This window comes from Macaca nemestrina, chromosome 2 (assembly GCF_043159975.1).
Source record: "Macaca nemestrina isolate mMacNem1 chromosome 2, mMacNem.hap1, whole genome shotgun sequence".
Lineage (NCBI taxonomy): Eukaryota > Metazoa > Chordata > Mammalia > Primates > Cercopithecidae > Macaca > Macaca nemestrina.
The window spans coordinates 171,315,715-171,387,803 of NC_092126.1; the positions used below are offsets into that span (position 1 = coordinate 171,315,715).

At 38.0% G+C, this 72,089-nt stretch overlaps 1 protein-coding gene across 10 annotated transcripts; it reads right to left on the minus strand.

Annotated features, from left to right (window-relative positions):
- Nucleotides 1-17,141: 17,141 nt before the first annotated feature.
- On the minus strand, nt 17,142-46,666 carry LOC105470401 (CD200 molecule). Of its 10 annotated transcripts, none has more exons than XM_011722368.2 (7): nt 46,513-46,666; nt 38,490-38,571; nt 34,139-34,465; nt 31,587-31,859; nt 29,580-29,687; nt 28,966-29,041; nt 17,142-17,618 (listed from the first exon to the last, which is right to left on the minus strand). In XM_011722368.2, exons 1-6 carry the CDS (start codon nt 46,522-46,524, stop codon nt 29,007-29,009), a joined length of 837 nt encoding a protein of 278 aa, XP_011720670.1. In that variant the 5' UTR covers nt 46,525-46,666; the 3' UTR covers nt 17,142-17,618; nt 28,966-29,006. The 10 variants fall into 10 exon arrangements, with proteins under 10 accessions (XP_011720670.1, XP_011720666.1, XP_011720671.1 ...); XM_011722364.3 differs by having other exon boundaries at nt 38,439-38,571; XM_011722369.3 differs by lacking the exon at nt 28,966-29,041.
- Nucleotides 46,667-72,089: the final 25,423 nt, after the last annotated feature.

Sequence of the window (72,089 nt, forward strand, 5' to 3'; positions counted from 1 at the left end):
GTTGTTCCCTGGCAAAGGCCCCTACCTCAAGCCTGGAGTCCTGTGACCCTAAATGGGGACAGGCATTTCTGTTTTCATGCCGAAAAAGTTGCCTTTTGGCCCACCACGCCCTTTATCCTGTATTGATATAAACCCCAGGCTCCAGAAGCAGATGAGCAGATGAGAAGATGAGCAGATGAGAAGATGAGGAGACAGCAGACGAACCGCAAAATGGTGCAACAGAGAGAGAGAAAAGAAGAGGAATGTCCGAACACCGAGAGGTTTCCAGCTGAGGTGATCAGAGAAGAGTTCAGCCACTAGATGGCCAAACTCTGGGGAAGATCTTCCCACTTCATTCCCTGCTTCTGGTTCCCCAACCAACCCACTGACAGCCACCTCTACCACTCAATAAAACCCCTCATTCAAGCCCGTGTGTGACCTGATTCTTCCGAGATGCTGGACAAGAGCTCAGGATACAGAAAGCTGTCACACTGCCCCTCTGCCCTTGCAGAAAGGCAGAGGGTCCATTGAGCTGGTTAACACTCAGGCCGTTCGTGGATGGCAAGGCTAAAAGGGCACACTGTAACACACTCAACTTAGGCTCCTTCACCTGCCTATCTGTGTGCTGCCCCTCCCACAAGGGTTTCAGGAGTGGTGGTGACTGAACAGGCGAGTCACACCCATCGCTTGTCCTTTGAGGGGGATCAGGGAGCTCTCCTGTTTCACTGTAATAGAGAAAACTGGAGGAGGACCAGTCATGGGACTGGGAAAGAACAGGAGTTCAGCTTTGGACTTGTTCAGTTTGAGTTGCCTGTAAGGCAACAAGTGGAGATGTTTGGTAGACTGTTGGATACAAATATCTGGAGCTCAAAGGAGTTAGAAGTAGTAATTTTGGAGTTGTGAGTATATAGATCATAACTGAAGACATGGCATGGATGAGATCACACAGGGAAAGAGTACGTTATGAGGAAACAAGAGAGTCTCTATCCAAGTTTTCAAGAACTGCAAAATTTAAAAATTAAGTACAGGAGGATGGGCTGGAAAGAAGAGAGGAAAATCAAGAGCACATCATATTACAGATGACAATGAATTTCAAGAGTCTAATGTGAGACATGTACAGAAGAGCTAAAAAAAAAAAAGGTCATTAAACTTAGTGATATGGAGGTCACTAGAGTCCTTCCAGAAAGCAAAAAATTGCTTAGAATTTCAAGGGGACTATGAAGTTGTCCCCTTACATGCCCCTGAGCCCAGGTTAAGAACTCCTACCTGTGGATTCTAAACAGTCATCTAAAAAGGTAACCTAACTAGATTCAAAGTGTTAATTCTCTACTCTCTCAATGGCAAGAAAAATTGTTTAGCTGACTTTAATGTCATTTGAAACTATGTGATTTTGTGTCCCAGGCAGCCTAGAGGTTCAAAGAAAGAGGTTATATTAATATAAATAAGGCAGCTTCTTTATTTCTCCATTGGAAAGTCTGTTTGTCCGCAACCATAGAAAGCATTAGATAAATCAACTGCAGGAAGATAGCTGCACAGATGCGAAGCTCTGCCTGATGCTTCCAGCCTATTTTCCAGGCATAATCAACAGTGACTTATTCCTTCCCTGGAAACTAATCTTCCTGTTTGGACCTAATTGTATTCTTAGCCCCGCCATAGGTTATGGGCAACAGCGTGCGTAAAATCTGGGAATTCCTGAGACGTGATTCCAAAAAACTATGGTTGAGAATATGTAAATCTGATAAAATAAGAGCATGAGTCTATAAACATTTACAGTTCCATCCAATAAACACTCTTCCTCCCTTTTTTTAAGAGATAAGATCTAGCCCTGTCACCAGCCTCTCCCTTTTGATCATTCAACCCCTGAATTCCAACTCCAGTTACTGAAGCCAACTATTTCATAACTCAGTCCCACACTCTTGAGCAGACCCAATAATAAGAAAGTTTATCTTTCACTTTTTCTGTTTTGATTCTAGTCCTGCTGTCTGGATCTTTGTGTTAGTTTCCTATGGCTTCCATAACAAATGACCACAAATATGGTGTCTGAAAATGATAGGAATTTATTCTCTCACAGTTCTAAAAGCAAGGTGTTGGCAGGACTACATTCCATCCAAAGGCTCTAGGGGCAGTCTGTTCTTGCCTCCTCCAGTTTTTGGTGGCTCCAGATGTTCCTCAGCTTGTGGCCACATCACTCTTAATTTTTGCTTCTGTGGTCACATTGCCTTCTGTCCTCTGTGTGTCTCGTATAAGGACACTTTTCACTGGATTTAGGCCATGCCTGGATAATCCAGAATGATCTCATGTCTAGACTCTTAAATTATATCTGCATAGACTCACTTATGAAATAATATCATATTCATAGGTTCTTGGGATTAAGATGTAGACCTATATTTGGGGCGACACAATTCAACCCACTACCACCTCCAACGAACACACCTATTTTCTGTTTCATAGAACTTCCTTTTCAATGATTGAAGATAGCTGTTAGATTTCCTCTTGTTCTTATTAAGGAAAAAAATGGTTCACGTTACAGATATTCCAGGCATGTGCCAAAATAATATTACAATGTTAGCGTCTATTTTTCCTTTGTATTCATTACCATTTCCCTTTTGTGCATTGTAACAGGTGGGGTCTTTTTGCTCACTGCCTCAGGAAAAGAATGTGGCAAGGGAAAAAGAATAGTAACCTATTCTTATTTTACAAAATGCCAAAATCTCAAGCTTTTGGGTAAAGTGAATCATCACATGTGTGGGGAGAGAAAAGGAACAGAGACAGGGAGATGGCCTATGGATCCCATAAAAAAGGGTGCATGGGTAGATGTGATTGTGCTCAAACTGTCAAATAAGGATGCTGCAGGAGCCTGTGGCAAGTCTGAACAGAAGAATTACAATTTGGCTGGCGTGGTGGCTCAGGCTTGTAATCCCAGCACTTTGGGAGGCCGAGGTGGGTGGATCACCTGGGGTCAGGAGTTTGAGAACAGCCTGGCCAACATGGTGAAACCCTGTCTCTACTAAAAGTACAAAAAAAATTACCTGGGTGTGTTGGTGGGCACCTGTAATCCCAGCTACTTGAGAGGCTGAGGAAGGATAATTGCTTGAACCTGGGAGGTGGAGGTTGTGGTGAGCCAAGATTGTGCTACTGCACTCCAGTCTGGGAAACAGAGCAAGATTCCGTCTCAAAAAATAAAAAAATAAAATAAATAAATAAAATTAAAAATTAAAAAAGAGAGAGAAGAATTACAATTCAAAGCTCCTTGGTTTTGGAGCAAAGACTTACACATTTTCAGAAAAACGAAACTATTTCCTTTGGAGAAACAGCTCTTGGCTTGCAATTGAGCCCTGGAAGTGCTTGATCATTGGGATACCAAGTTACTTTTTGCCTGTAATTATGAACTGTGTGATTGATCCACCCACCCATAAAGTCGGGCATTCCCAACGACAGTATATCATCAAACAGAATTGGTATATATAAACCTAGACTTGAGAAAGGCCTGAAGATACTGGTCCTGTGGATTAAATGAAGTTGTATGGGCAACTGACCATTCTTTCAGTGTATGTAGTCCTGTTGCGTAGTCACCTCTCTCTCAACTACTTCAACTGCCTCAGTGGGAATTCCCATGAGCAGCTGAATAACGAACACAACAATCTAGACTGATTTATGAAGCAATGAAACTCAATATTCCACCTCACACTCTTTCAGAATTTTTGCTTCCTTTCCTCATGAATCTGAATGAAATCACCCGTGAAGACCTTTCAGCCAAAACCAAAGTTGCATCATTATCTGTGTGTGTAATCTTGAGTAAAATATATTTCTTCATCTGTAAAATATAGGGGTCAGACATGATAGTTCTGAGGCCTCTTAGCTCAATGATTTTACTGTTATCTGATGGGGTCCCATATACAATTCAATGTGGAAAAAAATAACAGGAAATCCACTATTTGGATAATGGGTACACTAGAAGTCCTGTCTCCAACAGTACATAATATATTCATGTATCAAACATGCATATGTACCCCTGAGTATAAAATATAATAAAATATAAGTAAATAAATATATAACAAAAATAAAATAAACAAAAAGTAAAATAAAACAAAAATTACAGAAACTGAATATAACACCTAATTCCTCTGTCCCCTTTGTGCTATGAAACAATGGCAAAACCAAGAAATTTCCTTGTTTATTCCTTTGATATAGCCTACCATTGACCAGAATGAAATATATCAAATTTCTGTCTTTAGAATAACCCTGAGTCTACAGAGTCAGGTATCTGACTGAGGGAAATACTCACCAATTCAACTGAATTCATCTAACATTAGATTGCACATCCTTTTAGTGTCAGGGTCAACATGCAAAGGCACACTTCCTATATTGGAAGAGCCTTCTGTGGTGTGAACCCAGCCTATGTTTCCAGTTCATTGCATGCTCCTTTCTCCACTGCCCACCCTAACCTCCAGCCTAATGCTTCCCTTCCTTAGCCTCACTTGGCGTTCCACACCTCCTGCCTCTACATATTCTGCTCTGTCTGCCTGGAATGTTTGTCATCCTGTAGTCCAACATTGTCACAGTTTATATGACGACTTCCCACAGCATCTCTAGAGAAAGAATCTTGTCTTATTTATTTTATATCAATAGAGCCAAGCAGAGTACCTTTCTCATAATTGATGCTCAATAAATATTAGTTGAAATGAATGCTCAACCACGTGATGAAACCAGGAGTTCTTACCTCCTGACCCTATGTCAGGTTAGAAGCAGCTCTCTTTTCACTCCATTCCCTCCTTCTTCAGCTCCCTGAAGTGGATTCTTCATTTATTCTCTGTGCTTCATTGCTTTCCATCGAACTTTTGAATAGATCAGTTAGATGTCTTTGTCACTTTTATTTGTTTCTTCTAATAGAGGAATGATATTTCTACATAGCTATACTAATCCCAAACACGACCTCAGTCTACTCTTTCATTACCTTACAAACTAGTGAAGTGGACTGTTTAATGACTAAAGGCTGGACTTTAGGTCTTACTTCCTGGAGACATTCTTAAAGAGGTTTTAATTAAGATCACTTCAAAAATCTCCAACACATCAAAATTCTTTTCATCTAGTAATATCTGGCTTTATAACTGAAGAAATTACTTACCCTTCCCGAGCCTCTAGGGTTTGCTATTGCCATTTCTTTGTAAATGAAATAAGGGTACCTTTATATAGAGATGTTGTGAATATTAATTGACATGGTATGAACAGCAATCAACACTGTGTCTGGTGAAAGAGTAAAGTGATAATTAATGTTAGCTGCTTTAATTATTATTATTTTATAGCACTTTACAGTTTTCTACGTGTAACCAGGGACTTATCTGATGAATCCTCACAATCACATAGTTGGGTAGATTATTATGCCAGGAAACCCAGACTTGGAACTGCTTGCCTCATATTTTCCACCATATTTGTTTATTTAAGGATTAATTTTGATTGCCCCTTATTTTCAGCATAGTAACTTGAAGCAGTTTCAAAATACATATACTTAAAAAGTTGTAAACTGGGAATATTGGTACCAAGAAAATGTGAGCAATCATCTGTCAACCATAATGGTAAATACAATTCCATCGATTGAGTACCATATTTGGCTCTTAAAACAAATTAATAGTGACTTTTCTGGATGGTGGGTAATGGACTAATATTTTTTATGTCTCTACTTCCTTTAATTTTATTCTTCTGTACTTAACATTTTTTATAATGAGCGTGTATTATTTTTAATAATCAGCAAGAAGTATCTTAATCGGACCTTGGCTTCTTGACGATCAAGGCAAGAAGGAAAAATTAGTCATTTATAGTCACACATTACTTAACATTGGAGATGTGCTCTGAGAAATGTGTCGTTAGGTGATTTTGTCATTGTGCAAACATCATAGAGTATACTTACACAAACCAAATAGTATAACCTACTACACACCCAGGTTATCTGGTATAGCCTATTGCTTCTAAGCTACAACCCCGTGCAACATATTATTGTTCTGAATCCTGGAGACAACGGTAACATCATGGTAAGTATTTGTGTATCTAAACATATCTAAACAGAAAGTGTATAAGAAGAATATGATAGAAAAGATTTAGAAATAGTACATCTGTATAGGGCACTTACCATGAATGGAGCTTGCAGGACTAGAAGTTGCTCTGGGTGTCTGTGAGTGAGTGGTGAGTGAATAGGAAGGCCTAAGATATTACTGTAGACTACTGTAGACTAAAAAATACTGTACACCTAGGATACACTATATTTATAAAAATAATTTTTTTCTTCACGGATAAATTAACCTTACTTACTATAACTTTTTTACTTTATAAACTTTTTAATTTGTTTTAACTTTGTGACTCTTGTGGCAACACTTATCTTAAAACACAAGCACATTACACAGCTATACTAAAATATTATCTTTCTTCATATTCTTATTGCATAAACACTTTGTATTTAAAAATTTTTTTTTTACTCTTTCAATTTTTTTATTAAAAATGAAGGCACAAACATACACATTAGCCTAGACCTACACAAGGTCAGGATCATCGATATCACTCTCTTCCACCTCCACATCTCGTCCCACTGAAAGATCTTCAGAGGCAGTAACATCTAAAGAATTGTCATCTCCTATGATAACAATGCTTTCTCCTGGAATACTTCCTGAAGAACCTTCCTGAGGTTGTTTTACAATTAACTATTTATTTATTTATTTATTTATTTTTTTTTTTTGAGACGGAGTCTCGCTCTGTCACCCAGGCTGGAGTGCAGTGGCCGGATCTCAGCTCACTGCAAGCTCCGCCTCCCGGGTTTACGCCATTCTCCGGCCTCAGCCTCCCGAGTAACTGGGACTACAGGCGCCCGCCACCTCGCCCGGCTAGTTTTTTGTATTTCTTAATAGAGACGGGGTTTCACCGTGTTAGCCAGGATGGTCTCGATCTCCTGACCTCGTGATCCGCCCTTCTCGGCCTCCCAAAGTGCTGGGATTACAGGCTTGAGCCACCGCGCCCGGCCAACTATATATTTAAAAGTAAGATGAGTGCACTCTAAAAGCAATGAAAAGTATACTATAGTAAATTCACAAACCTGTAACTTAATCATTTATTATGAAGTATTATGTGCTATACATAATTGTATGTATTATACTTTCATATAAGTGGTAGCACAATAGGTTTGTATACACTAATATCACCACAAATGTTGTGAGTAATGCATTGCACTACAACCTTATGATGGCTATGACATCACTAGGTGATAGGATTTTTTCAGCCTATATAATAGGATTCATTATATAATCTTATGGGACCATTGTTGAATGTGTAGTCTGTCATTGACAGAAACATCATTACACAACCCATGATTGTGTATAATCAGAATAAAAAAGGAGACGCAGGGAGGGGAACAACACACACTGGGGCCTGTCAGCGGAGAGTTGGGTGGAGGGGAGAGAGCATTAGGAAAAAAAGCTAATGCATGCTGGGCTTAATACCTAGGGGATAGGTTGATAGGTGCAGCAAACCCCAGTGGGACATGTTTACCTATATAACAAACCTGCATATGCTGCACATGTACTCCGGAACTTAAAAAAAATTTTTTTAAAGGAGAGAGTGTGCCAATTCCTTCAGGAAAATGGTTTTTCTAGTTTTGGTTTTCACTTGGAACACTAAGAAGTATAATGTACTTTAACTTCAGAATCATTTTTCAGCAAATACGTTGACAATGCCTGAAAATGCTTGTTGTAGCATTGTTCCAGAAATGCAAGGAGTATAAGCAATTCTGTAATGGGCTAAGATTACATGGTTCAAGAATAAATGCCCATTAAATGGATTTTGTGTTTTCATCAATTGTCCCTTAGGATCACTGTCAAATGAGCCAAGGAGTGAGTGTAAAGGCATGACTACTACATCTGATTTAACAGAACAGAATTTAAAAATGTGTTAGGAACAGGCTATAATAGCTTGGAGTTTCTAAGGATAATAAACAAAATATGTGTTAAAAGATTTACAATTACGTGGTGTATACTATAACTCCAGAAATTATGAGGCACCTGCCCAGATGGGTGACCTCCCACTTGCATGCTGTTCAAGTTATGAGCAGGAATAGTCTGGTCATAAAGGAAGAAGTGATGCTGCCAGAGGCATAAAGAGAGTATCATTTCAACTTGATTGTCTGCAATAGTGTATCCTCTGATAAATCATTGGTGGTCAAGAGCGTCACACCAATTGGTAAGAGAAACTATTGGAAACCTCTGTGCTATGTATCCTGGCCACATTTATTGTTTTTCTAAATTCAAAACTATATTCCGTTTGCTTATCCAAACTGCATCAGTACCTGGACTTTCTGTCAGCTCTTTCCTACTATGATACTTCTCAAGATAATGGTTGTATACTCATTTTAACACTCACGCTCACGCTTTGATGAATGATTGAGTGCAGAGTGTTTGGAATTCTATTTTCATTGATAGAAGTCTACGGTAATGGAATTCAAGGTTGTTGAGAAAATATTTTATTTGGAAACCAGATGAAAATGTGGCAGAGTTGAATATATTGTGAAAAAAGAGGAGCTACTAGTGTTCTCGCTTAGCAAAGACAGACATGAGTAATTTTTTAAACTTTGGATCGTAAGATTTTCAAACATACACCAAAATGAAGAGGAGACTACAAGGGCATCAATTTCAACAACGATTAACATATGCCCATTTTATTCCCTATTATCCATATCCAAAATATCACAGCACTCATTACATCTGTAATTATGTGGAATCAAAGTATAAACAGAATTATAATAAACATATTTCTGGTTGGGCACAGTGGCTCACACCTGTAATCCCAGCACTTTGGGATGCCGAGGCAGGTAGATCAACTGAGGTCAGGAGTTCAAGACCAGCCTGGCTAACATGGCAAAACCCCGTCTCTACTACAAATACAAAAATTAACCGGGTGTGGTGGCACACACCTGTAATCCCAGCTGACCCGGAAGGCTGAGGCAGGAGAATCGCTTGAGCCCGGGAGAAAGAGGTTGCAGTGACCTGAGATCGTGCCACTGCACTCCAGCCTGGGCAACAAGAGCGAGGCTCTGTGAAAAGGAAGGGAGAAGAAAGGGAGGAGGAATGGAGAAGGGAGAGGCGAGGGGAGAGGAGGGGAGAGGAGAGGAGAGGGGAGGAGAGGAGAGGGGAGGGGAGAGAGGAGAGGGGAGAGGGGAGAGGGGAGAGGAGAGAGGAGAGGAGAGGAGAGGGGAGGGGAGTCGAGGGGACGGGACGAAAAAGAGACAAAGAGAAAGAGAAAAAGAAAGAGAAAGCAAGAAACAAAGAAAGGAAAGAGAACAAATGACATATTTCTGAATGTCATTTTCTATTCATGATAGTACTTCATGAATACGTGCAGGTAGATTTATTTTATCCTTTATTAAATATTTAATTTCTCCAGAACCAGGATTTTTAGTAGTGTCTTCCTCTGCAAATACCTCTCAGGACCCAGTACAGTGAGATGTCTAAAACGATGCTTCATAAATGCTATCTATTGTGAGACACATGCTGTTGTTCTGATCAACATAAACGGTACTGGCAGAAACACGTAATCTAATGATGAGGAATGCAGTGTCTCTTCCTAATGAAAACTATTCATTAAAACATAAAATTTATAAGAAAATTATATATCTATTTAGTATAAAATTATCATAACCTTCACCTAATAATACTGTGTCTGGTATTGGTGGGTTCTTAGTCTCCCTGACTTCAAGAACGAAGCCACAGACCCTCACCGTGAGTGTTAACAGTTCTTAAAGATTGCGTGTCTGCAGTTTGTTCTTTCAGATGCTCAGATATGTCTGGAGTTTCTTCCTTCTGGTGGGTTTGGGGTCTCCCTGTCCGCAAGAGTGAAGCTGCAGACCTTCGCCGTCACCATTAGGGCTCATAAAGGCAGCACCCACTCAAAGAGTGACAAGCAGTACGATTTACTGTGAACAGCAAAAACGCACACATTCTACACCGAGGAAGGCAACCCAAGCGACTTAACCCTGCTGGCTCAGGCAGCCTGCTTTTATTCCCTTATCTGTCCCCACCCACATCCTGCTGATTGGTCCATTTTACAGAGAGCTGATTGGTCTGTTTTACAGAGAGTTGATTGGTCCACTTTGACCTGGTGCTGACTGGTGTGTTTACAATCCCTGAGCGAGACACAGAGTGCTTATTGGTGCATTTACAATCCCTTCAGCTAGACACAAACGTTTTCCAAGTCCCCACTAGATTAGCTAGACACAGCAAAGAGCACTGATTGGTGCGTTCACAAACCTTGAGCTAGACGCAGAGTGCTGATTGGTGCGTTTACAATCCTTTGGCTAGACATAAAAGTTCTCCAAGTCCCCATGCGGCTTCACCTTGTGGTTCAGGCACGGGTTGTAAGGAAAGCCGCCTGCCAGCCCCATGCTGTGCACCTGCACTCCTCAGCGCTTGTGCAGTGTCCCTCAGGGAGGCTTGGCTGCGCCGGAGCCCATGAGGCGGGGTGGTGGTGGTGGGGAGTTGGGCATGGCAGGCTGCAGGTCCTGAGCCCTGACCCACGGGGAGGCGCCTGAGGCCCCGCGAGAATTCGAGTGCCGCGCAAGCCAGCAGGCAGTGCTGGGGGACCCAGCGCACCCTTTGCAGCTGCTGGCCCGGATGCTAAGCCCCTCACTGCGCCGGCCGGCTGCTCCGAGTGCGGCCCTTGGAGCCCACACTCAGCCGGAACTCTCGCTGGCCCGTGAGCCCCCGTGCTCAGCCCCGGTTCCCTCCGGGGCCTCTCCCTCCACACCTCTCCGCAAGCAGAGGGAGCTGGCTCTGGCCTGGCCCAGCTCAGAGAGGGGCTCCCACAGTGCAGCGGCGAGCTGAAGGGCTCCTTAAGCACGGCCAGAGTGGACTCAGAGGCCGAGAAGGCACCCAGAGCTAGCAAGGGCTGCTAGCACTTTGTCACCTCTCAGTATCAGCACCTGTATTCCATCTTTTGGTTAAATAAAACAAAAACTGTGATCCAATTATATAAAGTTACTTGTTTTCTTTCTCTTCATGTTTTCACTGGTGTTGAAATATTCTCTCCAATATGTTTAGCTTTTGAAACTTCATGAGAGTGAATGGAAATTCATTCAAGTCTGGCTTTGTAATGAGTGGTTCATGGTTTTTGATGTGTTATTTTTAACCCGATGTATCTGGAAACGTTTCCCTCCCCAGGCAAAAATACTCTCTTACTTGTTTATGGGCTCTCTCACTTTCTCTTCTCAAGATCCAAAACTGAAAAACAAGCTGTTGAAAACAAAAAAACTCCAGCCAAGGGAAATCTATGCAACGGAAAAGGGATTTTCTAGAATAAAGTGTAATGTCGAAACTGCATATACTCTCTCAAACAGGATGAGTACCTTCTCACTGCCAAAGTAGTTGGAGGGACATCAAACACCAGTGATGGGAACATTGAATCTCACATAAGGTAAAGTGATTCAGGAAAGTTTTGGGTTCCAGTAAGCATTCAGGTCTTGAATATAGATATATAAACTTAGGAAATGGTTTTCTCAGCTGAGCCAGGGCACCAAACCAGATCTGTCTTTGTAAGAACAATGAGTGGTACTGCTTTCTGGTTCTCTCATCTGTCTGGTGAAGACGTGAGGCTTCTGTGATCTGAGTAAGTTATTTGAGTTTTGTAGGCCTCAGTTTCTTCATTTCTGAAATCTCTTCTAGTGCTTCTATGATTCTTTTTCTTTTGTTTTTTTGAGATGGAGTCTCGCTCTGTCACCCAGGCTGGAGTGTGGTGGCATGATCTCAGCTCACTGCTCACTGCATGATCTCAGCTCCACCTCCCGGGTTCAAGCGCTTCTCCTGCCTCAGCCTCCCGAGTAGCTGGGATTACAGGCATGTGCCACCATGCCTGGATAATTTAATTTGTATTTTTAGTAGAGACGGGGTTTCTCCATGTTGGTCAGGCTGGTCTCGAACTCCTGACCTCAGGAAAGCCACCCGCCTCAGCCTCCCAAAGTGCTGGGATTACAGGCGTGAGCCACTGCACCCAGCCTGCTTCCATGATTCTTATTCAGTTTCTTCCTCAGGTATTCATAGGATGTTATTTGGTTTCCATCAAGAGTTTCGGTTTACCTAGGGGCATTTGTGCTAGTCAAATCTTGTGACACTAGGTCTCAAACTGTTACTTAACCTTTGTTTATACAAATGGTGGCTTCTGATGACACTTCGAAGATAGGACATGGTCAAATAAATACAATATCAATTTGTTAGGCCTGGAGTTCTCTCAAGAAATACATTCTCTCTTTCCAAGTTCTCTGGAAATTAAAGTTAGCTCCAAGATGAAGTAGATAAAACATCTCCTTTCATAGAGTAACTGCAACAACGTTTAGGTAGTTACAGCGCTGGCCCACTGAGACAAGTGAAAAGGGGAAATAAACTACAAGATATCATTAGGCTACGTTGCACAAACACAGGCCAATTCTACCCACTCTTCAAGGTACACAGTAAAATCGATGTGTTTCCATCACACTGCTCACTGTTTTTCCAATTCATTGCTGAAATTTTAGTGCTTCCTGATGTTTTTTTGCCTAAGAGTCATCTGTCCTATTAATCAATATACAACTTAAGATCATTTAATTAAAGCCATCACCTGACTTTTTTTAAAAGGTGATGCAGTTGTCCTGCGGAATCCTCAGGAGATTGGTTCCAGAACCTCCATGGATACCTAATCTGCAGATGCTCAAGTTCCTGATATAAAATGGCCTAGTATATTCATATCACCTATGCACATTTTCCCACATACTTTAAATCATCTCTAGATTACTTATAAACCTATTACAATGTAAATAATATACATATAGTTGTTATACTGTATTGTTTTTAAATTGTTTTTATTTTTATTCTTGTATTTTTTTTTTTCAGATATTTTTTATCCGTGATTGGTTGACTCCACAAATATGGAACCCACAGATAGGGAAGGCTGACTGTATTTACAATATTGTCTGATTTATTAGAAAATAAACTAACATGTATACAAGTTAAGGAACTTACTAGATACTGAGCTAAACACAATCAGATCCAGAATCATGTGGTAATTGAAATGCTTCACCTGAGCAGCTGGGCTTCAGTGCCTCTCTAATTGCACCGGAACATAAAAGCTACTTCCAGAAACACCCAACTCTCTCTCTTTATGAGTTCCAACTTTCTGAGATGAGTGTCCCACTATCTAGACTATTATGAGTCCTGTTAAAAGTATTAAAGTATCTTTAGGGTATCTATGGAGTATTTTTCAGGGGAAAAGGCATATGAATCATGAAGGTACCAGCAGGAAAAACATTCCAGGCAGAGAGATGAGGAAATGCCAAGGCTCTGAGATAGAAACATGTCTGAAATGTTGGTGAAATAGCAGGGAGACTAGTGATCAGGAGAGAGAATAGTAGAAGGTGATTTCAGAGAGTATCAGCGAGCCCCATTGTCTAGAGCCTTATAGCCCATGTAAAGACTTTGGCTTCTATTCTAGGTGAGATGGGAATTGGAAATAAGCACTTGGAAATTTTAGGCAGGAGAATTATGTGATTTGACTTGACATATTTTAGAACAGTTATGTTTCAAATAGACTGAAAGGGGAAGAACACAGAAGCACGAAGATTAATTAGAAAGCAATAACAATGATCTAGGAAGAAAATAATAATGGTTTGGGCCAGGTGGAAGACTGGAGGTAGGAGCTGGATTCTGAATATAATGACAGAACAAACAGGATATGCTGGCAAGTAAGACTGACATAAATCACTACAGGGTGGGGAGAAAAGAGAGTTCACTAGACAGGAAGCCGGGATTTCTGAGTTGGAGTTTCAGCCAAAAACATATTTACAGTGCTACCAGAAGAAAGTCACTGAAAAGTATGAAGGCTCATTTTTCACACCTACAAAAATGGGGTTAATTACCTTCAGGACCTCACAAGACAAATGATTATGACGTCTGTGTGAATGTTGGCTTGCTTGGATTGAATCACTGCTCTATGTAAGTTTGTGCAAGTGAATCAGCCTGAGTAAATGCGGAGGGGAGGATGAAATCAAATCTGGAATATGTTGAGAACGAACAAAAATAAAAATATTACTGCTGCGAAGAAATAATTTAAGAAGTTTATTTTATTTTTATTTTTATTTTATTTTTTTGAGACGGAGACTCACTCTGTCACCCAGGCTGGAGTGCAGTGGCAAGATCTCGGCTCATTGCAAGCTCCACCTCCCGGATTCACACCATTCTCCTGCCTCAACCTCCCGAGTAGCTGGGACTACAGGCATCTGCCACTGTGCCCGGCTAATTTTTTGCATTTTTAGTAGAGACGGGGTTTCCCCATGTCGGCCAGGATGGTCTCTATCTCCTGATCTCCTGATCCGCCCACCTTGGCCTCTCAAAGTGCTGGGATTACAGGTGTGAGCCACCACGCCCGGCCAAGAAGCTTTATTTTAAAACGCAAAGGCTGAGCAAAGTCACTCACCCCTTTAATCCCAGCTAAGACCAAGACAGGAGGATTGTTTGAGGCCAGGAGTTTGAGACCAGCCTGGACATCATAGTAAGACCTTATCTCAATAAAAAATTAAAAATTAGCTAGGCATGGTGGTGCGTGCCTGTAGTCCTAGCTACTCAGAAGGCTGAGGCAGTAGGATCACCTGAATCCAGGATTTCAAGGCTGCAGTGAGCTATGATGGCACCACTGCACTCCAGCCTGGGTGACACAGTGAGACCCTGTCTCTACAACAAAAATTAAATAAAATACTCTAAGCTCAGAATAGCCATAGAAGAAAGTTCAAAAAAAATTATTTAATCGAAGCCTTATGATTCCTAGTAGAAATATGGATTTTGTACTCTTTGAACCTAGATTTATGGATTGTTAACAAGTCATGGATAGAGGAATACAAACCACCAAAAAGAAAATATAAAACGACAAAAAAACCCTTCATTTGCAGTTTCAGTTTCAGTTAAGCGCAATAGACTTCTGTTTTCTCCTCTCTCTAAGCAGGTTTGCACTACCCTGGAATTTTTCTAAATTTCTACAGATAAGAGAAATACATGATTGAATTATTCTAAGGGACTCAAAAGTTTATAACTTTCCCAGACTGCTTAACTACGCAAAGCCCAAGCTACCTCTTTCTAATTCACAAATACAAAAAAGCACCAGTAGTTGAAAGTTTAGGGTAAGTATGGGAGGGCTGGTGAGCAGCCCCCCACTGTGAGAGGGCAGGAGACATGGAGGAGAAAGCAAGGCTGTGGTGTTCTACATGGAGCCACCTTCTCAGCATGCTCTCAATTACCCTTTGCTTCTCCTCTTTATCTCTCTATAACCTCCCAAGTCTTCCCCATCAAACATACCTATCCTAAGTCCAAGTATCTCAACATCCTGAAAAGTAACTGAAAAGCCATTTAATAAGCCAATTTAAATTGAATTATTAACAATAGATAAAAATTAGTCTTTGAGCTGTCTCTGCATTTTGAGGAGGAGCTCTCAGTAATGCAATGGCCTAAAGTCCTGGTTAAAAGGTGAAATGCTTAGGTACCATGAAGACAGATGTTTAGCAAGGAGTTCCTTTGAAAAAGACTCATGACATCTTGCCATAAGGTGTTTTTCTTCTTTGCCTATACTTTAAATCAGCAGTCTTTAGCATTGTCCCTGAGACCATCTCAGGGGGTCCACATAATCAAAAAATTATTGTCATGGTAACACCAATAAATTATTTGACTTTTTCGCTCTCATTCTCTAATAAATGTGCTCCCGAAGTCTTCCAGAAGCTGTATGATGTATGTCGTTGGCATCACTCTGATAGCTAGTAGGATATATGGTTATATACTTTTGTATTTAAATTTTATCGGTTTTAATTTCAAATATGATAAATATCAACAGATACAATTCACATTACAGAAAAAGCTCTTTGGGATCCCCAATGATGTTTTTGAATGTGTAGAGAAAGGGGTCCTAAGACCAAAATGTTTGAGAACTATTGCGTTAAGTCATTCTGCCTGATCTAGTGCCAATTTAGCCGAGATACTAGAAATACAGAAAAATACAAGGGGATGATTCCCACTAAATTCAAAACTATATGAGCTAATCAGTCTGCAAAGGTTGGTATTTAAAAGCAAAATCAAAAGAACATATATAAGGAAGCGCTGCAGAGCTGATAGGGTCATGTCAAAAGGACATAGGTACCAACTCAAAGGAGCTCACACTGGCCAGACATCTGATTTGTGTTTTTGTGATTAGTCAGAAGCATCAACTCATCTTTTAGGAGGCGGAAGATAGAGAGGAGGGGAGGGTTTTACATATCTTGGGAAAAGACAAGGATTATCATTCATTTCCACATTTCCCAAGAGAATATCATAAGCCAAATATTTGGAGCCAACACTTTTAATTGTTCAATATTTTACTACAAATATAAGAAACAATACAGAATTAAATAACACATGAAAATCTTGCGCGCTTTCTCTATATATAAATATCCAATATAACAGTGAAAACAACTTACACTTTAATTCCTAGGCCACTGGATAGACACAGACAAAGCAAAAGATACTGAAAAAGCAACTAATTTGGTCTCACGGTTATTAAAGATTCAACATCATTCCACTAGCTGGAACAATATCTTTAGAACAAAGGGATTGTATGCTCATATTTGCCTCCTCTGCTATTGTGAAAAGTTAATGCATGGCAACAGAAGTCAGCAGAGACAAAGCATATGAATTGGCTGACTGCTATACAGGAAATCTCCTAAACATCTGTTTTCATAATGTATTTTCATTATATGAGGCTGAATTTAGAATGACTTAAAATAGGGCTGGGTCATGTTATAAGACAAATGGACAGGGAAAGCATGCTTCTCAAAAAATATGAGCTATTCTAAGACTAACAATATTTATCCAGCTATAAAAATAGGTAAGCTAAATGAATAAGTTAAGATTGCCAATGTTACTTCACAATAAATTCAGTCCTATTTTTGTTGGAGTAAATCTCACAGAAGCACATGAAGAACAGCAGTGAAACCAATGATTCTAGCAAGGCCAGCTATTAGCAAAGCAGTAAGCAGGAAGTGGACTAGATACCAAATGATGGGGAAACAGACTCATAGACCTAAGAATATAGGAAGAAGGGATATAACATCAACAGAAAGGCAAAAGGTCATCTCTCTGTATTCTTTCTTCTCTCTCTCTCTTTCACTTCTTTCCTCTTTGCTTATTCCCTTTTTTTTTTTTCTAGAATTACATTTTAAATTAAGTTTTAGAGCTATGTGGTAAATTATTTGGTCCAATTCCTTTATACTTTGGATGAGGTAAAGTGACTAACAGAGGTCCCCACCAGTAGGAGTCCAAGTCAGTCTGTGAGCTCAGTGCTCCTGATACTAAGTCCAGTGCTCTTTCAACCACATAACATGGCATTGCTTTACAAAATCAAGTCCTACAACAGACCTGAGAGGTAAAATGACTTCCTCTTGGGATTCAAACACTGAGTAGCTCAGATGGCAGTAAAAAGTCGTGGGATCCTTAAGGCTTTCGCTCCCACCTCTTTTGCTCTTTCAGGTCCTTTGGAGAATGGCCCCTTTTCCTCCTGCTTTTCTCTCATGTCAAATTCAAGTAGACCAGGGAATCACTTTCAGGGTGCTATGTGACTCATTTAGGGCTCTGGATAAAAGAGAAACAAGGTATTAACTTTGGACACTTATAAATTCTATCATAATATATTTTAAGAAGATAAATAATAGAAAGATTAAGAAACACAGAATTATTCTAGTGTATATTCATTGGCAAAGATAAAGAAGTAGACATTTCTGACCCAGTATGAGGTGAGGGGACTACGACTATTTACAAGAACAAAAGTAGACTGGATGCGGTGGCTCATGGCTGTAAGTCCAGTGTTTTGGGAGGCCGACGTGGGAGGATCATTTTAGCCCAGTTCAAGACCAGTCTGGGCAATATAGTAAGACCTTGTATCTACAAAAAATAAAAATAAATAGCTGGACATGGTGGTATGCACCTGTAGTCCTAGCTACTCAGGAGGCTGAGGCATGAGGATAACTTGAGCCCAGGAGATTGGGGCTGTGGTGAGTTATGATCTCACCACTGCACTCCAGCCCCAGGCAATATAGCAAGATGCTATCTCTAAAAAACAAAGACTAAAACGGAACCAAAACAAAAATAAAAGGACATATGTAATCCTAGGAAATAATGATTTAGCCAATCACCAAAGATTACAAGTAAAGGAACATGTTCAAAAATTCCAAATGATCAAAATGTATTCCATTTGTAAGCTTTGTTTCTGATGGATAATAACTCACTGGATGTCAGGGTAGAAATGGTCATGAAGTAGAGGCCTTTCTGAGGGCTAATGGCTTTCTGGCACATACTGGGAGCCTGGGAGCCTCTCAAGGCACGTAGATGACATGAAAGACTTGGAATTTTATCTTGGCACCACCTCTCACTTTCTGTGTCATCTTAGGTAATTATTTACCAGCACCTGCAAAGTTCTGCACATTTTAGATCCTGCCAATATTTCTAACATCAGATATCAATGGACCATGGAAAGACCATCTTTCCCCAACATGGCTCAATACTTTTCAATTTAAATAGTAAAAATGAAGTACTAGAAAAATGACATAAAATAATAGACATAATATAATTCATTTTTAAATTATTAGATTTAACAGATGTAAAATTACTGTCAAATTCTTATCATAAAGTATAAGCATTTATTTTCAATTATGTACTTATTTTGCTTCAGACTAGTAAAGAACACTTCTTGGATGGGCAACCATCCTCAGACCATATTTGGAGTAACACTGCTCTAAAATATATCTATAGATAGATAGAGATATAGATAAAAGCTATATATATTTTTTGAGATGAAGTCTCGCTGTGTCAACCAAGCTAGAGTGCAGTGGCGCAATCTCTCCTCACTGCAACCTCCACCTCCTGGATTCAAGTGATTCTCCTGCCTCAGCCTCCTGAGTAGCTGGGAGTACAGGTACATGCCACTATGCCTGGCTAATTTTCATACTTTCAGTAGAGATGGGGTTTCACTATGTTGGCCAGGCTGGTACCAAACTCCTGACCTCAGGTGATCTGCCCACCTCGGCCTCCCAAAGTGCTGGGATTACAGATGTGCGCCACCGCGTCCTGTAAAATATTAATGACTTGTCTGCCTTAGAGCTTTCACATTTGCAATTAATTTGCTAAAAGCCACTCTTCGCTTGTCTCCTCCATGGCTGGCTTATTCTCTCCTTGCAGGTCTCTGATTAAAAGTCACTACCTCAGCGAAGCCTTCCCTAACAAATTCAAGGTAACTGTTATCCTTTTCAAGTTATCCTCTTTCATTGCATGCTATATTTTATATTATTCTATATTATTTCCTTGTGCAAAATCTCATGTTTGAATAGTATCCTTATTTGTTGATTCACTTGTCATTTCTCTGCCTGTCCCCCTAACCAGTCATCTCCATTAAAATGGCAAGGTCCTGTTTTGTTCATTAGAGTATAATAACCAGTGCTAATTACAATGCCAAGCATGTTAGAAATTATTAATAAATACTTATAAAATGAATGAATTGAACTTCTGTGAATTTGGTTTTGTCATCTATCAGATGGAAATACTTTCCTTATCAATGTGCTGTGAGAATTAAATGTAATAACTTCTAGGTCTAGTCCTTTTGTCTCATGAACATCCATTTAAATATTTAAGAACACCCTCCATACCTTCCTTTCATCCCAATTACAAAGTTTTATCTTCTGAAATCTAAGTACTGTTTTCCTTAAGTGGTAAGACTATGCATTTTGAACTAACCATTACCAATAACAGAATCTATAATTCTTATATGACCTAACCACTGACTGGAATCCAGAATAAGAATCCAAATGATAGCATGGTTTCCTTTAAAGATCACTAGTATATATTTTTGTTGTTGTTGTTTGTTTGTTTTAAAAAAGCTCTTAAATTAAGCCTGACTTTGAATGGTTGATTACTTGATTTTGTATCTGGTCTGAAGAAGTTTTTCCTTTCTCTAAAATAAAGTTTCTACATATCTACCTCTATCTCCCTCCGTCGCCTCAAAGGCCATGCTTTACTCACAGCCCTTGCCAGAGCAAAACCTTTTAGGATTCTTCTAAACTCTAGAATACCTAAGGACTACCTGAAGTACTGGTTAATTTGCAAATACACAGGACACTCGTAGAGAATGTGATTCTTTGTGTTTTCATGTGGTTCAGGAATATACTTTCGTTTTCTTTCTTTCTCTCTTTCTCTTTCTTTCTTTCTTTCTTTCGTTCTTTCTTTCTCTCTCTCTCTCTCTTTCCTCTCTCTTTCTTTCTTTCCTCTATCTCTCTCGCTTTTCTTTCTTTCTCTGTTTTCTTTCTTTTTGGATTGGGTAATCTATGAAGCAATGTATGAGGGAACAAAAATAATAAGATAAGTTTAAAACATATGGAATAGAGAGTGAAGAAATTGTTTATTGCAGAGAAGACAGAGCAGCCAAGTTGTGGTAAGAATAGGAGAAACTAGATGCAAAACTCATGAATCAGTGCTGATAGGGAACCTAGGGCAGCTTTCAATCTACAGGTACCTTCAGGCACCTGCCCTTCTTGACATGTGGCAGTTGAGTTTCCTGGAAATCCATTTATACACATCCTTACAGGAACTGTCCTCCCTCTACCCCTGACTTGCACTAGCTTCACTGAGTACTTTCTTCTCACACTCCTACAAAAAAAAATTTCTAACCAAAACAGTTTCTCTTCTTCAAAAAGAGATACGATTGCACTAGCAGGAAATCAGTTTTTGGCATCACAAGCTCATCTAGGCATCACAAGCTCATTTAGGCATCACAAGTTCATTTCAGTATCTGCATGTTTTTAGTACACACATTTTCTGATTCTGTCTCCCCACTGGGTCCCCACAAATTTCTCCCAAGACTACTACTGAAATGACTTATATAGCGGGTCCTCCAACAACATCCTTTCATTCCACAACATCTTGTTATAATGTTGATGAGAAAAACAATAGATTCCCGTCCAGGGCCACTGTGTGGAGTTAGCACATTCTCCCTAAGTCTGCAAGGGTTTTCTCTGGATACTCCGGTTCCCCCCACATCCGAAACATGTACTGCATGTTATGTAAACTGGCATGTCCAAATGGTCCCAGTCTGAGTAACTCTGTGTGTGTGTGTGTGTGTGTGTGTGTGTGTGTGTGTGTGTCTGAATGCCCCCTGCTATGGGATGACATCCTGTCTGGTGGCAGTTTCTGCCTTGCATCCTGAGCTGCCAGGATAGGCTCTGGCCACCCACGCCCTTGAACTGAAATCACTGAGTAAATAATTATCTCACTTGTTTTTGTTACTCTTTCTTAAAAGTATGCATAGCTCACATTTATTTCAATGTTTAATATTAGAAACGTTTTGGTCTTTATTAAAAGTTTGGTGATGTTTTTGAGACCAGAAATATGCCATAGGAACTTAAGTCTTGTTTCTATCATGTAGCCTGTGGTAAAATTGGTTTTGTTACATGCCATTTTGCTTAAACCTGCAGTTTCTAAGAACCTATTGATGACATTAAGACTTACTGTATGTGTTCTTCTCCCTTCCAAATACTCATGCCCATGTGTCCAAACAGGTTCAGATAACTTCTGAAATCTTCCTCAAAGCTTTGCTAACTGCTACAATTCCTAAGTTTTTCCCTCCATTTATCTCTTTAAACTCGTCCCTCCTTGAACATTTGTACAATTCATGAAAATATACATCGATAAAACGAAAAAGGACCTTAGATTTAGTAATGATAAAAATGAACATTTGCTAGAAACTTACACTGCCACATTGGTGTGCCAGAGCTTTACTGGCTCATGCTGATGGTTAAATTGTTAGTAGCTTGAAATTTGCTGCAGTGGCAACATTTACTTCACAGAAGTTGGCGAAAGCTACAAATAAGCACTCCACCCCTCTCCTCCCAAGCCAGCGTTCTAGCGTATCATTCGTTTTAGGCACTTTTCTAAGCACTTGTATGTATTCCCCTTTAAATCTTCACAACATTCTTATGAGCTACAGTTACAATTATTATCCCCATCTTACTCAATGAGGAAAGGGAGGCACAGGGAAGTTAAATGGCTTGTCCAAAGGTACTCAGCTAATTTGTAAGGAACTGGATTTGATCAAAATCACTAAGTAATTGTTCATTATTGCAAATACAAATGACTAACTAGAAAAGAACCAATTTTATATGTCATTGGCTATCATTCTTGCCAGAATTAACAGTTGAAAACTTTAAACTCTTGAAGGAGAAATATTGTAGAAATAAATATCACATTCAGTTTCTCAATTATTTCATGTGGCCTTGGTTAAGATGAAAAGAATTCCAGTTAGATAGGAGTAATAACTTCAAGAGATCTATTGTACAACATGGTGACTATGGTTAATAACAATGTATTGTAGACTTGAATATTACTGACAGAGTAGATTTTATGTGTTCATACCACAAAAAAATAAGTATGTGAGGCAATACACATGTTAAGTAGCTTGATTTAGCCATTCTACAATGTATACGTATATACAAATATCATGTTGTACACCATAAATACATACAATTTCTATTTTCAATTAAAAAATAAAAACAAAAATTCATAATAATAGTTTAAAAAAGATTAAAAGAAAATTGTGTACACAATCCCAAAGGTATTTAATGAGAACTCTTTAAAGGACTTTCAAAATACAAGGCTAGCATTTCTTTTTATTGTATAAAAATGGGAGAAGTTTGGAGAATTTATAAACTAGTTGTCAGGCCTCTGAGCCCAAGCCAAGTCATCGCATCCCCTGTGACTTGCATGTATACACCCAGATGGCCTGAAGTAAATGAAGAATCACAAAAGAAGTGAAAATGTCCTACCCCTGCCTTAACTGATAACATTCCACCACAAAAGAAGTGGAAATGACCAGTCCTTGCCTTAAGTGATGACATTACCTTGTGAAAGTCCTTTTCCTGGCTCATCCTGGCTCAGAAAGCTCCCCCACTGAGCACCTTGCGACCCCCACTCCTGCCCGCCAGAGAACAACCCCTCTTTGACTGTAATTTTCCTTTACCTACCCAAATCCTATAAAATGGCCCCACCCTTATCTCCCTTCGCTGACTGTCTTTTCAGACTCAGCCCGCCTGCACCCAGGTGATTAAAAAGCTTTATTGCTCACACAAAGCCTGTTTGGTGGTCTCTTCACATGGACGCGCGTGACACTAGTATCCACAGAGACTCAGAGCTATAGCAGCATTGGTCAGTCATCATGAAATTCTATCTAGTTTGAATACTGATAAGGGCAAGAGGCTCTCTTTTGATAGTCTCTCGTTCATAAATTTTCATAATTGTGCCTCATGAAATGCGGAATGTAACACTGAAGTTGTGATTTTTGCAAAATGCGTCTTGCGTGTTTGTAGTACAAAATCTCATTTGTTCTTTATTTACTAGAAGAAATTGTATTTTTTTTTTACAATATGGTTATTTTTAGAGATTAAAATTATTCAAATTAAATTGTACTGAACACATGTTTATTTCTTAATTTTTTTCTGATATTTCTAACATTTTTTTCTACTTAATATGCTTCATCAAATATATATATATATATTTAGCTCTGTCTTTAAAAAAATTGTTAGTGGAAGAACTGCTCTACTGCATATGGGCTGCTGAAATCAATTAGGGCCTATAAATGGGAATTTTGAAGAATTCTGAAAATGAAATGAAAAGCATTGAGGCTCCTAAAATCTATAATGACCTCATAACGTGACTCTGCAAGTATTAGGGACTGAGAAATTCCCAGTTGAATAAGTTATGATAAATGGGGAAAGACCAATTTGGTTATATGCCTACTATCACTACACAGAGTGAGGAATAGAATTTTCCCACTTTGAACTTTCACAGTTCCCTGTGAACTTGTGTTTACGGGATGCTTATGACTAAGACAAAGGAAGTCAGAATTGCTTCCTCTATGAAAAGGTGGAAACAGGGAGAAGCAGGAAATATGTAAGAACTGAGATTCTAAGGAAAAAAAGTCTTTGTGATATTACAGTTAGTGATTTTGTAATGTTACAGTTAGTGATAACTAACAAGGGAAATTAACAAGGGAAAGCAGAAGTGATGCTTTTGCGTTACAGATTTGAGAGACAAAATATAATCTTGGAAAATAAAGCCTTGCCTGGTCAGAGGTTCTGACCAGGTTTTGAAGTTCTTTGATAGAGAGTTGCCAAGAGCAGAGCAAAGGCTATGGAATTACAGAGAGAGAATGCTTCCACTGGGAGGTCGGCAAACAGCTATCACTCCAAGCAACTCACTCCCACACCCTCTTAGCATTTGTGGTAGGCATAATAATGGCACCCCAAAGACATCCATATTCTAATTCCAGGAATCTGTGAATATGTAACTTTACATGGCAAAAGGAATTTTGCTGATGTGATTAAATTAAGGACCCTGAGATGGATTATGCAGTAGGACCCAATGTAATCACAAGGATCCTTATAAGAGAAAAAGGAGATTTAGAGTGATTTAGAGTGATTCAATGTGAAAAAGACTCAATTGGACCTTGTTGGCTTTGAGGATGCAAGGTAAGGAACGCGGGCAGTCTCTAAAAGCAGGAAAAGAGAGAGAGGGAAAAAAAGGATTCTCCCCTAGAGCCTCCAGAAAGGAATAGACGTCTCCCTGCAGACACCTTGTTTTAAACCCAATGAGACCCATGTTGGACTTCTGACCTCAGAACTGCAGTATAATACATGTGTGTTGTTTTAAGCCACTAAGTTTGTAATAATTTGGTAAAGGAGCAATAGAAAATTAATACAGCATTTATGATGTTTCCCCCTCTGTAAGCCATGTTGAGTACTTTCATTAAGTGGCCCAGTCTTTTCCGGTTTAAATAGCATACAGTAGGTTTCTTTTGTTAGTAGAGGCTAGGGTCTTGGATCTGTTTAGAGGCAAGCTTATTAGTACATGGGTGTGACCATACTACTGAAATGCATGACGATTCCAAAGAAAACAAGCTGGTAATGAACACTAGGTAAAGGATATATGCAAGCTAAAATGCAAAAGGAGCAGAGATGTTAGAAGATTTTTCAGCTGGGGGATTTTCTCATTCTTTCTGTTTTTCATTAATTAATCTAACAGGTACTGACAGCTAATCTCCTTAAAGCAGCCCCATGGCCAAAAAGCCAAGGGAATGAGTATGTCATTTGAGGACTGAACACGCACTTAATTATTGGGCAGGAGACTGAGATGTCTCGATTCCTAAAGATGTTCCCCACATATAGACGGAAACTTAAAATTTGAGTCACCTACGCCCATGTGGGTTTAGGTGTTAGAGAGAACAGCAAAGAACAGCTCCAGGCAAGTATGTCCAGGCATTAAGAATCTGTTTGCTAAGGGTTTTGTGATAAGATTATGTATGTCATCTTGGCATGATAGGTAAATCGTGCAAAATTTGTAAAATTTTTGCAGAAAAATAGCCTTGGAATTCAAGATTCTCTATTGCTTTTCTCATGTAAAGCATCACATTCCTTCCTCCTGGAACTATGAGGATACTGGGGTGGGGGTGGGTAGTGCCATTCATCCAGTACTTTTTGAGCAAAACGAAGATTCTTATTTCACACAGCCCAGAGAGAGGGCTACACATTCATACAGCCTTTGTATATGAAGCAAAAGTGCTTTCTGAGCAAAGCAAAGGTTGTTATTTCAGGAGGGGGGAATAGATATTCTTTGCTTTCCCCTTTCAACTAATGACCAATTACACCATCACAAACTGTTTATCTTTGTTTATCACAAACTGTTTATCTTTGTTGTTTGTATTAAGTATTAAGCTTAAAATGGGAGAAAGTGACATTCTGTTACCCGGGAAATGACGTTTTATTAACTTTGCCATTGTTACTATACATCGCCAGGAACCCATTCATAGGTTAGGTTATTGTGAAGAGAAGCAAATCAAGATAAATATACAGCTCACGGAGATGAAAAATATACTTCTACATGGATTAGCTAGTACTTGAAAAAAAGTGAAGTTTGGCATATAAATTTTACATGATTGTCTAAATTTTCTGTTGTTCTCCAAAGCAGCCTTGACTCAAACAAACCAAAGCAAACAAAACCAAACCAAACAAAATAAAGCTGCCTAAAAACTGGGTGATTGTCTATGATGATCTGCCCCAAAGTGAAGTTTCTTTTATTGTTTGTTTCTGAGAAGCATGTAATTGTTGGTGGGTTGACTAATGAGAAATAAAAGATTATTCTCAACCCCAAATTTAACTACATTGTCATACATGTGAAAGGGACAACTTTATGAAATCACTGGGTTTTAGTAGAAAGAACTATTTCGAGATGGTGGAAAATTTCCCTAAGAAATTTTAATTTTTTCTCACTGTTGTAAAGTACTGGATTCATGAAAGACAAAAGAATATTCTTTGAAATCTTATTAGTCTTACTGTGGTAGTCTCCTGGGAAGTAACTGTGATAATTCTATCAGGAATGGTACAGAGAAATGGCCTGTGTTGCTTTACAGTTGGAAAAAACCAACATCATGCTCTCTGGCATTATATAGGATCACAAGAAAAGTAATGGTAGTCTAACTTCTATGTAAAAATAACATCAGTAACTGTAAGTTTGCTTACACATTTGTGAGCAATGAGTAGTGATTATCACCTAAAATAAACTTTTCTTTTGGTCATTTACCCAACACAGAATTGACCTTACTTAACAGACTTACCTTACTTACCAGATTTTTATTATTGGCTACTAGACAGCTACATGAAGATAATTATTTGTCTGCTCACACTCAATAATTTCAAGAACTAATTCATTTGTCTCCTTTGCTTTTTTACAAACTCTAAACACACACACACACACTCTCTCTCTCTCTCTCTCTTTCTCAGTTCCACCTCTTCCCTTTCCTTTTCTGTTCACATCACCATTTTTGAGGTCACCAAGTTCAAAACTTTTGTATTATTTTGGACCAATCATGTTTTCCTGCCCATTCAGAAATGTTATGTTTTCAGAAGATGATGGAAAGAAAAAGAGAAAGAAAAGAAAAGTAAGAATGAAAACAAATGGAAGTCAAATGTGTAGGACTATTCCCCTTCCTCACAAAATATCAACCAGAATTTGTTAATTGTAGAAATAAAAAGTGTCGCTGTCTTCTATGATTTTCTCTTCTTTCTCTTTTCTTTGTCCCAGCTTTTTGTATAACCTGAAGTTTGGTCTAAATGAACCAGTATTTGCTTAGCCCTGAGCACTTAAGCTTCAGCATAATCGACACTTGGTTTTACTAGCTGTTGAAGTATATGAAGCCAAATTATCTGGCTGTTAAACTTTTCTAAATCAATTGTTATAGTTTGCATACTTGACCCTGCAAACCTCATGTTGAAATCTGATCCCCAGTGTTAGAGGTAGGGCTTAATGGGAGGTGTTTAAGGGGGAATTGATTAATGCCCTTGGTGCGAGTGCGTTCTCTCTCTGTTAGTTCCCATGAGAGCTGGTAAAGCAGCCTGGCAGCACCCTCTTTTGTTTTCCCGTCTCGCCATCTGATCTCTGCACACACTGGCTCCCCTTTGCCTTCTGCTACGAGTGGAGGGAGCTTGAGGCCCTCACCAGAAGCAGATGTTGGCACTGTGCTTGTATAGCCTTCAGAAGCCAAATAAACCTCTTTCCTTTATGAATTACCCAGCCTCAGGTATCTTTTATAAGCAATACAAATGGAAAAGAAATGAGTCAAAAATCCAGTCATTGAAAATATGCCACTGAACATTCAGGGGAATTAATTCAATTGGCCATCTGTCATGAAGACATCATCAGTCAATGGCAATCCTGATGCGTACAGGACTCAACATAGGCTCAGGTATTTATTTCATAAGTGAGAAAAAACTTGGGCAGAGAAATAAGCTGACTCTTTTTGCTTCAAGAATCGGATATTGGCATTGAATGACTCTATTTCCCAGAAAATCCAAGACATGCTTAATGAACAAGGGTAATAATTTTGCATGTCTCTTTCCAGTAGAATTTACCTCGGGCTTGAGAAGACTGCATTATAAGACTTTTGCCCAAGAGGGACTTTTAAAAATGAATTTAAATACTTTATACTTTTCTGCTTGCACTTTCCAAAAGAAAAGGGTATTGACAATAAGCACAGATTAAGTGAATGCAGCTGATGACAATAGCGCCTTTCAAGTCAAGACACTGGGGCATCAGTAATGACAGGAAGAACATTTGGCAAAGGTCAGGGCACCAGGGTTTAGTCCTAGTCTGCTCTTAAAAAACCGTATGAACTTATGGAAGGAAGTCAGCTTTCCTCTCTGAGCTTCAGTTTCCTAATTGGAAAAGAAAAATATCCGGATAAAGTAGAATCAAACAGACTTCTGCCTTTGATTTTTTTTCTGTGGAGCATTTACGAGTTCCATGGGCTAATAATGATGTGCAATAAGATTAACTGATTTGTGATCTTCTCTCCTGGACGGAACAAATACCTTTACCTACTTTTGCAAAGGGGCCACTGACACTGAAGGCTTTTTGTGTGTTTTATAAATTACAAGAATTAATCTGGAGGATTATGCAAAATAGAGTGGTCAAAAACTTGAAACATGAACAAAAACATAAAAATATAAAACTAAAGGAAACATTTCTATAAAACATAAAATGAAAGGAAAAAATGAGTGAGAGTTTTAATCAAAGTCTAAAATAGCAATCAAAGCCAACTCTTTTTCTTTCTGACCCCTATCCTTCAGCCATCTGAAATGCAGGGAACTCCCATATTACCCTTTCACCCTAGCAAATTCCCATTACACAAAACATAAACTGCAGCTTTGTATTCACTTCAATAAATTATGCACTGTCTTCAGAAACCAAAGACATTTCATTCTTCGTCTCTAGCTCACTCCTCTTGCTTTATAGTGTCTCTTGTTTTATAATTTCTCACAATATCTTAGACTGACATTTATGAGGTACTGAATTTACAATAGAAGAAAAGGAATTGAAAAAAAATCACCTTAAAAATTCTCTCTGTCGTCAGTCAGTTCATTCAGTAAATTAACATTTATTCAGCCCCTGGTATATACAAGATGCTGTGGTAGTTGTGAAAGATAAAGAGAAATTTATAGTCTAGAAGGGCAGAACGACACGACACAGTTACTGTAAGCATGGATCACTTGCATGATGCTGATAGTGTTTGAGGCATCGTGGGAGTATAACACAGAAAGTGCTACTTAATGAGTGACCATAATTGGACAATTTCAGTCTCTTAAATGGGCAGATGGCCTGTGAAGTGCTATAAAAAGAGAAGAGATTGTCCTTCTCATTAATGAGTGGAAAGGGCCTTGCGTGGGTGCCAGACTTCTTTCTTTGATTTTATCACCATTGTTTGATTTAATTAGCTTTTAAGTTATCTTAGCAAACAAAAAGCAGAAATGTCCAATTTAATGTCCAATTGCAAGAAAATGCCCTGACGCATTTTAAAACAGTATCAACATTTCTGTATTTTGGAAACAACAAACAAAATACATTGTTGCCATTCCCTTATTTATAACTTCAAATGACTCACTAAATGTCATTAAAAATAAAATTTAATTTATGTCATTTTTTGAACTCCCTATGACGACTCACCTCGGTCCTGATTCCGGTGACGTTTCCAGTACAGTAAGATTGAGATTAGGACCAGGAGAATTACCAGGGAAACAATGCTTAACAATAGTGGAACTGAAAACCAATAGCCTACAGATATAGAAGAAAGAAAAAGGAAAATGATGTCACAGAGGAAATTGTTGAGGCAAAAAGTGATAAAGCAATAGAGTCGAGCTTTTAGTTAAAATTATCCTTAAATACATACATGTGTAGGTTTATACGCATGACTTCATATTATTTTAATAATATTTAGATATTAGTAATAGCTAACATGTTTTATCTGGCTACTATGTAATAAGAGCTTTAAACTTATTTAATCCTCAGAACATCCCAAGAGTTATTATTTTCTAACAGATTTAAAGAAAACTGAGGCTTTGAGACTTTAACTGAGATCAAAATCAGAATAACAAATGGGATAGCCAAGGCTTGGTTGAAAGTCTGTTTGCCTCTAAAGCACATATTCTTTGCCATACTGTCTCTTAAAAGAATATATGTTTATTGAGGAAATTGTGGAAAATACAGAGAAGTATAAAGAAAAAAACATGAATCTCATGATTTCAACCCCCAGAGATAACTCATCTCTAAGTTTTTATTAAATTTCTTCTTATCTATGTCTTTAATGCAACTCAGCCTAAATATCAGTTCCTCAGTGTCATGTTGCAATGCAAAGGCAAATGAGGAACTCCTTGATTTGGGAGTCTCTAGCATCTTCTCCATACCTCCATAATGGGATTCGTCACATCATTATTTAACTGAGCACTTCAGACCTCAGACAGGGATTTGTCTGATTTCTACAGTTTCAGTGCTTGACATAATGCTTTGAGCATGGAAGATTTTTCGTCAACGTTCACAGAATAAACAAACATTATAGAAGAGGTATATAAACACTGTAAGTGATACAAGTCAAATCTGGCATTCTTGGAAAAAAAAAAGACATTCTTTTTTAGGTTCTTGTTTCTCTGGGAAATATACTCTTGGCCATGGCTGAATCTGAAGATCTCTTCACAAATATCCAAATCCAACACTGCAAGTCTTTTTGACCAAATTTACCTAAATATCCAATTTCTGATTAGTCTGAGTTTTCAGGGACTCCAAAGCCCACTGCACTAAAGAGGTGGGTGTAGAAAGCTTTTCCAGTTTATTGCTCATAATTTCTCCAAAAAAGAGGAGTAATATTTTTTAGGAGGCTTATTACTGACTGCTTCATCCAGAGTCAGTGCTTCAAAACTACACAGAGAAAAGACATGGCTACCATTGCTAAAACTTTTTGTCTTTATAATCTCTGCTCCCTTTATTCTCTCCTCTATCATTCTCACCTCTTGTATCTATGAGGCCCAGAGACAGTAGTTTAGACAAAAACACAAGAAAGCAAAAGGGGACTCGGATAGGAGGTAGTTTGCTAAATGGGTGATGAAAGCACTTCAGAGAGGTCCCTTTTTCACAGTGTAGATTACACAGTGATTTCATCACAGATGTCACTTCTTCCAGGAAACCTTCCAAATCTCCCCCAGATTGAGCCCCTCCTTCCCAACCTCTAGTCCTCCCATGGTGCATCACAGCTTTCTCACTGGAGAATGTAATGCACAGTTTTACAATTGCCCATCCATTTATCTCTATTCCCTCGTAGACTAGAAGCTTGTATTCCCTCGTAGACTAGAAGCTTAGGGACTGAGTCTTATTCATCGTTGCATTTTTCATGTTCAACACAAAGTCTGGCCCAGAACAGACTTAATTACATGTTAGTAGAATGGAAGAAATAAATAAATGAATGGATCTCAGCAACAGTATTTGGTATGTGGGCAATGAACCACATTTATGAAAGCAAAACTTGCCTTGTTTCCTCAACTGTTTTTCTTTTTTCCTTATTTGCCCCATTCTTTCTCCAAATAGCTCTTGTGCTAAGAGGTTGAAACCTCTGCAGGACATTCACTGCCTTCCAGGTGTGTGCACACAGACACAACCACAGCCACCTTGCTCACTTTCTCTTACCTTTGTCGAAGGTTTGCTTAAAGTCAGTCACAGTCCCCAGGTGCAGCACCTGGCAGATCACCTCCTTCCCCACCTGATTCTTAGGGTCTTTGACATGGAGGATGCTGGTAACAGACGTAGTCCCATTTGGGTGAGACAGAGTCACTGTACTATTTTCAAACCCTGACCGAGGGACCTTCCAGAAGATCATGGGGGCTGGGCGGGCAGTGGCAGAGCAAGTGATGTTTAGGTGGTCTTCAGAGTATTTGTAGTGAAGGGATACTATGGGCTGTACTGGGACAAAAAACAAATACAATCTGTTATTAGTTAAGCACCTGGTCTGAGCACTGCAGTCTCCTCAGAAAGATGAGGGAAATATGCTTATAGAAAGATAATGGAGGCTGGAAAGATAGTGTGGCATATCCTACCCAAATTGGGGACTTTCCAGTTCCTCTTGTGTCTAATTTTCTGATCTGCAGGATGGAGACTGGCCTAGTACAAACCTGTGATGAGAAAGACCCTTTCTATAATTTTTCTGTAGCAGAATTAGTCAGATGGACATAGAGTATTGAGAAGTCAGATGATACTTTTCTCTCCCAAACAGTCCTAATTATTCTGGTCTCTTCCAGGGGCAATACAGCATCTCTGCCTTCTTTTAGGTATTCCTCTTAAGTGGCTTGACAATAGCCACCAATCAGCACCGCCATACATGTGTCCTGTACCTATTAGAGGCACTAGGGCAGTTTCGGAACAGAGAGCCCATAGAAAGGCTACTGCTTAGAGATAGCCATTTTCTTCTTGGAGCTGGACCAATGAATTAGATGCATGGAGGAGAGCTGGAAAATCCCTTTTTGGAAGAGCTACACAAAATGCGAATTTGGAATTCATAGCTAAGAACCATAAAAATTTAGAAATGACTGTTGGAAGAGCATTGGAAATCACCTGATTAAGTTAAGAAAAAATAACTAGCTCATGAGAAAACTGTTTTCAGGCCAGCTGTAGCCTGTACTCTTTTGAAAATCCCCTGACCAGTGAGTTCATTTTTGTTAGAATATAGAATTTTTCTTTTCTAAACAAATGTAAACTTGTCTTTCTGTGGTTGGCTTTGGAGCCGAGAAGATAATTAAATGGCAGTGCTAACTGAAAGCCTGGGCTGTGCTTATAGGTTCAAGAGGCAGGGAGATGACAGTGAGTTGGGGGAAGTAGGGCTGTGGAACTGTGGCTCTGGCTGAGATCACTAATGTCTGTGAGCACTGGAGGAAGGGAAATAAAAGTGAAAAAATATGAATATGGCTGATGGGCCAGATTGAGTTTTGAGGTCCTATGGTGTATCAAAGAATGGCTTACATGAAAGGTATAAGGTGTGGCTGGAAAGGTCAGTGTGGAAGAGAACAGAATTACCAGCTTTAAAGCTCAGAGGCGTCTGGTTTTCAGGAAAAAAAAATACAAAAGTCTATGAGTGAAGGAAGGAGACTAAGAGAAAGAAAGATGAAAGGAAAAGAGGAAGAGAAGAAAAGGGAACAGAATGATAAAAATATGACATAAGAAAAAAAAGAAGAAAAATTAGATAGGAGGAAGGAAAGAAGAAAGGGAGGCAGAGAGGGAGGAAAGGAAGGAAGGAGACAGGGAGGAGAGACAGAAAAAGAGAGAATGAAAGAAGTGGAAATCAAGAAAGCAATGACATAAGATTCTACAGAGAGGACTCATTATAGGCAAAATAAGTAAAAGAGATTTCTTTTAGCATTCCTGTCTCCCTTGCATTCTCATCTACTAAGCTTTTTCTTCCCTGCGGACAATATTCTTGGCATGATTAAACTCTCACTTTAATATTCCTAATAACCGTAAGTTTGTCCTCTACTCCCTAAAACTACTGCCATGTGTGCCATGCTCCAAAGTAATCTCTTATTTCCACTTCCTAATCTTTCACCTCAGCTGTGTGTAAGTTAAGAAGAAAGGAATCTCATCAAACTAAGCCTCTTGGATTTTAAAAGAATGCTATTGCCAAGTTATATCTTTAGTTGGCATCATTTTAGGTATGAAAAGACTCTGCTCCATGTACCTTTATCAATCCTGAAAGAGCTATCCTCCCAAGCAAAATGAGAAAGACAATCATAACTGCCTCAAGGCTAGTCCAATCTGTCTCTGTCCTTAGATCCAAAAAGTTGAAGTTGTAAGTGACCCTAGAAATGATCTATTTCACACTTATTGTCTGGACAATGAAACTCCAGAGGAGAGTGGATTGGACCCTTCTAGGGTCACATGATTGCTAGTGGCAAGCTAAGTCTGAATCATATCACTGCTTACGGAGAACTTGTTGCCCTCATCATTGTTCTCAAATTTCTCCTTTGACAGCAGGATCCCTCAGAGAAAAGATAGCTCCAGCTGAAGAACTCAGTGTAGCCCCATGAACTCTCCAAATAATCATAAACACAGCTATACTAGACATGAAAGGCTATCTTCTCATGACCTTTTCTGTGGTTAAAATCCTGAAAAACTGGGCACTATGGCTATGTTCCAAACATTCTTGGAAATAGTATTTCCAGACACAGACAATGATTCTCAGAGACTCTCACCATAGACCGTGAGGCAGGCTGTTCCTGAGATCTTCCCAGAACCAAAGGTATTGAAGAGACACATGTAACACCCTTCATCCTCCAGGGTGATATTCCAGAAGGTGATGGTTGTGTTTTGGAGTCCCAGCTGGGTAATGTTTATCTTGTCCTTATAGGCAGGCTGGATCACCACCCCATGGTTCTCGCTGAAGGTGACCATGTTTTCTGGGCTGACAGCTTTCTTTTTCTGCCATGTCACAATCAGGACTTCCTGGGCATTTTGCAGAGAGCATCTTAAGGAAGCAGGAGTGTACAGCTGCTCTCTTTCATCCTGGGTCACCACTTGCACTATGGAATCATAAAAGAACATTTATATTTAAAGAGTGTAATACGCATACACTTTTTCCTGATTATAAATAAAAAGTATATTCAATGTCAAATATAGAAAAGATAGAGAAAATGCAAAGAAGAAAACATCTATTTACATTCTTACATGATGCCAGAGAAATATATAGGTTCAAATATGCTTGTTCAATCTTTAAAGAATAGTAGCAGAGTGGAAAAACAAGAAAGCAGCTCTCAGTTACAAGAAATTGTGAATAATCTCTGTAAATTGCGAAGTAAGTACAATGAGATTGAAGATGTAAACTGCCAGGTAGGATAGCAGCTTCAACAATCTCGTCCATGCTTGCAGAAGTAGAAGCAAAGAGCAGGAAAAGGCCAAAGGATAACAGGCAGAGTGACCACTTTAAGTAAAGAAGATGGAGCAGCCCTATGCATTCCACACAAACACACACACATAACACATTCTACAAAGGAAGTGGGTGGAACAGAGGTGTCTGCCTCCAGGAAGTAAGAGTGTATATAGGAACATAGGTAAAGAGACGTATGGGACAATGTTCTGGAGGATCTTGAAGCTTTGGCACACAAATAATAATTTACACACCCTCTGCTTTCACTAAATGCTATGGTGATAATTTCTTCCCCTCCTCAATATTAGCAACTCATATGATAATATATTATTTGATGGAAAATCTCAACATAAAAACAAATAGCCAAACTTTTGAGAAAGACAATACAAGGAAAGAGAAATAATAAACTTTACAAACCCAATAACTCATACAAAATGAATAAAGATATCATAAGAAAATAATTTGACATGAATACATGTGATATCGTAAGTGTAATAAAAGTGTAATAAAAGCATTATGAATAGTAGAAATTAGAGATATAGAAAATGAGAAATATAAAATTGCAACAGCTTGGCTGACTTAGCAAAACGGATGAAGAGTTTTCTACTCTTCAGTAGAAGAGTAAATTAGTAAACAGTAAGAACAGGCTGTGAAATTCTTCTAGAATGTAGCACAAAGAGATAACAATATGGAAGGGATTAAGGAAAAATTCAATGAGTAGACTTAAATGTTCCAAAATCAGTTCAATAAGACTTCTAAAAGGAGAGAAAAAAAAGGGAAGACAAAAGCACTGCAAGAGGGAAAAAAAGTGTTTTTCAAAATTTTGAAAGGAACAATCTAAAATCAGATCTATAACATTAATCATAAATCTTTATGTACCTAACAACATAACTCTGAAATATATAAAGCAAAACTAATAGAATTACAAAGAAAAAAATTTAAATCCACAATCATACTGAGAACCTTCAATTTAATATATTTAAACAATTATTAAAGCAAAAAAGTTAAATAGGAAATTTGAAAAACTGCCAGGTACAGTGGCTGATGCCTGTAATCCCGGTGCTTTGGGAAGCCAACGCAGAAGACTCACTTGAGGCCAGGAGTTCAAGATCAGCCTGGGCAAGAGATGAGACCCTTATCTCTATAAGAAATGTAAAAATAAGCAAGCCATAGTGGCATGTACTTGTAGTCCCAGCTACTCAGGAGCATAGGACAGGAAGATTGTTTAAGGCCAGGAGTTCAAGGTTGTAATGAGCAAAGATCACACTACTGTACTCCAGCCTGGGTGACAACGTAAGTCCATGTCACAAAGAAAATAAAAGTTGAAAAACAATATATATTTATATATATATATATATATATAAAGTATATATATATATATATATATACTTCAGGTATTTAATATTATCAATGTTTTATATGTTTATATTATATATACTATATACTTTATATGTATGTAGATCTCTGGGGGGGGGTGTGTGTGTGTATAAATATAAATTTCTTCCCTTCTCCAATATTAGCAACTCATACTATGATAGATTATTTGATGGAAAATCTCAACATAATAACAAATAGGCAAACTTCTGAGAAAGTCAATACAATGAAAGAGAAATAATAAACTTTACAAACCCAATAACTCATACTAAATGAATAAAAATAAGACACACACAGACACACACACACTTTACTCAAAGAAAGGATGTATAATCTTTTCAAAAAAACATAAAACATTCCTCCAAATTGAACTCAAAATAGGCTACAAAAAAGTTGCTACCCTATGTATGGCCTTGAACACTGTTCATAATACAATAAAATTAGAAATTTACATACTTCTTTTAAGTCTTAGGTACACCAGAAAGCATAGAAAAAATCATAAATTATTATAACTGAATGACAATGAAAACATAATATGTTAAAATTCTACAGAAATGGGTAAGACAGGCAGGGCGCAGTGGCTCACGCCTGTAATCCCAGCACTTTGGGAGGCTGAGGTGAGTGGATCACTTGAGGTCAGAAGTTTGAGACCAACCTGGTCAACAAAGTGAAACTCTGTTTCTACTAAAAATACATAAATTGGCCAGGTGTGGTGGCGGGCATCTGTAATCCCAGCTATTCAGGAGGCTGAGGCAGGAGAATTGCTTGAACCCGAGAGGCAGAGGTTGTAGTGAGCTGAGATTGTGCCACTGCACTCCAGCCTGGGTGACAGTGTGAAATTTTGTAGAAAGAAAGAAACAAAGAAAGAGAAAGAGAGAGAGAGAGAGAGAGAGAGAAAGGGAGCGAGGGAGGAAGGGAGGGAGGGAGGGAGGGAGGGAAGGAAGGAAGGAAGGAAGGAAGGAAGGAAGGAAGGAAGGAAGGAAGGAAGGAAGGAAGGAGACAGTTCTCAGAGAAACATATTTAATTCTAGCAACATTTAATAGAAAAGAAGAGATATTGAAAAATGAATACACTTACTTCCAAACCTCCTACCCTCCCTTTCAAATATTGCAGTTAATTAATAAAGATAAAGACTCTAACTAATAAAATGTTACACAAAATATAAACTTGATCACAAGCATCCAAACTTGTTTTTAAAGACTGATAATATGGATAAAATGTTGCCAAGTATAAGCAGAAAAAAAAAAAAAAAAAGACTGAGCAAACAAACAACTCCCCAATAATATCAGGGAATGAAAGATGGGTATAACAAATACAGGCTGGACCCCTGAGTATTGCATAATTCAAAACTAAAAATGATGTGTACTCTTGGAAGATGTGAAAAGTTCTGGGAAACTATCTGTTGCTAGGATTGAGGTTTCTTCAAAGTTTGTTGAGATTTTGCAGACCAGAGATTTGAAGAAATTATTACTTTTAGAAGGCAGAGTGAAAGGGGACTCAAAGCTAGAGTTCAACTCTTAGATGAGTTCTTTTTCTTTTTGATTATGGAAGAAATCACTTAGAGGAAGTTTACAATTCTTTGCTACTTCTATGGAATCTAATTTAGATTCCTCTGGTCAGTTGATAAGTCCCGTGATGAACGTTGTGGACCAGAGTTGGAGATGGGCATGAGCCCACCTGATCTTCACCAGCATCACCAGCATCAGCCACATCTGTGGAGGCTGATGCTGAGCAACATCACACTGCAAGTGATGAAAAGGCCAGTCGTGAAGTGAGTGTGGCCTCCCGAGGAACCGAGGAGGAAGAGCTAGGAACTTTGGTAGATAAGTAGATGGCACAGCCAAATTTGTTATACAACAGGTAATATGAGCCTATATAACTTCTATATTTCATTGTTTTCTACATTTTTCTGTAAAAAGGTAACACACCCAATTGTAAGGTTTACTGCCAGATTACTTTCCAAAAAGATTGAATTCAAGCATTCCTATATCTTTAAAAACACAGGAAATCATTTTTTGTAATTCAGTTCAGTAAGTGGAAAATGACATTTTAAAATAGAGGATATTTTTCATAAGTCTGTTTCATCTACTGTGGAAATGGCTTCTAAATATCAAAGCGTGCTTCAACATTGAAAACAAAAATGTGGAAAGCAGAAAGAACCACTCTCACTCCTCCAGGCAGACTACATGTTTAAATAATTCATGCAGACAAATGGAACCAGCACAGCACAAACAATAGTGGCTAAATGTCTTCACCCCAGAAATTGTGTCTGCTGGGCTCCAAGCAGGGGAACTGAGCTTCTTTACCTTGTGCTGCGCACAGCACCACTGCTGCCATGCCCCAAACCAGGCTGTAGGTAGACAGATGACAGAAGGGCATCCTGATCACCTGAAGACAGAAAGCAAAGTACAGAAATGGGGGTTTGGATTTGGACAAAGCCAAGGAAGCTTCAAGCTAATCGCTATTTCAGGGAATGGTGTAGCTAAGTGTTTACCCCCCAGAGAACTTTGGTTTTGTGGGAGCAGAACTAGAGGTTATAAATGGAGGAAATAACAAAGCATGCTCAAGATATGAGGAGGGAAAAGCAGCAGCATGGCTCCAACACAATAGCAATCCCTGGCAATTTGGGGCCTTGCTCCTAAAGCCACCATTATCAAGAGCAAGGTCTCAAAGACATAGGATCACTTACACACTGCCTTAAATAAATACAGAAAATGCTGAGAATACAAATGTTTGAGAGCATCCACTTCCCCAAAAATCCACATCTGTTAATATTAAAAATGTAACTCAGCAGGCAACCACTTTTCAGGAACATTATTTGACTGCCTTGAATTTTGTTGAGGTTGATTTTAATTCTGCAAGTCTTATACATAAACTGCATGTTTTAAACACCAGCACTGGCTTTAATTTTTTCCTTCATTGCCTTATGTTCATGTGTCTGGGCAGAAATCCTTGACCTTCTTACAAATCATGAGAGGATTAAAGAGAATGTTATTCTGGGCATCACCCTTCGATAAAACGGTAAGTCAGGGTAGAGGCAGTTGAACTTTTCTCTGCAATAATGCCATGAATCCTTTCATTTGGTCTGTATGTATGCTCATACTAAGGGGCAAAGGCAAGAAATGTAACTTTTTCCTATATTTTTTCTATATTTCTATTTTTCAGAATAGAAATGAGTAAAAAATATAACTTTTATCTGTTTTTAACTGAACTTTATTTTTATTTCATGTTACTATTCCAACTAGAGGTAAGAATTTACTTCCAATCAATGTCGCATAATCTCTGTCAATTCAGTCTCTCACCACCACAACACCTCATAATTGTCCCAATCTCCAGCATTGCATCTACATTCCTGGGGGTTCACAAAATGCCAAGCTATAAGACAGGACTACTAATCACTAATTACAACCATCTATTATGCTTGCATTTGCTAAAATGGCTGTGTTCCCCTCAAGTCATCACTGTCATTAGTTTGTGCAATTATTGCTCACAAGATGAGCTGGTGCTCGCTCATCTTCTTCCAGGCTGTCCCTGGGTTCCCCTTGTGCTGGATGAAAGGAAATTCTACAAGGCTTTCTGCCTAAATTCCCATTGAACATGTTTTACTGTTCACTTGCCATGATGGACAAGCATGCTGCCTCCTACAGTCTCTTTAGGGGACTGTGAGACACAGGTATTATTTTTTTCTTGGATCTCAACAACTACTTGCAGGTTCTATTTTCCAGTGTCCTGAACTTCCCTTGTCTGGGGCCTGGGCCCAGGGCCTTATTTTGGGAATGCAAACTGGTATCTGAGCATAGACATCAATCAGTCCCATTTTGCTGTCCCAGCCTAGAAAATATTTATCTCCCTGAACCAGAAAAGCTGGTTCCTCCATCACGCTGCATTCATCCAATCAACCCTTTCTAGCATGAACATTATATCCTTGGTCTTTTAGCATTTAGTGATTTGAAACTGGAATGCCAAGGCTCTTGGTATTGCAAAATTTTGGCTTTTGAAACTAAAATTTATTTTCTGCTTAGTATTCCTCCTGTAAGGCAATGGATACTTAACTGTCTGATTTGAAAGACCAGAGGACAAAAATAAAGTACTGGAATAAAAAAACACACCAGATGATACATTAAAATAATACTCCAACTTATATTTTGCATAAGGTTACTAAACCACTAACACTAACATTTATTGAACATTTATTATGTACTAGACACTGTTCTTAGCACTTGAGACAAAGTATTTCATCCAATATTTCATATAAATCTATATAGAAAGCACTATTATTATCATCATTTTCAAAATAAAGAATATGAGGCAGAGAGAAGTTAAGTAACTTGCCCAAGGTCACACAGCTATGAAGTGACAGATAAGGGGTTTAAGCCCATGCAGTCTGGTTTCAGAGTTCATAACCATAATTACCACACCATCTCGCCTCCTCTATGTATAAAGTTTTGTTGGTTTAAAAATTTTGACATGGCTGGGCGTGGTGGCTCATGCCTGTAATGCCAGCACTTTCGGAGGTCAAGGCAGGTGGATCATGAGGTCAGGAGATGGAGACCGTCCTGGCTAACACACTGAAACCCCGTCTCTACTAAAAATACAAAAAATTAGCTGGGTGTGGTGGCGGGTGCCTGTAGTCCCAGCTACTCAGGAGTCTGAGGCAGGAGAATGGCGTGAACCCAGGAGGTGGAGGTTGCAGTGAGCAGAGATCACATCACTGCACTTCACTTCAGCCTGAGCGACAGAGTGAGACTCCGTCTCAAAAAAAAAAATTGACACATCATCACAAAAGTACGTTGTTATTGCTGTGACTAAATCATTGTTGTGATGAATGACCAAAGATATTCACAGAGCAGTCTCTGCTTCATTGCCCTGCAACAATATGTTAAATTCAATTTTGAAGCTGTATTTAAAAAGCATTTAAACAGGTGTCCACAGAGCCAAGGAATCTCTGAAAGCCTTTGAGTCATTGTCTAGAAGCTCTGCTAGTAATAAAGCATGACCCCATCCGTCATTACCTGCAGCTCAGCACCTACAAACATGCTATCCAATCTCATGTCACTGTACTTTCCATCTTGCACACCAAGCTCCACTTCACCATTCTTTCAATAAGTTGAAATTACCAAGCTATTTCCTACATTAGTTCTTTTATCTTTTCTTCTGCCTAAGATGCTGTCAGTTGAATACAAAAATGAACGAATGATGAATAATTAAATTTATGAGTAACATCCAATTAATCATCATTTTACCCAAAAACAGCTACTCTTTTGGACTTTTATCTCCCAGGCACTCAAGTCATCCAGGATGCCTCATTTTTCCCCTACCTAGATATGTAATTAGTCACTATGCACATTAGATTCTCGCATGTGAAGTGTCTGTTCCTTGCTACCCATGTGAAGTGTCTGTTCCTTACCACCCTAGTCTCAGCTCATAACACTGGGTGTTTTGTGCAGTAGTCTTGTCTTCTATTGCAACTGAACTTTTGCCAATGTAGTTGGCCCACTGTATCTGTGGGTTGTGTATCCATGGATTCAGGTAACCACAGATGGAAAATATATTTTTTAAAAAAGCATCTGCACTGAACATATACAGATTCTTGTCATTATTGCCTAAATAATACAGCATAATAATTATTTATATAGAATCTATATTGTATTAGGAATTATAAATAATTAAGAGATGAGTTTATAAATATGGGAAGATATGCATAGGTTATATGCAAATATTACAGTATTTCATATAAGGGACTTGCACCATCCACCAATTGGTATCTGTGAGGGTCTTGGAACAAAGCCCCCATGGATACCAAGGGACAACTGTACTTCTTTCATTTATTTTATTATTAATCATCTCTATTGAGTCTGACTTCATGCCAGGCACTATGGTAGGTGCTTTGGAGACAATGGTGGATAAGGCAGATATAGTCCCTAACTTAGTTTACTATCCAGCTAATGTATTTACACACTATCAACAGATTAATTTTCCTTAAATTCCTCTTTGCACAAGATGTCATCCTCTTCTACAGCTCCTAGCTATCTAGAGAAAATTGTTCAAAGTTCTTAGCCTATTTTCATTCTTGCAATTTCATTTCCATTGCTTTCCTATGTATCCCCTCCCTGCCAGCTAGCCTTTTCTACTTCTAAATGCACCACGCAATTTCCCGCCTTGGTATTTTTGCTTGAGCCATTCCTCCTACATGAAATGTCTTCCCCCTCACTTGTATTTATGTAAGGTCTTACTTTTATGAGCCTGATTACAGTCATCTTGCTATACAGATCCTCCTCTTCTGAAGCACTTTCTGTTTAGGTCTTTTGGAAATTTTAGTGCTCCAAAAAAATTCATGCCTCTTCCTCCAGGGCCAAAGGGGTCCTATCTCCCTTTGTCCCCCATGCCACAGCTTCCAGATCTTGTCTGAACACACCCATCTGCTTTCCAGTTTGAGAGAAGACAACTACTTCCCAAATAGACCCACCATATACCCTACACCCTGAGACCCTGCTTCCAGCATGCTTACTACCTGCCAACACCCCTCACCCGCCGCCACTCTCCCAGCTATCAATCTTTCATTCTCTCTTGTCAGTGAAAAAAATATATAATACTAAAGCAGACTTGACAATTTTGAAACTACTATTCTTTCTCAGACTGAGTTAAATTCCTGAGGTTGGGACATTGGCTGCTTGTTTCACTAGAAACAGTCTCTTATTTGGCTCTGTGTATTCTTTCGTGGTATTTAGCAGTATGATCACAGTCTTCCATAAAGTGGTAGTCTCTCTGCGCCTGTCTCATTGGCCCCAAGAACCTCAATATCTACTGAATCCTGTTGCCTTAGTAGGATGTCCTGACCACTTTTTCCTTAATAAACCCACCATGGGCATCCCTTTCTCAAGTTATGTGTTCTTATTGGCTCCTGTTTAGCCCCATCTGTTGCTATTATAATTTGAAGCTTATTTCTAGACTATTGGACCATAATCACTTAAATGATCTTGCTTTAGAGTCAGGATGATTGTTAAAGGGTGGTATTCCACCTGTGGGAATCCCATCCCCTCATTCTCAGTGTTTGCCTTAACTAAGCCCTGTTTTTGCCATTCCTTTTAGATACAATGACTTCCCTGCTGGAGTTCATTTTCCTTAACACTCCAAGCTGTGTCTCTCTGTTTGCCTTTCAATTTCTCTGGGATTTTTATTGTCTTGTGATAGCCTTCTTCCTGTGGGCTCAGGAGCAGCGGGTGGGGGAACAGAGTTCTCAAGGATCTAAATATCTCCTCCTTTACCTACCACAAGGATTTCTCTTCCTTTTCCTGTCCAACGGGCGCCACTGAATTCTAATATCCTCCTACTCAATGGATTTGTTAATTTTAATTCTGGTCAATCATGCCCTTTTCTTTCCTTATGAAACAGCCATGACCTAAACTTAATGAGGGAAATTTCAAAAGGAAGTACCAAACCAATTCCAAATAACAAGTGTTTCACAAACATTAATCTTATATAATAAGCTTCATTTTTCCTCTAGCAAGAGAAGTTACTAACCAAGTCCCTTCATAGGTAGGGGTAGAAAATTACCTGGTAATCATTAATGGTGATCTTTCCTAGGAGTGGAGCTATAAGGAGAGGGCCCCCAATTGTCCTGGTCAGGGTCTGTGGTTGGAGATCAATCAGATGATAAAAATTGGAGCCAATATTGTCTCAGCTCTCTTGGGGACAACTTGTACCCTGGAGGTGGTTGTGTGTGTTAAGCACCAGAGCTGTCATCGTCTGGGTGAAGAGCCAGCATCATGTTAGGGACTGGCATGCTGGAAAAGCGCTCTTCTTCAGCACCCACTCTAATTGCCAGAGACAGGGAGTCTCCATCACTATCGTGTTCCTGTGATGGATCTTTCAGGATAGATGTCTTAGAAGGAATGATGTCTCACCTCCCCATGGCCTATCCCAACTGCTACCACATACCTGAGCGTCTTCTTGTCTTCAGCTAGAGAGAACCAGTCACTTAGACTCTCATCCTAGACCCCATGCAGTGGCATCATAGTACACAGTGATACTGATCTTTGTGACGTAAGTTGCTTTTTCTTTACATCTCTAAGGCTACAGAGAATTCAAGATTACATCATCTGAAGGTGCCATTAGGACAAATTATTCTTTGCAGATAGATTTTGTTATTCGATACCCAAGCATACCATAAGCATGCTATGCCTTCCTTGTGACTTCTCTTCCTGTCTTCACAGGTCTAAGACTAATAACATAGTTACTGCTCTTTGAGAAATCCAAGATGATTCAGCTTCCTGAACACATACTCACAGTCTACAAAGACCTGCTCACCCTGCCCATTCACTGCTGGGCATTATACTCACAAAGGCTTTGGTTTGAAATGAGCAGAGATAACTCAATAATTTTCTCAGTATTACTGAGACTGTTCCATCCTATATAATTATCTAGGAAAGTCAGAAAAAATCAGGCCAAATGTTTCCTCAGGCTCCATTGCCAGTGCCCACCCAACACATTTTGTTTTATTTTCAGCTAAGGCAATTGTGGAGACAGATACTGGCATTCCAATTCTATGTGATATTTTTTTCAACCATTAGGCTTCTCTCTGACGTGGAAATCCAGGCTCTAGCAGAGGCCATGATGAAGAATGCAGAATGCACAAGTTCTCATAGAGAAAATCTGTGTTTTAGGACGAGAGAGAAAGCAGACACATACCAAACCACATGTCGTGGACTGGGAGCCAGCAATGTTAAGAAACAAAAACACAGTGATTGAGGCAAAGGAAATCAGAAGGAAAGCCTTACTCTTAAATAGATACGTATTTTTATTTTACAGTATTTTTTTCTTGAGTCCATGCAGAATAACTGAAAAGATGACCAATCTGAAAACAACAGTGTTTATATATTTACAGGGAGGTGACCTGGGCTAAAACAAATACTAGATTTGTGAGCAAAACAAATCATTTTACCTCTCTGAGACTCCGGAAGAGTACCAGTACCAATCTAATGGTTAAAAAGACTAAATGAAGCAGTATATAAAGCTCCTAGAATACTGCCAGTACAAATAAGCACTAAATAAATGTTGTTCTTATCTCAGAGTTATTATGAGAATTAGGCAATTAAAGCACTTAGTATAGAGCCTAGGTTATAGTAAACGCCAATACGTGTTAGATAGCCAAAAAATATTAATCGATCAAATAACATAGTGGTAACTACAGTCCCGAGAACAAAGAAGCCCACTTATAACCCTTGCCGTGCAGTCCAGGGTTCACAAAAACCTGCGTCTTACCAGACAGCTGCCCACCTGGCAGCTACATTACCCCTATTCATGCCTCTTCCTCAGCAAGTTTCTATGTCCAAATCCACATGACCCCACATGTAGTCACAAGGACTTGGAAATATTAGCCTTTCCGCCTGTTTATGTCTAAAACCAGGTAATAATTCATTTTTAGAAGGATAGTTATAAAGAAGATTAACAGCATCTAGCTTGCAGTAGAGCATAGCTCACAGACCACCATTCTCCTTTGTTAAGAAAGACAGTGAAATCATTGGCTATGTGGTCTTGCCAACAAACCATACATGAAAAAATTGTCTTGAGGCATTCATTGTATTTGGATTTTTATACCAATACCATTGTATTTGGATTTCATATACCAATAGGGTATATGAAAACCTTCTCCGTTTTTTGTCTTGTAAGCTGGTTCCGAATAAACAAAATGTCTGTTTCTCTAGATACCCGGGGTTAACCCTTCAAAGCATCGTGATCACAGAGCATTTCAGCTCTCTCAAGTGTAGCTTCAGCTTTAACGGGTCCTTCATGGCTTCCCCCAGGCCAGGGCTAGGAGGGAGAAAGGGGCTAACAAAGAGACGCTGGAGCTCTCCCGGAGAGAGCGAGCCTGGAAATCTGTATCTCCGCCGCGGCTTTTGGTGCCAACATGGAACCAATACAGCATTTCTCATTCCCTTTTGGGGGCGGTTGAAAATAGGCTGTGCCTCCCCAGCTTTGGGAGCTGGAGCCAGTGAGCCGAGCCGAGCCCCCCGGAGGACGCGCCAGCCTTGCCAGCGCGATCAAGAGCCCCCGGAGCCCCGGCCTGGCGCATCTTTTTTTTCAGGGAATTGGAATGGAGAATCCGGACGCCAGCAGCGGCCTGTAAACCACCCTTTGAGGCAAAATCCGCTAATCAGCAAGGTAAAGCGCTTAGAGAAAAGCGCTGCCATCAACACCACTGATAAAGTCCCCGGACCGGACTGTGGCGAGAGCCGAAGCTCCGCGCCTTCCACTCGCCGCCCGCCCCAGGGCCACCGGCTCGACATCGCCCACCCTGCGCCCTCCTTCCCAAGCCCCGGTCCCGCTCACCAGCCTCTCCATCCTCGCTCCTGGAGGCGCACGCGAGGTGGCTGACTGCGGATGTGCGCCTGGAGCTCTGCTTGGGAGGCGGGAGGAGCGTCACCTGTGCCCCGCCGCACCTCCCGCCTCTTCCTCCTCTCTAGCCCCTCTTCCACTGGCTTTCCCCCACGCCCTCACAGGAGCGGAGGCTGAATTAAGTGGTTTATATTCAGCGTTGCCTATTTTCACACATTTTTTCCCTTTTCAAAGGTGACCACTGGGGAAACTGAGACAGTGTTTGGAAAAAAAAAATTTTTTTTCCTGTTACCTGGACTGAGAAAGGAAATGAGGTGGGAGGTTGTGAGATCAATTGTTGAACTGTTAGCTCTTGATGTAATGGCAGAGGATTCAAGCTGAATTTAACCAATGGACTTTCTTTTTTTTTTTTTTTTTTAAGAAAAAACTTACATTCATTATTTTAAAATCCAGATTCAAATTATATATTTAAGCAATCAATTCCGTAATGATTTCACCTTTCGTGATGTGATCAATTCTTTGGTGAAGAGTTTCCTTCCACTTGCATTAATGATGAGGATTCTTTTTTATCTTCTCCTTCTCCTTCTCCTTCTCCTTCTTCTTCTTCTCCTCCTCCTCCTTCTTCTTCCAGAGTTCTTGGCTCTTGAAAAAAAAAAGGACAAAGAAAGCATCAAATGTTCACCTCCTGAAGCCTTTTGTTTTACTACTACCACCCTCTCATAAGGAGCTAGGACAAAGCTTTGGGGTTTTGTTTTTGCTTCTTTTTACAGACAAAGTCTCACTCTGTTGTCCAAGCTGGAATGCAGTGGTGTGCGATCATAACTCACTCCTGGGCTCAAGGGATCCTCTCACTTCAGCCTCTAAGGAGCTAGAATGATAGATGTGCAGCCACTATGCCCAGTTTTTTTTTTTTTTTTTTTCTTCCAGACATGGGGTGTTGTGTTGCCCAGGCTGGCCTGAAATTCCTAGTCTCAGATGATCCTTCTACCTCCACCTCCCAAAGCAGTGGGATTACAGGCATGAACCACTGCACCTGACCTATTCTCCTACTTCTAATACCATAGACTAGGCTCACCTGATTTTGAATTTTATATGAAAGGCATCATAGCATATGTCTTCACTTGTGTCTGGGTTTTTTACTCAACAGTAGATTTTAAAAATCCATCCATGTTATTGCCTGTAGTGTGACTTATTCATTCTCATTGATGTATAGTATCCTATTCTATAAATACTGTATATTACAATTTATTTATCTATTCTTCTATTAATGAACATTTCTTTGTTTTTCAAATTAGAGGCATTTTTCACAGTGGTGCTATAAACATTCTTATACATGTCTTTTCATAAGCATATGTATATCATTCTATTACATGTATTTTTCCCATATATTTTCCTATCACTTTATTTTTAACCTTCCTCTATTAGAGAAATATTAACTGCACACTTGGAAAAAAACTTCTCCCACCTTGGTCTCCCAAAGTACTGGGATTACAGGTGTGAGTCACTGCACCCAGACTTAACCTATTTGTGTGTTGTAATTATTGATATAATAGGACTTTTAAATTGTTTATATTTCATTTTAGTATATTTTCTTCTGTCTTATCTTTCATTAGGCTAAATATGCTTTTGCTACATTAAGAGTTATATTTTATTATTCTGCTGTTTTCTCCTAACTTACTAAGGACAATACATATGTTTTTTTTTTTTTTTTTTTTTTTTTTTTTTTTTTTTTTGAGACGGAGTCTCGCTCTGTCACCCAGGCTGGAGTGCTGTGGCCGGATCTCAGCTCACTGCAAGCTCCGCCTCTCGGGTTCCCGCCATTCTCCTGCCTCAGCCTCCTGAGTAGCTGGGACTACAGGCGCCCGCCACCTCGCCCGGCTAGTTTTTTGTATTTTTTAGTAGAGACGGGGTTTCACCGTGTTAGCCAGGATGGTCTCGATCTCCTGACCTCGTGATCCGCCCGTCTCGGCCTCCCAAAGTGCTGGGATTACAGGCTTGAGCCACCGCGCCCGGCCAATACATATGTATTTTTTAAGTCAATTTCTCAAATTTCCCAACACGTATACCTTAGCATAATTCTCCTCACCTCTCGTAATCTTATTTTCTAATTTTTAAAATAAAATCTTACATTTATTATTTTAAAATCCAGATTCAAATTATGTAGTTGAGCAATCAATTTCATAACGGTTGAGGACAGGAGTTCAAGATCATACTGGGCAACATAGTGAGATCCCTGTCTCTACCAAAAAATAAAAATAAATTACCTGGACATGGTGACACATGCTTGTAGTCTCAGCTAATCAGGAGGCTGAGATGGGAGGATTGCTTAAGCTCAGGAGGTTGAGGCTGAAGTGAGCCATGATCAAGACACTGCACTCTAGCCTGGGTGATGCAGTGAAACCCTATTTCAAAAAAAAAAAACCAAAAGCTTAAAAACAACATTTTTAGGTTAAAAGAGACTTGGGACACAGAAAGGTGAACAAAAGGAGAAAAACTCCCAGCCATAATGAAGCACAAACATTGTATTAAAGAAATTTGCTTACATAATTTAAAATTATTGGACAGATTTAAAGGAGCACTTAGAATTAATATATCACCTTAACTATACCAGATGTCAATATTGAGTAAAAGAAGCAAACAAGGAACTCAACAAAATGAGAAGGAGAATACAATAAAACTAAAGGCAGAAATCAATAAAAAGGAACACAAATAGAATACATATAAATTTTTTTCTAGAGATTAATTGATCAACCTGGTGGCACGTAACACTCAGAAAATTATTTCTGTAATACAGAGTAACAACATAGAATGAAAAGGGAAAACTAATACTGATGTAACAAATAGCAAAAATAACAAAACAATATTGTGAACAGTCATATGAAAACTTATACAAAACGAATAAATTTCTGAAAGTAGCAAATTGGCCACAAAACTTTAACACTTAAATAGGCCAATAACTTAGTAAGCAAGTAAATCCAAATCAAAGACTTGCTTTGCAAAATAAATAAATAAATAAATAAATAAATAAATAAATAAATAACAGACCTGCAGGATTGTTGAGGAATAGATCTGTCTTATTCATGTCCAAAAGGGAGAACTATAAAATTACTGAGATCTTTCTTTGAGGCTACAGTTATTTTAATTTTAAAGCCAGGAAAGGATAATACAAGAAAATAAAATTATAGCCTTCTTTTACTTATAAATATAAAGCAGAACAATTTCCAAAATGGCTTACCATTAGAAAACTGTCAATATAATTTATCATATTAGTAAATTGCTATGAAAAATTCATGATTATCTCAACAAGTACCAATAAATTATTTCTTAAGTTCAACAACATATTTATCATAAAATCAAAGAAGATAGGAATAAGAAAATATTTCCTAACCTTGATAATATGCTTAGCGGTCATACTGCAGCAAATATCATATTTAACTGTAAGGAAATTTTAGACATGGTCTTTTAAATCGGAAACAGGAAAAGGTGACTGTTATTGCAGGTATTAAATATAAAAAGAGGTGTTGATTGGAAAGAAAGAAGCAAAACTGTCATTAGTTGTAAGAAAGATAATCAACTTCATGAAAAACAATCAAAATCAACAGAAAAACTTAAATACAGAGTTTAGCACAGTTTCCAAATATTGGTTAACTTAAAAAATCTGAAAATGTTCCTAAACAACTAATAACCAGCTAGAAATGTTTTTAAATATCATTAATTATAGTGAACAAATTAAAAGTACCTAAGAATTAACCTAGCAAAAATTGCGCCTACGTTGAGAAAATTGTAAAACCTTCCTAAAAGACATTCAGAAAGACTTGAATAAATGGATAATATATTTGTGGCTGTAAGAAATTTCACTGTAAAGACATCAGTGCCCCAAACTCAAACTTATTAACAATTTATAGTTTGACTTAACATTGTTAAATCCATCCACTTTTTATCCATAAAAAGTGGACTTTTGGTTTTCCCTTAAAGACTTCTGTTCCCCTAATGGTATCACTGAAAAATGTAACAGACTGATGCCAAACAGGAAGAAGTAATCAATATCTAGTATGTAAAGAATTTAAGATATAAAAAATCTCTGGCCGGGTGCAGAGGCTCACCCTTGTAATTCCAGCACTTTGGGAGGCCGAGGCAGAAGGATCATTTGAGGTCAGGAGTTTGAAAGCAGCTTAGCCAACATGGTGAAACCCCGTCTCTACTAAAAATACAAAAAATTGTCAGGGCACAGTGGCTCACGCCTGTAATCCCAGCACTTTGGGAGGCCGAGGCAGGTGGATCACCTGAGGTCAGGAGTTTGAGACCAGCCTGGAAACATGACGTAACCCCTTCTCTACTAAAAAATAACAAAAATTAGCTGGGCGTGGTGGCGGGTGCCTGTAATACTAGCGACTTGGGAAACTGAGGCAGGAGAATCACTTGAACCCAGGAGGCAGAGGTTGCAGTGAGCCGAGATCACACCTTTGCACTCCAGCCTGGGCAACAAGAGTGAAACTCCATCTCAAAAAAAAGAAAATGCAAAAAATTAGCCAGTCGTGGTGGTGGGCGCCTGTAATCCCAGCTACTTAGGAGGCTGAGGCAGGAGAATCACTTGAGCCCCAGCAGCGGAGGTTGCAGTGAGCAGAGATCGTGCCATTGCACTTCAGCTCTGGGTGACAGAGCAAGACTCTGTCTCAAAAAAAAAAAAAAAGAAAAAAAAAATTTGCAAATATAAACAGCCAACCAGACACTACTTGAAAATGTAGACAAGAACCTTACAGAAGGGGAAACTTGAATGGCTAACAAATATATGAATACATACTCATACTTATTAATAATCTGAAAAAATGCAAATCAAAACCATCATTCAATTGGTGATGTTGGGAGGGGATCTGAATCAGGGAATGAATAGAAATATTCAAAGACATTAATATTAATACAACCTCATTGGAAACCAGTAATTCATGAAATTGGATTATATATTTAACCAAATCATTGTTTTCATTTATTTCTAAAATAATTGTTGCTACCAAATGCAGGTTTTGATTTGGAAGGTTAAATCTTAAATTTGAAGTGTACAAAATAACAGTAACAAATTCACAAACCTGCCAGTTACCTGTATGTGAGAAGAGAATGGCTCTTACGTTCTCCATGTGAGGCTGTCTCAAATGAGGTATTGGTTCACACATTCTGTGACCTAGAGATATAGCGACATTAATATACCCATAAGAGGAATACAGCCCAAACACTCCCCCTCATGGCAGTGCATTGTAAGAGTATGCTATGAGTAAAACATTTGGAGATTCAGATTCAAATTCTCTTGAGATTGACCAAAGTATATTTTCAAATGCTTCGTTGGACATGAAAATACTCGAATTACAGAACTTGCATATTATTTCCACTCTATAATAGTGAGAGTCATAACCTATGATTTGTCCCCTTGGAGAGTCTATTCATTATACTCTAAAACTTAAACCACTGGTCCTTATGTGTTCCATCTATTTCAGATTCATATATAGAGATAATTAACCTATTCCCTTGGATGTAAAATAGGCATTTCAAAATTAACATGTTCAAAATTGAACTCTGGATTCTCTTTCCAAAGTTTGTTCTTCCTCTAATCTTTCCCATATTTGTAAAAGTTTTCTTCATCTAACACCAAAAAACAAACAATCATCAGAACAATTCTTACATTTTGCTCTTTTACCACAGCTGTTCCTTCAGCAAATCTTGCCATCCCAAACTTAATCCCTCAGTCCCCTTTGCTGCTACTCTAGTCCAGACCACCATCAACTCTCATCTTGACTACTGCAATAGTCTCTGAAAAATCTCCTTCCAATCTCTACCTTTTTTTACCTCTTAATGAGCTTCCTCTCCACCAGTTGTCTGTGATCCATATTCTCTCGTGCAAAAATCTGTCCTCAGTAAAGACTCTTAAACTCAATTTACCGTAAGTATTAATGATAACTAACAGCCTACCTTTGTAATATTCCAGAGTAAACTATCACTTTAACAAAGATATATCCTTCAGTGAGGGAATTACCAAGCATGTGGAAAAAAGTTTTTTCATAACAACTCTTTTCATGACGGGTCTTGCCAGAGCCCTTGGAATTTCTTTTTTTTAATGATTGAAACTAGCCCTGTTTCACTCATCCTTTTTTTCACAAACAGGTAACATCTTTCTCAGAGCAATACAGAGGATAACGATGACAACGCATGAAATAAATTAAAATGTTATGAGTGCACCTATAGGTAGACAAATAGAAGAACTAGATGTACCTGAAAAACACAAATCAGAAATGTTCTTTGTGACTATACTTCTTTTCTATACACTGTATTGCCCTCTTGATACCCTTAATCTGTGATGCTCTTTTGATTTGCCACTGCCTCTTTGACATTAAAATTAATACTATATGAGATTTGCCATATTCCACTTTATTAAAAAAAACTAATGAATATTCAAACTCCTACATGTTTTTCAAAGATATATAACATCTAATATACTTTTAACATTCTCAAGAAAAATGGTTAAGCAAAATATAATATAAAATATAATATAATATAAAAAATAATAAAATAATTTTATTAAGAATTATATATAATTTATAATTACAAATATCTATAAATAAGTTTAATAATAAAATATAATGTAGTCACTTGGTGACTATATTACTAAAATGGAATTTCAAGAGTTTGGAATAACCTCAGAAAATAAATCTATAATAATAATAATAATAATAATAATAAATATTCAAGATGAATGTATTAAGTAACGTGATAAGCATTTAATAGGGAGCATTTATTCACATTATCTGGGTAAGTGCAGTTATTAGGTACAGATGAGAAAACGGAGTCTCAGTGATGTTAAGAGAATCACTCAAAGATATACCATGATTAAGTGGAAAAAGTGAGAAACAAGTTTCATTTTCACTGGAGTGCCTAGGAATCAATACTTTAAAAAATAGCTACTTTGACCAAAGTGTAACTAAATTGTGTTAGTGACATGTCTTCATGTAGCCCTCTGAATAAAATGTACATTTTTTATTGCAGTTTAAAATTAACAAAAAGCCATCATTTTAATTGTCAATAATTCTTCTTAGATACAATATAAAAATGAACATATACACTTTATGTTGGCCCTTACGTTTTTGCTAACATTAACGTGAAATATTTTGCATTTTGCATATTTAGGTCTTCTCACAATAGGCGTTTTCTCTCTCCTCTTCCTAATTGCCAGACTGCTGTAATTTTCCTGCTTACTCATTTTAAATTTGCTGCTTTGAATTTTCCATTACCATTGAAGGAAAAGAGAAATCTTTTTTAGTAGTTCTTCTTTTTTTTTTTTTTTTTTTTTTTGAGGCAGAGTCTCGCTCTGTCGCCCAGGCTGGAGTGCAGTGGAGCGATCTCGGCTCACTGCAAGCTCCGCCTCCCGGGTTCCCGCCATTCTCCTGCCTCAGCCTCCCGAGTAGCTGGGACTACAGGCGCCGCCACCACGCCCGGCTAATTTTTTTGTATTTTTAGTGGAGACGGGGTTTCATTGTGTTAGCCAGGATGGTCTCGATCTCCTGACCTCGTGATCCGCCCGTCTCGGCCTCCCAAAGTGCTGGGATTACAGGCTTGAGCCACCGCGCCCGGCCAGTAGTTCTTCTCTACAATGTTATTGAGAGAGTACATATAATCTGGTTGTGCCATTTATCTTTGACTGCTCAGACATCATTTTGTCTCCGTTTCTAGATTTTACCAATGGTCTTTCTCAAGAAGACACTACATAGTCATTCTAAATAGGTAGAGGGGGATGACTGTGAAGAGTTTGGCGGTAAAATATGAACACATCCTTAAAGTCAATAACAACAAAACATAAAAAAGAAGGCTTATATGAGAATTTCAGCAGAATTAGGAATTTATATTCCTAATATTTGTTACAAAACTAAGCAAGGAATAATCATTTTCTTAGTTGATAACTTCTTTACTGACATTTGTATTTCAATAAGAAGTAAAATTAACCGATATCTAGCTAGTAGATTGATGGAAGATACATAGGCTATTCAATTGGCATATTCCAATCTCATGAGTCGGGGAAGGTCTAGGCGAATGGATCACCTGAGGTCAGAAGTTCAAGACCTGCTTGGCCAACATGGTGAAAACCTGTCTCTACTAGAAATACAAAAAAATAGCCAAGTATGGCTATTACATGGTGGCACGCACCTGTAATCCCAGCTACTCGGGAGTCTGAGGCAGGAGAATCACTTGAACCTGGCAGGCAGAGGTTGCACTGAGCTGAGATTGCCCTACTGTACTCCAGCCTGGGCAACAAGAGCGAAACTCCATCTCACACAAAAAAAAAAAAAAAAAAAAAAAAGAATATTTCTGATCACTTTCCTGTATATTCTGATTATGAACTTCCTTACATGTCCTGCAGATAAATAAATCTTGTTTGATTTGCCCAAGTGATATACTGATATTCACCAGTCTGTTAGTCCATAGTTAATACTGAAATTTGTTACAGCTTTGTTTATGAAGCTTGTCATCTAAAGTGGGACAGATACAAAGACCCTAGACTCATTATGCCTACACTTTTCAGAGGAAATCACCAGAGTAATTAGGAAAATGGAGAGGAGTATGATACTGTGTAACTCGTTTTGTCTTCTTACAACACGTGTTTTAAAAAGGATAGGGCCATAACAAAAGAGGAAACATTTCAGTGGAACAGGTGCATGTTTTCCATAACTTACTGAAGCCTGAAATGTAGCCCATTAATTTGAAAATGCAGAAGATCATAGTATAGAACTTAAAATGTATTGGACTATAAGGCTCAAATTAAAAGTGTATGGTATGTAGAAAGAGCAGGGATGAGACTACTATTGATTTAAAGCTCTATGATAAGCCAGAAAAACTTTTTTTTAGGTATTTGGGATACCTTCTTTGGGCTCCTAGTAATTCATTAATATATTCAAGTTGTATAGTTCATGGCAAGATAATCACCAAAACTCTAGGCTGCAGGATAAAGGAATTAAGAGTATTTGCTCCAAAGTTTGTCTTAGATCCCCTGTTGAAGTAGGAAGGGGAGGATGTATTATTCTTTAACCCTAGAGAATGGTGAAGGCTGTTTGGCTTGTCAATGGATCCTTGTGTTTTATGCTCATATTTATCCAAAGGAAAGGAAATCTGTTTATTGAAGGGATATCTTCTGCACTCTCATGTTGGCTGTTTTGTTTTGTTTTGTTTTGAGATAGGGTCTTGCTTTGTTGTCCAGGCTGGAGTACAGTGACATGATCATGGCCGACTACAGCCACAAACTCCCAGGCTCAGACAATCCTCCCACCTCAGCTTCCTGAGTATCTGGGACTGTAGGCGCTCACCACCATGTCTGGCTAACTTTTTTATTTGTTACTGAGGCAGGGTCTTGCTCTGTTGCCCAGGCTGGTCTTGAACTCCTAGACTCAAGCGATCAGCCCACTTCAGCCTCCCAAAGTGCTAGGATTACAGGTGTGAGCCACTGTGGCTGGTGACTTTCACATTAATTGCAGCACTATTTACAATAGCCAAGATAAGGAATCAACCACAGTGTCCAACAACAGATGAATGAATGGAGAAAATGTGGTATATATGCACAATGGAAATACTATCCAGACATAATAAAGAATGAGATCCTGTCATTTATGGCAATATGGATGAGCCTAGAGAACATTATGTTTGGGGAAATAGCCAGGAACAAAAAGTTAAACACCACATGTTCTCACTTATATGCAGAAGCTTAAAAAGTTGATCTCACAGAAGTAAAGAAAGGAGGATACTAGAGGACAGGAAGGGTTGTAGGAAAGGAGAATAGAGAGAGATTCCTTAAAGGTTATGAAATTTTAGCTAGGTGGGAGGAATAAGTTCTAGTATTCTATAGCACTACAGGATGACCATGTTTAACATCAATATATTACATAGTTTCAAATAGCTAAAAGAGGGGATATTGAATATTTCCATCACAAAGAAATGATAAATGTTTGAGAGGATGGATATGCTAATTATCCTAATCAGATCGCTATACCTCGTATGTATCAAAAAACTTCACTATGTACACCCCATAAAAAGGTACAATTATATTTGTCAATTAAAATAAATAAATAAGTAATTTTAACAAGGATATATCTCATAATGCCCAAGTCAACCACTAAAGGAAGAGTAAAGAAATCTTATTTAAAAATTGGGGGAAATAAAATTTAAAAAAAATAACTCAAAATCAAGGAAAGAGAGAAAAGAACATTAAACAGGTGAGAGATAATAGAAAATGAATAGTAATGTGGTAGATTAAAACCCCAAAATATCAGTATTTACAGTGACTATATGGAGAATAAATACTTTAATTTTAAAAGATTATTTGCTATAATATGAAAACAATTATTTCAATACTGTTTATTGGCTTCTACTGTTAGAAATATCCTGTGAGGAAATTATACCCTGTTTAATTATTGTTATAATTAAATTGTTGTTATAAAACAGAAGATAAATATAGGTGACAGAGCTTGGAAGGAAGGAGAGCAAAGAGAAATGGGCAACTAAGAGAGACATTCTGAAACCGGGTCAATGGTCAGTGGTCTTGTTGTCTGAGGTGTTATCCAAGCTTGTCGTCTTGCCACCAAGAGAATTAAGAAGCATGGATACAAAGGGTGAGGTTGAAGTAAACATTTAATAAGTGAAAGAAGAAAGCTCTCGGCAACAGAGAGGGGAGCCCTAGTGGGCTGCTGTTTTACAGTTGAATTCAGAAGCTTTTATAAGAAACACCTGTCAGCTCTGCAGCTGCTTGAGCAAATTATCTTATCTGTACAGCTGTCTGTGTAACTTCCCTTATCTATGCAGCTATAGGTTTGTCTCTAGGTAAGCACAAAGCACAGCTTCTCTTGTTTGTATAACTGTGGGTTTGTTTTAGGTAAGCCCCCCTCCCCTCCCCATGAAAGCACCCATGGAGCCCACCATGTCTATGTCTGAAAAGGGGAGGTAACTTTTTCCTGGGATCCCACCAATCACAAAAAGAACAAAAGGCTTCTATGCTGGACCTTGCCTCCTTATCTGTGCAGCTGCAGCCTGAGTTTTCCCCAGGTTGCTCTACTTGTGCCTGTAGCTGGGATGTTTCAGGCTGCTTCTCCAATGACTAGCCTTAGCTGTCTACCTAACTTTTTGCTTTTTTTCTCCCTAAATTGTATGGTGGATGACAAACAAACAAACAAACAAACAAAAAACAGGTTTGGCAAGGCTGTTCAAAGCAGTAGAAGTAAGCAGGAAAGAAAAAACAAGCTATATTGGGAGGAAAAGGGTGGAGGAAAATTTGAAGAAGGTGTAAAAAGAGCTCAGTCTTCAGCAATTGCGGCAAAAATTCAGTGGAGATCATATAATGTAGATCAATTTAACATTTGCCGTATAAGAACAGTGGCCCCGGGAAGCGGGACCAGGGTAGAGGTGCCTTCATTATTTGATTCATTTCACCATGCATGTATAATACACTGATTTACATTTTAAAAAACACGTGACTTCTACAAACACTTCTGGTAATGGATTTTGAAGAAAAATAACTATTTTTCCTTACTGATGTATCACTTCTACTTACATTCTTGTTTTACTAAAAGAGGAACAATCTTCTCATTATTCATTAGAGGATGATTCATGTACACAATCCGGCGTTGGAGTACCAGGGACCTCACAGTCTCCATAGAGATGGTGCGTATTTCATGACAGTTATTGTGCCATTTGGATTCTGGGCAAGATATTCCTCTGGTGAGTTAATTAATACTTATGAGGGGAAAACAGATATTTGAGGAGCAGGTTTTTTCACAGATGAATAATTAAGGCTAAGAAAATCTTCAAAGTCCAGATTCAGCTGGGGTTCAGTTCTTAGTTCAGATACAGCTGAGGCAAAAAAAAAAAAACAAAATTGAATATAAAAGTATGTCATGCTAGATTTATATGATGCCTAAGACTGGTCTTCCTCAAATTTTTTTTTTTTTTTTTTTTTTTTTGAGACGGAGTCTCGCTCTGTCGCCCAGGCTGGAGTGCAGTGGCCGGATCTCAGCTCACTGCACGCTCCGCCTCCCGGGTTCCCGCCGTTCTCCTGCCTCAGCCTCAGGAGTAGCTGGGGCTACAGGCGCCTGCCACCTCGCCCGGCTGGTTTTTGCATTTTTTAGTAGAGACGGGGCCAAATTTTTATATGAAGCCAAAGTATAGGAAACATATCCCTCTCAGATATTTCTCCCAACATTTTACAAAACTTCACAGTACCATTTCCTGTACCCATTACAGGCCCTCCAATTTGAGAAGAATAGTTGATGTCGTAACTTTCACTCAACCTTACATAAACCCCCAACACTTTAAATGCATGTCAACATCATGAGGAGACACTATGACACTATAACTATTCCTGTAACTTTGTGTTAATTTGAAGACTGGGAAGCCCCTATTCTCTTAGAGTCTTCATCCTTCTTCTTTCTTTCCTGCCTCTTTTTCTTTTTCTCTCATTTCTCAACTCTCCAGTGTGAAAGTCCTTCATAAATTTTACTCATGGTAAGAATGCTACTAACTGATCTAAACTAAGGGTGTGGTGATTGTGGGCACAATAATTTAATGATAAGAGCAAATAATTCTCCTGAGATCTTCAAAAGTATTGATTTCCTCAGTCCTCTGCTATAGTATGTTAAGATTGGCAGAAGGCCACAATTTCTTTGTTGGTTGAGAAAAAATTCCAATAATTTTCCCTGACACCACATGGTAGCAGAAAAGGGCATCTGATTAGGTTATTCTCTAATAGGAAGTTAAAGTGAAATTTTTAATTTTCCTGCTATAGGAAAGAAGGGCTTTGGAAAATCTATTAAGTGACATGTATATATGTAGGTGTATGCCTCCGTGTGTGTGTTTTCAAGGTGTCAAAATATACAAAAATAAGACAAATTAGAATTATATTTTCAAAGCTTTCATTTCTAGATAAGATGGAGTAATTTGCAGGAGGAGAATGCTTCTATTGAGAATAATAACATAAGCTGAATTAATGACACAAGAATTTACTTAAAGGCATCAGACAACTGAAAAGCCAAGAAGAATTAGAGGGAGTAAAATACAGAGAGGAGGGAGTCTTTCAGAGGACAGCTGAGAGTCAGCAGCAACAACCTGGGGTTATTTTTGTCAGTCCTTTGTGGGTTGGAAGTTGAGAATCAGGAAACAGATAAACCCTTGGAGTTTTCTGGAATCTTGCAGCCCTAGAGTGAGCGGAGGGACAAATAGAAGACTTTGTAGAGCTTCAGACACATGCCAATTTCTCCCTTAGCATCTTGCTGAACTGCAAATCTGATATGGTGGGAAGTTAAAAGGTAAATCAATATCTCAGGAAGTCAGAGTGGAATTTTTCCAGACCTAAGGTTCTTAGAAGATAAAAATCTCTAGGAAGGCGGCCTAGAGATTAAAAACTCTAAAAAAGCGTGTTGAATTCATGCAGTGAAAAGCTGCCAACACCTTTTTTCTGAGGATACCTGTTGATATCTGTAAGAATCCAGCTTTGACCTTATGTAGAACTCTGCTGATGAGCAACAAATAAATCAAAAGAGCATTTGGTGATTTCTTGGGCTAAAGTAACAAAACTGAAGACTTGAAGAAACTCACGCATAGAGCTGCCTTCCCCCTCAAAACATTACCGAATTCTGATTTTGTGCAGAGAAAAAAACCCACAGAGTTAAGTTCAATCTCTCAACAGCTCAGAAAAAATTCTCATAGTCTCTCAGTGCTAAGGAGACAAATACGCATTAGTCTCACAATTGGAAGCTCTGGAGGTTCATGCTTTAAAAAGAGTGATAAACCAATTAGAAAATATTTTGAACAGAATTACAATGAAGATGTGACATATCAAAACTTGTGATATATAGCTGAGGAAGTGAACAAAGGAAAATGTGTTGCCTTAGATCCACACATTCGAAGAAAAAGGCAGAAAATTGATGATCAGAGCTTCTATGTCAAGATACTAGTAAATCAGCAGGAAATCAAAACTACAGAAAGTAGAAGAAAGGACGTAACAAAGACAAGAGCAAAACTCAATAAAATAGAAGATAAAATAACAACATTTGGGCTGGTCACAGTGGCTCAAGCCTGTAATCCCAGCACTTTGGGAGGCCAAGACGGGCAGATCACGAGGTCAGGAGATCGAGAGCATCCTGGCTAACACGGTGAAACCCCGTCTCTACTAAAAAAAATACAAAAAACTAGCCCAGCGAGGTGGCGGGCGCCTGTAGTCCCAGCTACTCGGGAGGCTGAGGCAGGAAAATGGCGTGAACCCGGGAGGCGGAGCTTGCAGTGAGCTGAGATCGCGCCACTGCACTCCAGCCTGGGCGACAGAGCGAGACTCCGTCTCAAAAAAAAAAAAGAACTGTATAACTGGCTTGGAGAAAGAAAGTGCTTAAATCAAATATTTTATCAGGAAAATAAAAATATGTCTTTTAGTGTATGTGACTTTAATAATCTTTAGTAAATAAAGACAGTTTTTAAATTATTGGTATAATAAAACAGAGGTGTCTTTAAAATTTAATGTAGACATTTGGTCTGAATAAGGAAGGTCAGATACTGTCTCTGCTAGATATAAAACTTTTCTTGTCTAATACTTTTGATACTTACTTAACTTGCCTATAAATGTGTCTTTAGATTTGAGCCTGTAGGGCCATGTCAAGGCCCAGCCTCAGACATTGTTCATTGTCTTGGACTCTGCATCTAGTACATAATTAAAATTTGTTACTTACTAGATTTTTCACTAAAAATAAAAATAAGTGTTACTAAGAGTTAACATTGTAATTAAAACTACTAGATATAAGAGAAACAATTCTATACACAAAGTATATAAGAAAAAGAGAATGTGTTTTTATTAAAAGGGTTATAAAAAGAAATGGAAATGTAGTTTTTTTAAAAAGAGAAAGTAATTTTGTCTACTTTAGCGGTATGTAAAAACTATATTAAATGGAGTGTTTAAAAATGATAGATTAAACAATGGATAAAGAAAGTTTGAAAAAAGAGTGTAAAAGAATTATAAAAGGTTTATAAAAATATTACCTTATGAGGTAAGTTTGGACGGAATTGTTTATAAGATTTTATTTAAAATTATCTTTTGCATTAATAATATTTACACTTTGCAAAGGTAAAATATGGCTTTCTCTTTTGAACAAGATTTTCATATAATATTAAGAAATAGTAAAAGATTTTGTTATTTTCACCTTTTGAGTAAACTGCAAAAAGAGAGAGAGAGAGAAGAAAGAGGACAGACAGATTCAATTGAGCTCATGCTGTCTTGTTGTTTGGGAAACTGAGTCTCAATCAAAGAGTAAAGGTTTTTGTGCTTTTTAAAATCTTTAAATTCTCATATTGTCTAAGATAATGACTTCTTTTATAGTGACCTGGGATACTATTTTGTCAAGTGTTTTAAACCTTTAATACTCAAAAAATTTTTCAAAATCAAACTTTCAAGTTCCAAACTCAGTTTTTTTTTTTTTTTTTAAATCTCATTAACTTTTTTTGGTGCTAGGTCTTCTGAAGTCCAAAAGAGACTTATTAAGTTAATTCAAGATGTTAAAATCATACAGGAAGCATTATCAAATATGAAATGGTGTTTAACTGTCTCTGAGTCCTATTTAAAGAAATGTGTTAGTAAAATGTATTTCAAAAGTATATGAGGTTTCTAGAATTCTAATATGTCTTTGTATATGTTATCTACAATAAATATGGTTATTACATTAAATTGCTGCATGTTACAGAAATAACCAAATTTTCTTGTCATTTATATCTTTGACCATGCCTGTTTGGGCTTTTGTCATCCACAGACAATTAACGTTTTGCTTTGATTCCTCTCAAAAAGTGCTTTATAACCAGCAATAGCCTAAAACTTCCTTCTTTAAGGAGTTCACAGGAAGAACTCTGACAAGCTCTTGAATGCAGGTTTCAGATAATCCTTCTGATTGTGACATGAAACCAGAGAAAAAATAATTTCAGGACTCTCATTGAAGAACTAATATGTTCAGGAGGATTACTAACCCCCGTATCAAGCAGAATGAGTAATTGCATTGGACTGAATGAATAGGGGACTAAAATGATTTTTAAGACTTTTTTTGTTTGACGCATTGCAGATTCTGGGTTTTTTGGTCAGAATCAAGATTTTTTTTTTCTTTTGAGCTATTTATAGCTTTTATTTTATATTTTTTATTTTTCTGAGATGGAGTTTCACTCTTGTTGCCCAGGCTGGAGTGCAGTGGTGCGATCTAAGCTCACTGAAACCTCCGCCTCCCAGGTTCAAGCAATTCTCCTACCTCAGCCTCCCGAGTAGCTGAGCTATTTATAGCTTTTAACAATTGAGTAAACTATACTCTTGTGATCAAAATTTGAATCATATTTCTTTCATGCTACCTGATTTCTCCAGAATGTGGAAACCATTTGAAAGTATTAATTTATGGCAATATAATTATTTGCATAAGTTCAATAAAAATCTGTTTTCTTTTGTAACAGGATATGATTGGAGACATTTGTTATGTTTCCAAGGCTTTGAGTGAACTGGCATATTTTCAGATAAAAACAGATGGCTTTGAGGAATTAAAAATGACTTTATAAGGTGATAAAAGACCCTCGACAGGACTAGTCTCATACCTTGTCTATGCAATTTTTTTTACGCTCTTGACCTGCGTTAAGAAAAGAATGCCACTTTCTGACAAGCCCAGGAACTTCAAGTTATTTTGGGACCTTGAGAAATGTAGAATTCACCCAATTCATGCAGGTATATGCAGGCACAGATAAATCCTTTGCTAGGTTCTAAAGGCTTCTTAAAAGGAAAAATCTGATATTCCTTATAAGAAAGCTCCAGTAAAGCCAATTCAAAATGAGCCTATCAGCCAATAATTATTCTTGCTGTACTTTATGCAAATAATCAGGTCATATAACCACTATAATAATGGTCTTATTATACTACAGTTTATTTTGCAAATAAATTGTTTTTACTATGATTTGTCTTTGGTAAAAATGGGAAAATATAAAAAATTACATTTCCAAAGAAACTATAGTACACCTGTTATTAGACTCTAGCCTTGTCTATTGTTTTTCAGTTTTTATTATTTATCTATAATTTATCTGGACTAGATCTTGAATTCTTTCCTGACTACCAGTCTCCAGACTAATGTTTTAAAATTATTTTTCTCCCATTTTTTTTAACTTAGAGTCACTAGAAATTAAAACCATGCTTTTTTTTTTTTGCTTTTTTTTTTTTTTTTTTTTGAGACGGAGTCTGGCTCTGTCGCCCAGGCTGGAGTGCAGTGGCGCAATCTCAGCTCACTGCAAGCTCCACCTCCCGGGTTTACGCCATTCTCCTGCCTCAGCCTCCCGTGTAGCTGGGACTACAGGCGCCCGCCACCTCGCCCGGCTAGTTTTTTTGCATTTTTTAGTAGAGACGGGGGTTTCACCGTGTTATCCAGGATGGTCTCGATCTGCTGACCTTGTGATCCGCCCGTCTCGGCCTCCCAAAGTGCTGGGATTACAGGCTTGAGCCACCGCGCCCGGCAACCATGCTTTTCTTAAAACCCTGCACACTGAAGCTAGACAACTTGAACTTTGGAAGAAATAACAGCAATTTCATGCCTGACTACTGATGTACAGACTTCTTGTAATATAGCCTGAATCTGTTTTCCAAGATTGCTTTCCCTTTGTTGCTGTAATCTGGTCTTGGTAGCCCCCTTTTTCTCTTTTTTTCCCTTTTGTTCTTTCTTCCTTCACCTTTTTTGCTCCATAGGACACAACACTTGACAACCTCCTAGAAATGAGCCTTCCTAGTAATGTGGAGCCTAACCACGTAGGAATAACCTCTCTAGCAAAAAGGGATCACACCAAACCCATAACCAGAGACTAACATTCTTCTACAATGCTTTCTCCAAAAGATTTTGAAGAATGGGGGAAAATGTGGAAGAAAATAAAATCTCAGGATCCTGAACTCACTATGCCAAAGGGAAAGTTAAGTCTGGCAACTAAGTGATACAAGACACTACCTTCCTTTTTTTTCCCAAATAGATTACTGTAATTTCACATGCTTACGTTATGTAGAATGTAGACTTACTGAGCATGAAATGAATGCATAATTGGCTTTCTCCCACTCCCTCCTTTTCACATGTAAAACATAGACTCACTGAGTGCTCATTACTACCCTTCTTCCTGTTTTTTCCTTCCCCTTCTGCTTCCTCCTTCCTCTTTAAACATTGGCATTCACAAAATCCTCTTTGAAAAGCAGCACAGGGCACAGATCCTACTGTGACTTGCGTTTGTTTTTCCTGGGCACGTCCTCAACTGTGGCAAAATAACCCTCAAAATCAAATCAAGTTTGCCTTAATTACTTCTTTTACTTACACTGTATAAGCTTAATAATAAAGCCTAATAAACATATTTCAAGAAAAAAGAATTACAGACCAATATCTTTCCTGGGCTTTGATCCTAAGATAAATATTGGATAATCAAATTAACCAATACATTATAAAAGGATACACAGTAATTATCACTAAGGTTTCCTTCTCTTCAGTAATGCAAGGATGATTTAATATTCATAAATCAATTAAATCACCATTGACATGGTTAGGCTTTGTGTCTCCACCCAAATCTCATCTTGAATTGTAATCCCCAGGTGTTGAGGGAGAGAACTGGTGGGAAGTGATTGGATCGTCGGGGCAGTTCCCCATGCTGTTCTCATGATAGTGAGCGAGTTCTCACAAGATCTCATGGTTTTATAAGCGTTTGATAGCTTCTCTCTTGCTCACTCCTCTCTCCTGCCACCATGTGAAGAAGGTCCTCCTTTCCTCTTCACCTCTCACCATGAGTGTAAGTTTCCTGAAGCTTCCCCAGCCATGTGGAACTGTGAGTCAATTAAACCTCTTTCGTTTATAAATTACCCAGGCTCTGGTATTTCTTTATAGCAGTGTGAGAATGGACTAATACAATCATATTAACAGAAAAAGTGAGAAAAATGATGTGATTAATAGATTCAGAAAAAAGCACTTGATATGTTTCTATACCTATTTATGAAAGAAGAATAGCTAGCTAGGAATATAAGAGAATTTCCTTTATATAATGAAAGAAAACTAAAACAAACCTTCAGCTAACATTACACTTAATGGCGAAACTATTAATGTTTTTCCTTTGAGCTCAGTAACAAGACAAAAATTCCCACCACTCTCAGTCCTTCTCTCCAACAGTTGACTAGAGATCCTAGCTAGGACAATAAGCTGTGAGAAAGAAATAAAATGAATAAAGATGGGAATACATTAAATAAGAGTCTTTATTTCCAGGTGACATGACTTTGTACCTAAGGAATTAGAAAAATTTACATTGTTATTATAATTAACAAGTCAATTCAGCAAGATCCTGAATTCAAGGTCAATATTCCAAAATAAATAAGATGTGCAGTTTCAGTTTTAATGTATAAACAGCGTGGAATTCATCATCTCACCCTAACACAAGAAAAGGGCTGAACAAATAAAAATCAAGGGTCTTTATTAGACTCTTCAGAGAATTAAAAGCACGGGGAAAACTATGACCCTGAAATCAGTAGAGACATGAATAGAAAGGCAATGAGATCGGCTTACTTGGAATGAAAGTCACTGGTGTCATAAAATGGTAGGGACATATCAATGATAATTTTGATGGACTGCCAGAGGCTTAGTGTGAATCAGCTTGAGAATGATAAACTCTTCAGAGCTGCAGTCTTAGGGAGACCCCACAATTCCATAGGTTTCACCTCCAGGAAACTTAACAGCTTTTCATAGTGAAGAGCCAAGAAAAATCACTTCATATGTTTAAAAACAGAATAGGAAATGTAACCATTTTTAAATAAGCCCCGTGCATTTTTCATTAAAAAAACTACATTCTAGGGAAAAAAATATATATATATGTATACGTGTATGTATGTGTGTGTGTGTGTATATATATATATATATATAAAACCAGAACCTTATCTTATGTAGATAGAAGGAAAATGACCTAATCCAGTCATCTCTTGCTTTCCTGTCTCATCTAATGTGGTAAGGGAGAGAAAAATAAGTAAGAAAATGTATGAAGGTCATAGTATTGTGGGATTCAGGAGGATGAGAGAGAGACCTCGTGTTGAAACAGGAGAATCTGTTTTTTTTAATTTTTTATTTTTATTATACTTTAAGTTCTAGGGTACATGTGCACAGTGTGCAGGTATGTTACATATGTATACATGTGCCACAACGGTGTGCTGCACCCATTAACTCATCATTTACATTAGGTATATCTCCTAATGCTGTCCCTCCCCTCTCCCCCCACCCCACAACAGGCCCTGGTATGTGATGTTCCCCGCCCTGCATCCAAGTGTTCTCATTGTTCAATTCCCACCTATGAGTGAGAACATGTGGTGTTTGGTTTTTTGTCCTTGCAATAGCTTGCTGAGAATGATGGTTTCCAGCTTCATCCATGTCCCTACAAAGGACATGAACTCATCCTTTTTTATGGCTGCATAGTATTCCATGGTGTATATGTGCCATATTTTCTTAATCCAGTCTATCATTCATGGACATTTGGGTTGGTTACAAGTCTTTGCTATTGTGAATAGTGCCGCACTAAGCATACGCATGCATGTGTCTTTATAGTAGCATGATATATAATCCTTTGGGTATATACCCAGTAATGGGATGGCTGGGTCAAATTATATTTCTAGTTCTAGATCCTTAAGGAATCGCCACACTGTCTTCCACAATTGTTGAACTAGGAGAATCTTTTATTGAGTGCACTCAGGCCCAGCTGACTCAACGTCTGAAAGACTGGGCCCAGAACGAGGACAGCACTTGACTTTTATACACACTTCACAAAAGGAGGCGGGCTAGCTTGAAGCAAGCTTACAGTGGCGTGAAAGCAGTGATACAGAGGCAGGACAAAGACGGTTAATCAAATTGTAACAGGTTCATAACTCAGGATTACACATTACCATTGCTATGCAACCCAGATGTCTGTTATCTGGGTTTGCCTAGGCACAGGCTTATACTATAACCTTCACTATGGCACCCAGGTGGCTGTAAGTCAGGTCTGCTCAGAGGCTCATGACCTTCACTCTACTGCTTAGATAAAACAGAATACTTGAAGTCACTAGTTACGGAGAACAGGGATCGGTAAACTCATTCCATAAAACAAAAGAAAATTTGTTTTTCTTCTCCCTGTGTTGAGGGAGTGCTGGGAGAGTCTCCGGAGCACATTAGATAATATTATCAAGACTCTTCCTGGGTCTGGGCTGTCCTGCTGCTGCCTCTGGGACAAGTCAGCCTAATACAGGAAGACTTTCTTCTCTTACTTTTTAGTTTTATTTTTTTTGATTTCCCGGCTCAATAGCATATAGCCAAGGTACACAGGCCCACTCAAAGTGTGAGAATTAATCATAAGATTTTAGAATGCTTTGCCTCCACAATTCCTTACCACCATCAACAGGGCTCTAGTATAATAGCATTGGATTATAGCTGAAATAGTTGCAAGTCTCAGACTCTAATTAATAAGCAGTTCTTAGGGATATTCAAAGAAATTTTTTACACTTTGAGGTAAATTATTTATGAGAAAATGTGCTTTATCTTGGAAATTGTGTTCAAACATTAGCTTACTATTTTGTAAAATAAATGCTTATGAAGCTAACACTGTTGCCGGATTCAGGAGGATGAGAGAGACCTTGGGTTGAAACAGGAGAATCTTTACTGAGGAAGAGACAAACAAGGAAACTATAGTTATGTGAAGCCCTTGACACCTGCTGCTACATAAACAATAATGAAACCCAACTTTTAGCCACATTTGCATAAAACCCACACTAAAAGCCTATTTATCTCAGTTTTTATTACCGCATGTATCATGTCTGACCTTTGACAAAAAATTGCAAGCCATGTCGAAAGACAAGAATGGTCCAGAAGCAGTGGTTCATGCCTGTAATCCCAGAACTCTGGGAGGCCGAGGCAGGCAGATCACGAGGTCAGGAGTTTGGGACCAGTCTGTCCAACATGGTGAAACTCTGTCTCTACAAAAATACAAAAAATTAGCCGGACATGGTGGCACACAGCTGTAATCCCAGCTACTCAGGAGGCTGAGGCAAGAGAATTGCTTGAACCCGGGAGGCAGAAGTTGCACTGAGCCGAGATTCCATCACTGCACTTCAGCCTGGGCAACAGAGACTCCGTCTCAAAGAAAAAAAAAAAAAAGAGACAAGAACAAAGGCAGCCTGAAGAGACAAAGCAAACATTAAATTATGTTCAGATAAAGCACAAACTTTAGAATTATCAGGCAGGAAATTTAAAATAACTATTATTCATATAGTAAGGACTCGGGTGGAAAAAGTAGACAATGCGCAAGTATAATATAAGCAGAGAGATAGAAACTTTAAGAAGCAATAAAAAGAAAATGCAAGAGATAGTACCAATGATAATCACAACAGAGTAACAAATTGAAGAAAGTCTTTGATGGGCTCATCAATAAATTGGACATGGCCAAGGGTAGAATTAGTGGCTTCTAGATATTTCTAGGTATCTTCTAGATATTTCAATAGAAATTTCCCAAAGTAAAATATAAAGGGGGAAAAATAAAATATCCAAAAATGGTAAGAAATTTTCAGATAATTTTTATGCACAATTGGAATACCAGAAGGAGGAGAGAGAATTAAGGAGAAGAAACATTTGAATAATGGCTGAGAATTTTCCAAAATTAACGGCAAACATGAAATTACAGACTCTGAAATCTGAGATAACATCAAGCAGAATACCAAAAAAAACTATATTATGTTCAAATTTCAGAAAAACAGACAGAGAAAATCTTGAAATACGAGGGAGAAAATAAATCTTATCTATGGAGGAAAAAAGAATAAGAGTTACAATGAACTCATCAAACCAATTCAAGCATGGAGAGAGTGGAGTAAAATATTTAAAGTGTTTTAAAAAAAAAATCCAGCAACCTAAAATTCTCATGTAAAAGTGAAGGATAAGACTTTCTCAGACAAACAAAATCAAATAATTCATTACCAGCAGACCTACAGACTTGCTATGCCAAATGTGTGTGTGTGTGTGTGTGTGTGTGTGTGTATAAAAGAAGCTGTTTTGATAGAGCAAAAATAATACAGATAAAAAACTTGAATCTACATAAAAAAGTAAAAGCATCAGAAAAGAATAAAGGTAAAACAAGATATTTTATTTTTTATACACCTGATCTACTTGTTGAAAGTAATAACAGTGACAAAGCATTGTGTAATTATAGCATATGTATAAATAAAATACATGGCAAAAATATTATAAAAGATAGGAGGGAGAAACTTGGAATACTCTGTTATAAAGTACCCACAATGCTCATGAAATTGTATAGTGTTATTTTAATGTAGATTACAATTAGTTGTAAATGTATCATGCAAACTCTAGGAAAGTCATCCACATGTTTTTAAAAAGAAGTCTAATGGGTATGCTAAGAGAGGAGAGAAAATTGAATCATATAAAATAATTAAAACTAGAGAAGCTAGGGAAAGTATGAAAAAGAAGCAAATTACAAGGTTAAATAACAAAACAGTTATAAACATAGCAGATATTAATCCAACTGTATCACTGATCATCTTCTAATGAATGGTCTAAATATACCAATAAAAAGTAATTGCCAGACAACATTTTTTCTTTTTTGTTTTTGAGACGGAGTCTTGCTCTGTCGCCCAGGCTGGGGTGCAGTGGTGCAATCTCAACTCACTGCAAGCTCCAACTCCTGGGTTCAAGTGATTCTCCTGCTTCAGCCTCCTGAGTAGCTGGGACTACAGGCTTGTGCCACCACACCTGGCTAATTTTTGTATTAGTAGAGACAGGGTTTCACCATGTTGGCCGGGCTGGTCTCGAACTCCTGACCTCAGGTTGTCCACCCTCCTTGGCTTCCCAAAGTGCTAGGATTATAGGCGTGAGCAACTACACCCAGCCCAGACTACATTTTTTCTTAAAAATCTATATGCTGTCTACAAGACATTCACTACATGCAGTCAGCCCTCTATATCCTTGCGTTCTACATCTCTGGATTCAACTAGCAACAGACCAACAATATTTGGGAACAGAATGGTTAGTTGTGTCTGTACTGAACAAGCACAGACTTTTTTTTGTGTCATTATTCCCTAACAAGACAGTATCACAACATTACATAGCATTTACATTGTATTAGGTATTATAAGTAATCTAGAAATGATTTACAGATTCTCTCAGAACCATCCACGGAAAATTATGGCAAAGCCACTGAGGTCACAGATGAATCAATGGAACAAGACTGACTATTTGGAAACACTGTGATGCAGTATTTTACATACAGCTCTGGTTTTAACACTGTATAAAACTTTTATATAATTAAATGTACCTTTAGTTTTACAGGAGAAGCAGGTTATAAAATAAAGTACTTTATAGATGATTTCTGAAGAGTTGTAAATGTAAGAACTGTGAGTATCAGCTCCTCTGGGTTCTGGTTACTGCTGACATTTTGTTGGTCTGAGCAAATCAGTAATTTGTGTATAGATTTTTCAAAATTTAGAGCTAGTGTTTATATTGGAAGGTAATAATTATAATTTTGAAAGATTTTTGAGATTATCACATCCAGTTTATACACATACAATAAAAATTTTAGCTCTAGGAGTTTCATATTTTGGTCATAGTTTCAACATTTTAACATGTGAATTATAGGGTTCCATGCTGACTTCCAGATTTTATTATTTGACTACAAACAATGAAATTTGAGAGAGAGATACATATATTATGTTTATAATATATAATATATTACATATATTACAGATGTAATATATGATACATATAATTATATATGTAATAGATAATATGTGATACATATAATTACATCTGTAATATATGATACATATGTTATATATGTAATATGTGATATATATTATGCATATTGTATGTAATATGTGATATATATTATGCATATTATATGTAATATGTGATATATATTATGCATATTATATGTAATATATGATACTTTATATGCATATATGTAATATATGATATATATTATATAGTACATAATGTGTATTATATAACACATTACATATATTATATACTGCATTATAATATATATTTATTAAAAATTAAATATATAGGAAATATATATTTATTAAATATTAAATATAAATATTAAATATATAAAATATACTATATGTATATAATATATATTTATATAATACTATATATTATATACTATATATGTAATGTATTATATTTGTACTATTTATTATATGATGTATATCATAGTATATAATACATATGTATTATGTATATATATTATATAATATATTATATATTATATTGATTATATAATACATATTATATTATATATTAATATTATGTATATTATATATCATTTATATATTAAATATTATATAATATATAACTGATAATATATTAATAATATATAATATATTAAGTATATTATATAATTTATATACAATATATAAAAATATATTTTTTATATATTTATATATATTTTTATATATTACATATATTATACTATATATGAATAATATATATTATATTATTATAATTATATATAATTAATTA

Excerpts from the sequence above, each read along its gene's own strand:
- LOC105470401 (XM_011722364.3), bottom strand. Across the intron at positions 31,860-34,138 it reads AGCCTGCCTCACGGTCTATG|TACAGCCCATAGTATCCCTT; the intron begins GTGAGAGTCTCT and ends TTTTTGTCCCAG. Across the intron at positions 29,042-29,579 it reads TCACCGGAATCAGGACCGAG|CATCTTGTATATACCAGGGG; the intron begins GTGAGTCGTCAT and ends CAACTACCACAG.